Here is a 70,532-nt window from a genome sequence, read left to right on the forward strand (position 1 = left end):
GGATTCGAACCAGCGACCCTCAGATCATGTTTCTTGGCTGCCAATTCTCTCAATATCGACTTGTATCGATTAAGTTATCTTTTAAAATATTTAAAGTACATTCGCAAATACTTATGATAAGACCATTCTTAGCTCCGGCAATTAGTCCTTTAATATGTTTAGTTTTGCTTTAATAAATGTACTGAGCTGATGTTGTTTAACTATGTAAATATCATGATGAATACGTGGATTGATATGGCAGATAGAAACAAATACAAGTCATACAGAAACTGTCTACACTGTCTGCTTCTTTCACACTGGTAATATTCTTTCGTATGATATGGACAGGACTGAGTTGATAAGGGGACATCCACTAAGTTCCAAAGTAGAGCAGAGAATGTTCAGCAGGCCTCTTAAGATGTCGAATTGTTATTTTTTAGCATTCTCGCCATGTTTCCACTTTCCCAGAGTATTTGTTGTAGTTAGCAGGTATGACGGGGTTTCGAACCCAAGACTCTCACATTACGAGTCGAGAGCCTTAACCGCCTGGCCATGAGAGGACGTAAAGAACAGATATATACAGCTTGATGTATTTCAGAACTGCTGGTATCGGTATAAACACATGTATAAATAAAGCAGAGAACGACGTTTGGACCTTCTTAGGTCATCTTCAGGTTAATAAAGAGAGTTTGTAACTGACCGTTGCCGGCCACATGTCTTAAGGACGAGAGTGTAAGTGGGTACGGGATTGTAGGGGACGTTGCAGGTGGATCTCAGGTTATTAATTAGTACAGGTATAAAGATGCTCCCTTATAATGGTTTAATTTCGGTTTTAGTTGCTGTATAATTAGAGCTTCTTTGATTTTGCGTTTGTTTATATTTGTTTCCCTACTTGGTATCTGGGTGTCTACTATGATTGTGTTGTGTTTATTTGATTTGCAGTGTTCAAAACCGTGTGTTATTTTTGTGTTATTTGAATCTAGTTTACATTTTTCTGCTTGTTTCTCCAATATAGAAGTCGTGACAATTGTTGGATTGTATTTTATAAATTATGTTGGTGTTGTGTTTCTCAGTGTAGTTTTACATAGTATGGACTTTAGTTTTATACGTGGGTTTTGAATAAATTTGCTGTTTACTGGAATGTTGTGTTTTGTTATACATTTTTCTTCAAATGTTGGTTATTTTTTCGCTGTTGTTGGAAACATATGGTATACAGCAGTATAAGGTTTTGTTGTATCCTGATATTTATTGTTGTTTGTTTGTTGTTGGTCTAGATGTGTGCGTATAATGTTTTCCACGATTTTTTTAGGAAATTTGTTGATGTTGATGAAATGTTGTTTTATTTTGTTGATTTCATCATTAACTTTATCTGGTGAACACAATTTTGTGTTTATTTGATTTCTTAATATGTTGAGTTTTTGTTTTGTTTCATATGCTAAGTCCCAGAGAATGAATAATCCAATACGAGTGATTTTTCTGTGGATTTCTGTTTTGAATTGTGTATCAGTTCTAGTGATTTTGAGGTTAAGAAATACTATTTGGTTAGTTTTTTCCTGTTCACAGGTGAACTTAATGTTGGGGTGTATCGAGTTAACATGATTGAATAAAGTGTGTGTTCTGTAAATGTGAATCCAGCAACTGTATCCTCAACATACCTGTACCAGTATAGTGGTGGATGTAAGACTCAATTGATTGCTTATGATTTAATTTGTGTCATATAAATGTTGGTTAGAACTGGTGACACAGGATTCCCCGTACTTAGGCCATTTATTTGTGTGTACTTTTGGTAATTGAACGTAAAGTTAGTTTCGGTGGTAGTAAATTCTATAAGGGTTGTTAATTACTTGCCGCGGATGTCTACCAATGGGTTGGGGCCTTGGATATAAAGTTCTAAAGCTATTTTGCAGGCTTCAGTTGTTGGGACTTCTGTGAAGAGGGAAATTACATCAAAACTGACCATTAAGGCTTTATGATTCAGTTGATTAAGAATATATTTAAAGTTGAAAGAGTCTTTGAAAAAGGAACCGGCTGATGTTATATATTCATACTATTAATAAAGTACTTGTCTGAAAACACGATTTCATATCTGTTCATGCCTCAATATCATGTCTTGATGGAATCACTTGGAAGGAAACGTTTTAACAAAAACTCCATGACTAACCATCTGGAAGCGATTTCACATTCTTGTTTCCTTTCTGTTTGAGAGTCTCAACACATTTATTTAACATTTTTCCAAACTCTTGAGCACGGAAACCATCTTTTACAAACATTCTGCCGAGATGACATGAACCATTAGATTTCTTTTTGATTAAAACCGTTGCTACAAATTGTCCATGTATTTTACCCACCGGTATAATATGATCATTCTTTGAGGTCCAGTTATATGGTTCCGTTATTTCTGTAGTAGTAAGGTTGAAAATTTGTCGACAAATACGATGCACTTGAAGCCTTATTGTTCCTGCTCTTAAAACACGACTTAATGCTAGCCCCAACAGTAGAGAAACAAATAAAGTCAAAGGTCGTTCCACAGACAACCCCAACAACAAGCACTGTGATAGTCTCGAGTTTACAATTTTTATTAATTTTGAATTGTGAAAATTCTCTTTTTTATCTGAAAAAATGGCACGAAAAAGTTCTTGAGCAGTTAAATTGTCGAATGAATTCATTTGACGAATCACGATGTCAGATTTTGGGAACATATTGTTACGGATTCGTAACGGTTTGAAATTCTGGTATCTTTAAACCTCAGTTTTATATCATCTGAAAGAATATTTAAATAATCATAATATTGGTTTTAAAGAAGGAGAGTTAATAGGTATAATAATAATATGAAATGTCATCAAAAGTAGGTTGTTTTCGTATATTCAACGTATGGTTTATGTTGTAGGTTAGATGTAATTGTTTTTTTCAAATCCAGAATATATCCTCATGTCTATTATTAAGCTACAGTTAGCTTTAATTAAAGTAAACGCGTTTTTTACATTACTTTTTCCCGAGCACTAATAAGTTTACTATTTAATTATCGTGGGATAGCATACCCCCATTACGTAATTAACTTTAATTGTTCGTTTTGAACGAAGCACAAATAAAGCGAAGATAAAGTACAACAACACCACTTCAAGACGATAGGGTCTTTCAACCTGTTTATAAACGTGTTTAAAACACTTGTTAAATATATAACATAACACTCAAATCAATGTCACACCATCAATACTGATGCTAGATGGTTACATGACCAGTAAATAAAATAAAGGTGCAGAGTGTTACCTTACAAAGAAGATTAAGCGCACATTATCAAAGCAACTTTCACACGCTAAAATTACAGCGCCTCTGAGTTTGTTTCGTTTATGGAATTTCGCGCAAAGGTACACAGGAGCTTTCTGCGCTGGCCTTCCCTAACTTATTAGTATGAGATTAAAGGCAAGGCAGCCAGTCATCACCACTCACCGCCACCTCTTGAGCTACTCTTTTACCAACGAATAGTGGGATTGATCGTGACAAGCATAATGCCCCCACGAGTGAAAGGGCGAGCATGTTAGGTCGAATCCGCGACCGTCAGATTACGAGTCCAGTCCTCTGAGTAACCTGTTTAATATCTGTATTTTCCCGCTCCTTCAACAGTTCAACGTCGAAAACAAGAGATTGATAAATGTCGTAAAATCGAATTAAGGACAGTATTTCGAAGAATCAAACAGAAATGTAGGGTCCACTAAACAAACCATTTACAATCTCTAGTGGAATCACAGAGTCAGTTTCTTATTTATTAACAAAGGAATTACGTTCTATCACATTCATCTTATGCCCTCTGGTGAATACCTTACAAATTTTTGTGTTTCTTTAATAAAATAAAAATAAAATTGCTGCAGGAAACCAATGTCAGGCAAAACAAGATTTAATGAGACACTTCAGCTGAATGGCTGGATCAAATATTTCTAGAGTTCAGATATAGCTGTTTGTGGTTTTAAATTACTGAAAAGAGAGCACGCAGCCACTCAGTTGTATCCACTTCAACTATGACTTTTTACAAATTTTTGAACCAAATAACCTTAGCAAAATTTGCAGAATACGTTTAGAAATATTGCGCCCGAACGGTAATATCCCAGTTCTTTCACTGGGATTGGCAATATACTAAATATGAATAAACCTAAAGCACTAAATTGTTTGTTTGTTTTTTGAATTTCGCAGAAAGCTACTCGAGGGCTGTCTGTGCTAGCCGCCCTAATTTAGCAGTGTAAGACCAGCGGGAAGGCAGCTAGTCGTGACCACCAACCGCTAACTCTTGGGATACTCTTTTACCAACTAATAGTAGAATTGACCATCATGTTATAACGCCCCCACAGCTGAAAGGGCGAGCATGTTTGGTGCGACCTGGATTCGAACCCTCGACCCTCAGATTACGAGTCGAACCTACCTGGCCATGCCGATGCCTCTTAAAGCACTAAAACTATCAGGTTATAAAATATAAAATAAGGTTTAGAATCTTTAGATACAAAAGTAACTTTGGCACAGTTTTCGAAAAACAGTTTTGTATATGTACTGTTTACAATACGATACAATACTTTCAAAATATTTACATAATCGATATTTTTTTATGTAGATACAACAAATATACGCTACCAATATATTACACGAAACATCCAACTTTAATCTCAATAAATTATAATACTGTTCTAAAGTTTTTCACTTACAATAAAGTAGAATACTGCGTTTATAGGGAAAAAGATTGAAGCATTTACTTTGGTACACAATTACATTAAAATAGACAAAATGGAACAAATTACTCGGACTATGAACCTCTCTATCAACTCACTGGCCACATTTCATGGACAGTCCATAATACAAGATCTGTGGAACGTTTGAAGAAAAATGGAAACTAAAACTGACCCTACCACAGCTTGTTACAATGTAAATTGCAGCATAGGATGATATGAATAATAAAAAAACTGAGCTCTCTTGACAATGATGGGTGACGGGGTAGTCGAAGTACTGGATATGGAACACCACTTTTGTGAAGCTTATTGGCTATCGGGGTAACAAATTATTTAAGACATCCAATAAAACATTCAGAGAAAACATAAAACGAGAATATCTAATTTTCATGATACTTTGACCTTTTACGTTACGAATAATAGCTATAAATTTTGTATTAAATAATACTGAAGAATATGTTGAAGCTCTCCTATGCTATGTTTAGGGATATCAGTTGCTGTATCACTGAGTTGTTATCGAAAATCTCAATACAAATTATTTAAAGTTCTTGAGATTTCATATTTTATGGAAATTTAAATAAAGTTAGGTACTCAGTAACATTAACTTGCTAAATTTCAATAAATAAAAACTGCATTAATTGTTGCTGTAAAACGATTTAGATGTACATACCTAATTAACCTCTGTAACTAAAACGATCTGCTCAAAGCCATAGTACCCTGATATTAATAAAAATCGCTATCCTTATACATAAACTTCGTGACATTGGTTTCAGAGAATGCGTATGGTTGCTGAAAGAGACGAAATAACATTCATCTTTTTTGTGGTATGAAAAATAAAATTATCTTTCTACGAACGTGGTATGTAGCAGTTGCTGAGTGTAATACGTTTTAATTTATACAGACTCAGCCAGCTGCTGATATAACACATTTAATTCCCCTGTTTAACTTTTCAAAAACTAAAGAAATACACACTTTTGTCGTTGTTTTTAAGCCTTGCTAACCACTCGGTATTTGTTGTGGAAGAACGAGTTTAATTAGGCTTGTTCTCTGATGTGTAATAATATCAAATTTATGGAGTTTTATGGAATTTCTATGCCTACTTACTTTATATGTCGTTTGAATGTGTTTAAATATATTTTCTTCAATTAATATGAGCTAACTCACCGTAACAGTAATCTTATTTGTATAATCATGCTTGTTTCTACACCGTTAAACCAAGAGTAACATTGTGACTAATCCTTAAATGGATAAATTTACACTTTTCCACAATGACATTCATTTTTAAAGTGTTTGACCACTCACTAAGCCAACTTTTCTAAATCCAGATAATCCTCTTAGTAAAAGCTAAACCGGCTGAAGTCTTTCCGTGACCAAAATAATTGTGATATCAGCTAAGCCTATCGAGGTCTTATTACAGAACGATAAATTGAATATGTTTGAGTCGATAAAATAATATAGTTGGGTGTAAATCGCTTTGTTCAAGGTTTTCATTTTTAGTGTGTTAAGCTCAAATTACGCTGTGAAATGTTTTGCTAAGATTTCTTGTTCATATTTTAACGAAAAGCCTCAGTTTGATTTCCATGATACCAAAGAGAAGGAGTGTTTTAACAATCCGTGATGACGAGAAAACCCACTTGTAGAGAAAATTATATATGTAAAAAACGGCTGGTATGGATAGAGAAAGGACTATGTAGAGAAGAAAACAACGTGTCGACCTTCTTCAGTCATCGTCAGGTTCACAAAGAAAGAAAGGGGCAACTGACCGATAGCTGACCACATGATTGAAGGTGGTTATGTAATTGAGTGTAGGAATAAAGAGGGCGTGATCAGATGTTGGGATACCTTTATTAATATAGGTATAAAGGTGTTGCTTTGTATTGGTTTACTTTGGGCTTGAGTTTTGTATGACTAAGGCTTCTTTAATTTTTCGTTTATTTACGTTTGTTTATTTATTTAGTATTTGGGTGTTTTCTATGGTTATGTTGTGTTTATTTGATTTGCAGAGTTCGAAAACGTGTGAGTTATTTCATTCAGGTTTCAACAACTTGTTTCTTTCAATCTACGAATAGATCATCTCTCCAAAACTAAATCTTTGCCTGTGCCTAAGATTGTGGTTGAATTACCAGTCATTTAGTTCAATAAAAAAAGACAAAAGTTTTTAAATGGTTTCCACGGAACTCTATCACTCACATTTTAATTGTGTTTCGTCAAGTTTTTCATTATCTTTATGCCCCAGTGGCACAATGGAATGTCTGCGGACTCGCACCGCAAGAAAACGGGTTTAGATATCTGTGGTAAACGAAACACAGACCGCCCATTGTACATAATTCCAATCAGACTAAGTAATCAGATTATAGTTGTGAAGTTTTCAAGATTGAGAGTTTAGTCAGTCAGTATGTCTTCATGAAATATTTATATGTGTTTTGCTCCTCAATTTAAACAAGTAATTGAAATATTTTACGTTAGCTTAACGTCATTTTAACGTAGGCCTACAACTATTCACCACAATGGACAAGTGTTTCAGTTTGCAGAATCGTGAAAGGAGGAAATAAAAATAATTCGTTATAGTTTACGTGGATTCGAATGTGAATTATTTTCATTGGATAATTTTTAAAACACCACCAAGAAAAAAACATACAAGATAAACAACGAACAGCATATATTTAAAAAGAAATTAGATTAACAATAGGAATAATTACTTGTAAAGTGTAGGTAAATTTGTTTAAGTTCTAAAACCAATGGTATCCAGTAATTCTCTAAGCTTAACCATGCATATGTAGAGTGTCGTAAATTGTTGTAGACCTACGTTACAAATAACGTTCACATTTCTTCAACGGAATTAAAACTAAAGTAAAACCGACCTACTTGTACAAGGTATCTAAATAAGCGTGATGGCTACACAGATCCAAAATATTTCACACACTAGCTGAAATAACTCTCAATCATCTTGAAATGAGTTTACTCTCTAACTAGCCTCTCTCATAAAATGTGGAAATAAACTAACTTACAATGCTAAAATCCGATGTTCAATCCTCCGCTTTATCAGAGCACAGATAGTCAACTGTAGCTTTGCTGTAAATTTGTTTGTTTGTGCTTGTTTTCTTACAGCAAAGCCACATTGGGCTATCTGCTGGGTCCACCCAAGTGAATCGAACCTTTGAGTTCAGCTGTAAGTCAAACAATTTCATTACCTTATAGTATTTTTTGTCGCTATTATATTGTATTTGAATGCAAATATTAACATTTCCTTGCAAATGAAGTCTCAACACAGAAAAAGTAAATATTTCCAGTACTTGCTGATTTATCGATCTAGGTCAACATTTAATTTTTCTTAGTTGGGTCTCCACCTCAGGAATTTAAAAACATTGAATATGACTACAATAGCATAGCATCACTGATGTAAACATAAATTACCATGAAAATATGCCAGAAAACTAAAAGTATTTCGTGTAAAAATTATGACATGCTAAAACACGTAGGTCCAAGAAGTATTGATAAAACTGAAATAGAAATCGTTATAACCTGAACACTTTCAAGAGGTCCAGGATGATAGGAAGATGGCCATTGTATACTCTAGTCTAATTTCATATCAAGATGAATTCTTGAAAACAATACGTCTTTCATTTCAGTATTAGAACCTTTATGTATTTTTACTGCATTTTTAATGTTTAATATTTTAAGAAAAAAAAATAGAAGTACAATTTTTTTTTGTCACAATTAAAGTTTTTATTTCACTTGTCCAACTCCAGCTACCAGACATATTAAAGATTATAGAGCTACAGAATGAAATAAAACATTGGATACGAAATGAGAGAAACACCATCTAAAACTGTTATCTATGGTTCAGGCGTTTCTGGTGGATAGGAGCAGAAACCAAATGTTAGTAACTGTATGATATCTTCTGATATTTTATATCTGAGTAACTTAAATTCTATTTACATATGTATATCCGACATATTATGCCAAAGAAAATTATCTAGCTGTTAAAAATCTCTACTCTGTCTTACCTCTAAGTTAATTATCTATCAGTTATAAAGTGTACAATTCTTACATCTTGTTACAATCTGTACAATCTCTGTCTAACAGTTCTGTATACAAAAAATGAAAACATTTTTGTGATAATAGGTGACAGTATCTCACATGTCAAGACAGTCTAATGTATTCACTGTGGCAATCTGCACAATCTCCAATATCTTACCTCCTGACATTTGATACAAATTAAGTAATTAAAAGTCACACATGTTTAAAATTCTTTCCAAATATCCCGCCTTTTTGACAGTCTGATTAATCGTAACTTGTTTGTTTCCCCCTCTCTCTCTTTTTTTAACAATGAAGACCTGGTGCTATACATATTATTATGAAACGAAATTCCTTAATATTGTTAAAAAATATTTGGTAACAGTGCTTAATTAGAGATAGTGAAACGTTAATAAATAGAATAATGTTGAAATGCCAGGAAATACAAAATGTTTTATAAAATTAGTCGATTTTAATGTAAAACGAAAAGAAATATATTAGTAATATCCATAAAACTTCAATATGTATTTCTTCACTCAAAGTCAAGCGTTTAAGAGAAAATTAAACTATAAAATTTGGCCCGGCATGGCTACGCGTGTAAAGGCGTGCGACTCGAAATCTAAGGGTTGCGGGTTTGCATGCCCGTCGCACCAAACATGCTCATTCTTTCAACCGTGGGAGCGTTATTATATTACGGTCAATCCCACTATTCGTTGCTAAAAGAGTAGCCCAAGAGTTGGCGGTGGGTGTGCATCATGTATACAATTTTTTATATTGAATCTTCTCTGTATTAAGTCATCCCAGGTGGCTGTTGCAAGTAATATTTGGTAATAATCTTTGAGATTCAGAATTATACTTTACTTCAGGAACAAGATTTCTGAAAATATCATTTGAATTACAAAATAATTTTCTTATTCCACAGTGATTTTGTTGTTTCCTTTATTGCCAAAATTGTTATCATATTTTATCAACTGTGAGAAAAAACAATTCCATTTTGTGGTATGTGAAGATACTAAACACGGAACTCAGCAAACAAGTGTCTTATTTCAAAATATTATTTGTTAATACTTTATATGAAAAAAAATGAATGAATATCTTTTATTTATATTTTGTTGAATTGTAGTTGCCATATCAAAATTTTGTGAAATACAAGTACATGGAATTTGGCCTTAGGTTAAAGTTTTTTGTCAAAAGTAAAAAAAACAAAACAAAACACGTCTATATTCATCACCCAAGTCATCAATATCTGAAGGTTTATATTTATTTTTAAAAACTACAAAATTATATCTATGAATTTTGAACTATTATAATTGAAATTGTTTAGAACACTATTACCAGTTAGTTCATGTCAAATGTTGCTGCTGTGCTTTTATAATATCAAAAGTAAGTACAAGTGTTAAATCTGAAAACATTTGTCAAGTTAAGATTTCATGTTCAGTTAGCTTCTTTATCAAGTAATGAACATGGATAAGTAAATGTCTTCCAAACATTGTTCAATGAATATTCCTTTTGTTATCCATTATGAATCATTATGAAGTGATGCATTTATGGTGTATCTTATAACAAAGGTGATTAAAACTCATTAGGTAGTATATTAAAATTAAATAACTAGCTCACAATCTGATTTTATTGTTTCTAAGTTTGAGAATTAAAAGTACTGGAAACATTGTTTCTTGTGCACTGTTACACACCAGTACCACTGAACTTGTTATGGAACATCACTGTTAACATCACCACTGAACTTGTTATGGAACATCACTGTTACACACCAGTACCACTGAACTTGTTATGGAACATCACTGTTACACACCAGTACCACTGAACTTGTTATGGAACATCACTGTTACACACCAGTACCACTGAACTTGTTATGGAACATCACTGTTACACACCAGTACCACTGAACTTGTTATGGAACATCACTGTTACACACCAGTACCACTGAACTTGTTATGGAACATCACTGTTACACACCAGTACCACTGAACTTGTTATGGAACATCACTGTTACACACCAGTACCACCGAACTTGTTATGGAACATCACTGTTACACACCAGTACCACTGAACTTGTTATGGAACATCACTGTTACACCAGTACTACTGAACTTGTTATGGAACATCACTGTTACACACCAGTACCACTGAACTTGTTATGGAACATCACTGTTACACACCAGTACTACTGAACTTGTTATGGAACATCACTGTTACACACCAGTACCACTGAACTTGTTATGGAACATCACTGTTACACACCAGTACCACTGAACTTGTTATGGAACATCACTGCTACACACCAGTACCACTGAACTTGTTATGGAACATCACTGTTACACACCAGTACCACTGAACTTGTTATGGAACATCACTGTTACACACCAGTACCACTGAACTTGTTATGGAACATCACTGCTACACACCAGTACTACTGAACTTGTTATGGAACATCACTGTTACACACCAGTACCACTGAACTTGTTATGGAACATCACTGTTACACACCAGTACCACTGAACTTGTTATGGAACATCACTGTTACACACCAGTACCACTGAACTTGTTATGGAACATCACTGCTACACACCAGTACTACTGAACTTGTAATGGAACATCACTGTTACACACCAGTACCACTGAACTTGTTATGGAACATCACTGTTACACACCAGTACTACCGAACTTGTTATGGAACATCACTGTTACACACCAGTACCACTGAACTTGTTATGGAACATCACTGCTACACACCAGTACCACTGAACTTGTTATGGAACATCACTGTTACACACCAGTACCACTGAACTTGTTATGGAACATCACTGTTACACACCAGTACCACTGAACTTGTTATGGAACATCACTGCTACACACCAGTACTACTGAACTTGTTATGGAACATCACTGTTACACACCAGTACCACTGAACTTGTTATGGAACATCACTGCTACACACCAGTACCACTGAACTTGTTATGGAACATCACTGCTACACCAGTACCACTGAACTTGTAATGGAACATCACTGCTACACACCAGTACCACTGAACTTGTTATGGAACATCACTGCTACACACCAGTACCACTGAACTTGTTATGGAACATCACTGCTACACCAGTACCACTGAACTTGTTATGGAACATCACTGCTACACACCAGTACCACTGAACTTGTTATGGAACATCACTGCTACACCAGTACCACTGAACTTGTAATGGAACATCACTGCTACACACCAGTACCACTGAACTTGTAATGGAACATCACTGTTACACACCAGTACCACTGAACTTGTTATGGAACATCACTGCTACACACCAGTACCACTGAACTTGTTATGGAACATCACTGCTACACCAGTACCACTGAACTTGTTATGGAACATCACTGCTACACACCAGTACCACTGAACTTGTTATGGAACATCACTGCTACACACCAGTACTACTGAACTTGTTATGGAACATCACTGTTACACACCAGTACCACTGAACTTGTTATGGAACATCACTGCTACACACCAGTACTACTGAACTTGTTATGGAACATCACTGTTACACACCAGTACCACTGAACTTGTTATGGAACATCACTGTTACACACCAGTACCACCGAACTTGTTATGGAACATCACTGCTACACACCAGTACTACTGAACTTGTAATGGAACATCACTGTTACACACCAGTACCACTGAACTTGTTATGGAACATCACTGTTACACACCAGTACCACTGAACTTGTTATGGAACATCACTGCTACACACCAGTACTACTGAACTTGTTATGGAACATCACTGTTACACACCAGTACCACTGAACTTGTTATGGAACATCACTGTTACACACCAGTACCACCGAACTTGTTATGGAACATCACTGCTACACACCAGTACTACTGAACTTGTAATGGAACATCACTGTTACACACCAGTACCACTGAACTTGTTATGGAACATCACTGTTACACACCAGTACCACTGAACTTGTTATGGAACATCACTGCTACACACCAGTACCACTGAACTTGTTATGGAACATCACTGTTACACACCAGTACCACTGAACTTGTTATGGAACATCACTGTTACACACCAGGACAACCAAACTTGTTATGGAACATCACTGTTACACACCAGTACTACTGAACTTGTTATGGAACATCACTGTTACACACCAGTACCACTGAACTTGTTATGGAACATCACTGCTACACACCAGGACAACCGAACTTGTTATGGAACATCACTGTTACACACCAGTACCACTGAACTTGTTATGGAACATCACTGTTACACACCAGTACCACTGAACTTGTTATGGAACATCACTGTTACACACCAGTACCACTGAACTTGTTATGGAACATCACTGTTACACACCAGTACCACTGAACTTGTTATGGAACATCACTGTTACACACCAGTACCACTGAACTTGTTATGGAACATCACTGTTACACACCAGTACCACCGAACTTGTTATGGAACATCACTGCTACACACCAGTACTACTGAACTTGTTATGGAACATCACTGCTACACCAGTACCACTGAACTTGTAATGGAACATCACTGCTACACACCAGTACTACCGAACTTGTTATGGAACATCACTGCTACACACCAGTACCACTGAACTTGTAATGGAACATCACTGCTACACACCAGTACCACTGAACTTGTAATGGAACATCACTGCTACACACCAGTACTACCGAACTTGTTATGGAACATCACTGCTACACACCAGTACTACTGAACTTGTTATGGAACATCACTGTTACACACCAGTACCACTGAACTTGTTATGGAACATCACTGTTACACACCAGTACTACTGAACTTGTTATGGAACATCACTGCTACACACCAGTACCACTGAACTTGTTATGGAACATCACTGCTACACACCAGTACCACTGAACTTGTTATGGAACATCACTGCTACACACCAGCACAACCAATCTTGCTATGGAACATCACTGCTACACACCAGTACCACTGAACTTGTAATGGAACATCACTGCTACACCAGGACAACCAAACTTGCTATGGAACATCACTGCTACACACCAGTACCACTGAACTTGTAATGGAACATCACTGCTACACCAGGACAACCAAACTTGCTATGGAACATCACTGCTATACACCAGCACTACCAAACTTGCTATGGAACATATTAATTCTATGTTCTGATATATACATTTTGTGTTACGTGATGAAAATTCAAATATTGTTAGTGGCTTTCAGAACAGTTGTCACAGAAATAATCAACTTATCACATATAGGGTTTTCATTATTTTCAGTTACTCTAACTATCTTAGGATGGTTTGGTGAAGTTTCATGATATGTCTCTTGGGTCAGATTCTCATTACCATTAAACTTGTTCATTCTATTTTTGTTATGACAGATGCTAAGGCTGTTGGCTACTGTCACTGATTTGAGGAACTTTGTACTTATAGAATGTAACTGATTGATGGGCCCGTTGATAAGCAAATACCACCGATTTCCTATCCCAAGAGGCTTTAGTTTATGCATAACTTGCATATTACCTGTGACAGTTCTAGACTGGTTACCATGACACTTTCATGTGTCTTATATTTCAGGCTTAACTGTAACAATTAATTCAAACTGTTGATTGATTTATGTCTTGAAATTATAGAAATAAACCCTGAAAGTTGACACCAGGCTAGAACAGTTCAGAACCAATGACTGTACCAATAATTGTTTTGCGAATGACAATTTACACATGTAGAACATCAAACTTATGGACATTCATTCACAAAGGGATATTTAATAAAAATTAGTTCTAGGTCACACAGACTATGTTGGATATTACCAAGTGACAAAAACAAGATTCCAGAAATAGAAGTTAAATTTTCAGTATGTACCCCAGTAGGTGAACAACACTTTGACAAAAGTACTTTATGTTGAAAGAGTAATACATTTGTCACAGATATACACAGGTCTCCTGTGAAAGCTTTTATGAAATGCTAGCTGAAGGCTAGTGCTGTCAGCAACTATGCTTGTCCTATGTGGCTGCTGTCTGGGCCAGTCACCTGGGTGTAAGGAATTCTTGGTTTCCAAAACTAGTTGTGATTAAATCTGTCAGAGAAGAACAAGTTGATTGGCCATCTGCTTACCAGAAGCAAGACTAGTTATTCATTTTGGAAAATCTCAACAAAAATGTTTTCATGATTTATACTTTTCAGTTTGTCAATTCTCTTTCAAATATATGATAGGCATCTGTTTGTTGTTTCACATGCCAGACTCCTAAATATTGAAAACAAATTGATTTCCCAAGAAAATGGCCACTAATGTTTCTAAGTTACCTTATTCAAATGTCTTTCTGGCCTTATCAATATTTTACAAATCTTTCCAGTATCAGAAAAAAAGGGTTAATGTGCAAGAATAGAAAAACATTTTTAAGTCTTAAACAATACACAACTTAGTATGTAGAATTATACATAGTTTGTCTCACACAATACACAACTTAGTATGTAGAATTATATGTAGGTAGTTTGTCTCACACAATACACAACTTAGTATGAAGAATTATACGTAGGTAGTTTGTCTCACACAATACACAACTTAGTATGTAGAATTATACATAGGCAGTTTGTCTCACACAATACACAACTTAGTATGTAGAATTATACATAGGCAGTTTGTCTCACACAGTACACAACTTAGTAGGTAGAATTATACATAGGTAGTTTGTCTCACACAATACACAACTTAGTATGTAGAATTATACATAGGTAGTTTGTCTCACACAATACACAACTTAGTATGTAGAATTATACATAGGTAGTTTGTCTCACACAATACACAACTTAGTATGTAGAATTATACATAGGTAGTTTGTCTCACACAATACACAACATAGTATGTAGAATTATATGTAGGTAGTTTGTCTCACACAGTACACAACTTAGTATGTAGAATTATACATAGGCAGTTTGTCTCACACAATACATAACTTAGTGTGTAGAAGTATACATAGGTAGTTTGTCTCACACAATACACAACTTAGTGTGTAGAAGTATACATAGGTAGTTTGTCTCACACAATACACAACTTAGTATGTAGAATTATACATTGGTAGTTTGTCTCACACAATACATAACTTAGTATGTAGAATTATACATAGGTAGTTTGTCTCACACAATACACAACTTAGTATGTAGAATTATACATAGGTAGTTTGTCTCACACAATACACAACTTAGTATGTAGAATTATACATTGGTAGTTTGTCTCACACAATACATAACTTAGTATGTAGAATTATACATAGGTAGTTTGTCTCACACAATACACAACTTAGTATGTAGAATTATACATAGGTAGTTTGTCTCACACAATACACAACTTAGTATGTAGAATTATACATAGGTAGTTTGTCTCACACAATACACAACTTAGTATGTAGAATTATACATAGGTAGTTTGTCTCACACAATACACAACTTAGTATGTAGAATTATACATAGGTAGTTTGTCTCACACAATACACAACTTGGTATGTAGAATTATACATACGTAGTTTGTCTCACACAATACACAACTTAGTATGTAGAATTATACATAGGTAGTTTGTCTCACACAATACACAACTTAGTATGTAGAATTATACATAGGTAGTTTGTCTCACACAATACACAACTTAGTATGTAGAATTATACATAGGTAGTTTGTCTCACACAATACACAACTTAGTATGTAGAATTATATGTAGGTAGTTTGTCTTACACAATGCACAACTTAGTATGTAGAATTATACATAGGTAGTTTGTCTTACACAATACACAACTTAGTATGTAGAATTATACATAGGTAGTTTGTCTCACACAATACACAACTTAGTATGTAGAATTATACATAGGTAGTTTGTCTCACACAATACACAACATAGTATGTAGAATTATACGTAGGTAGTTTGTCTCACACAATACACAACTTAGTATGTAGAATTATACATAGGTAGTTTGTCTCACACAATACACAACTTAGTATGTAGAATTATACATAGGTAGTTTGTCTCACACAATACACAACATAGTATGTAGAATTATATGTAGATAGTTTGTCTCACAGTACACAACTTAGTATGTAGAATTACACATAGGTAGTTTGTCTCACACAATACACAACTTAGTATGTAGAATTATACATAGGTAGTTTGTCTCACACAATACACAACTTAGTATGTAGAATTATACATAGGTAGTTTGTCTCACACAATACACAACTTAGTATGTAGAATTATACATAGGTAGTTTGTCTCACACAATACACAACTTGGTATGTAGAATTATACATAGGTAGTTTGTCTCACACAATACACAACTTAGTATGTAGAATTATACATAGGTAGTTTGTCTCACACAATACACAACTTGGTATGTAGAATTATACATAGGCAGTTTGTCTCACACAATACACAACTTAGTATGTAGAATTATACATAGGTAGTTTGTCTCACACAATACACAACTTAGTATGTAGAATTATACGTAGGTAGTTTGTCTCACACAATACACAACTTAGTATGTAGAATTATACATAGGTAGTTTGTCTCACACAATACACACAACTTAGTATGTAGAATTATACATAGGTAGTTTGTCTCACACAATACACAACTTAGTATGTAGAATTATACGTAGGTAGTTTGTCTCACACAGTACACAACTTAGTATGTAGAATTATACATAGGTAGTTTGTCTCACACAATACACAACTTAGTATGTAGAATTATACATAGGCAGTTTGTCTCACACAATACATAACTTAGTATGTAGAATTATACATAGGTAGTTTGTCTCACACAATACACAACTTAGCATGTAGAATTATACATAGGCAGTTTGTCTCACACAATACACAACTTAGTATGTAGAATTATACATAGGTAGTTTGTCTCACACAATACAACTTAGTATGTAGAATTATACGTAAGTAGTTTGTCTCACACAGTACACAACTTAGTATGTAGAATTATACATAGGTAGTTTGTCTCACACAATACACAACTTAGTATGTAGAATTATACATAGGTAGTTTGTCTCACACAATACACAACTTAGTATGTAGAATTATACATAGGCAGTTTGTCTCACACAATACATAACTTAGTATGTAGAATTATACATAGGTAGTTTGTCTCACACAATACACAACTTAGTATGTAGAATTATACATAGGCAGTTTGTCTCACACAATACATAACTTGGTATGTAGAATTATACATAGGTAGTTTGTCTCACACAATACACAACTTAGTTTGTAGAATTATACATAGGCAGTTTGTTTCACACAATACACAACTTAGTATGTAGAATTATACATAGGTAGTTTGTCCCACACAATACACAACTTAGTATGTAGAATTATACATAGGTAGTTTGTCTCACACAATACACAACTTAGTATGTAGAATTATACATAGGTAGTTTGTCTCACACAATACACAACTTAGTATGTAGAATTATACATAGGTAGTTTGTCTCACACAATACACAACTTAGTATGTAGAATTATACATAGGTAGTTTGTCTCACACAATACACAACTTGGTATGTAGAATTATACATAGGTAGTTTGTCTCACACAATACACAACTTAGTATGTAGAATTATACATAGGTAGTTTGTCTCACACAATACACAACTTAGTATGTAGAATTATACATAGGTAGTTTGTCTCACACAATACACAACATAGTATGTAGAATTATATGTAGATAGTTTGTCTCACACAGTACACAACTTAGTATGTAGAATTATACATAGGTAGTTTGTCTCACACAATACACAACTTAATATGTAGAATTATACATAGGTAGTTTGTCTCACACAATACACAACTTAGTATGTAGAATTATACATAGGTAGTTTGTCTCACACAATACACAACTTAGTATGTAGAATTATACATAGGTAGTTTGTCTCACACAATACACAACTTGGTATGTAGAGATTATACATAGGCAGTTTGTCTCACACAATACACAACTTAGTATGTAGAATTATACATAGGTAGTTTGTCTCACACAATACACAACTTAGTATGTAGAATTATACGTAGGTAGTTTGTCTCACACAATACACAACTTAGTATGTAGAATTATACACAGGTAGTTTGTCTCACACAATACACAACTTAGTATGTAGAATTATACATAGGTAGTTTGTCTCACACAATACACAACTTAGTATGTAGAATTATACATAGGTAGTTTGTCTCACACAATACACAACTTGGTATGTAGAATTATACATAGGCAGTTTGTCTCACACAATACACAACTTAGTATGTAGAATTATACATAGGTAGTTTGTCTCACACAATACACAACTTAGTATGTAGAATTATACATAGGTAGTTTGTCTCACACAATACACAACTTAGTATGTAGAATTATACATAGGTAGTTTGTCTCACACAATACACAACTTAGTATGTAGAATTATACATAGGTAGTTTGTCTCACACAATACACAACTTAGTATGTAGAATTATACATAGGTAGTTTGTCTCACACAGTACACAACTTAGTATGTAGAATTATACATAGGTAGTTTGTCTCACACAATACACAACTTAGTATGTAGAATTATACATAGGCAGTTTGTCTCACACAATACATAACTTAGTATGTAGAATTATACATAGGTAGTTTGTCTCACACAATACACAACTTAGCATGTAGAATTATACATAGGCAGTTTGTCTCACACAATACACAACTTAGTATGTAGAATTATACATAGGTAGTTTGTCTCACACAATACACAACTTAGTATGTAGAATTATACGTTAAGTAGTTTGTCTCACACAGTACACAACTTAGTATGTAGAATTATACATAGGTAGTTTGTCTCACACAATACACAACTTAGTATGTAGAATTATACATAGGTAGTTTGTCTCACACAATACAACAACTTAGTATGTAGAATTATACATAGGCAGTTTGTCTCACACAATACATAACTTAGTATGTAGAATTATACATAGGTAGTTTGTCTCACACAATACACAACTTAGTATGTAGAATTATACATAGGCAGTTTGTCTCACACAATACATAACTTGGTATGTAGAATTATACATAGGTAGTTTGTCTCACACAATACACAACTTAGTTTGTAGAATTATACATAGGCAGTTTGTCTCACACAATACACAACTTAGTATGTAGAATTATACATAGGTAGTTTGTCCCACACAATACACAACTTAGTATGTAGAATTATACATAGGTAGTTTGTCTCACACAATACACAACTTAGTATGTAGAATTATACATAGGTAGTTTGTCTCACACAATACACAACTTAGTATGTAGAATTATACATAGGTAGTTTGTCTCACACAATACACAACTTAGTATGTAGAATTATACGTAGGTAGTTTGTCTCACACAGTACACAACTTAGTATGTAGAATTATACATAGGTAGTTTGTCTCACACAATACACAACTTAGTATGTAGAATTATACGTAGGTAGTTTGTCTCACACAATACACAACTTAGTATGTAGAATTATACACAGGTAGTTTGTCTCACACAATACACAACTTAGTATGTAGAATTATACATAGGTAGTTTGTCTCACACAATACACAACTTAGTATGTAGAATTATACATAGGTAGTTTGTCTCACACAATACACAACTTGGTATGTAGAATTATACATAGGCAGTTTGTCTCACACAATACACAACTTAGTATGTAGAATTATACATAGGTAGTTTGTCTCACACAATACACAACTTAGTATGTAGAATTATACGTAGGTAGTTTGTCTCACACAATACACAACTTAGTATGTAGAATTATACATAGGTAGTTTGTCTCACACAATACACAACTTAGTATGTAGAATTATACATAGGTAGTTTGTCTCACACAATACACAACTTAGTATGTAGAATTATACGTAGGTAGTTTGTCTCACACAGTACACAACTTAGTATGTAGAATTATACATAGGTAGTTTGTCTCACACAATACACAACTTAGTATGTAGAATTATACATAGGCAGTTTGTCTCACACAATACATAACTTAGTATGTAGAATTATACATAGGTAGTTTGTCTCACACAATACACAACTTAGCATGTAGAATTATACATAGGCAGTTTGTCTCACACAATACACAACTTAGTATGTAGAATTATACATAGGTAGTTTGTCTCACACAATACACAACTTAGTATGTAGAATTATACGTAAGTAGTTTGTCTCACACAGTACACAACTTAGTATGTAGAATTATACATAGGTAGTTTGTCTCACACAATACACAACTTAGTATGTAGAATTATACATAGGTAGTTTGTCTCACACAATACACAACTTAGTATGTAGAATTATACATAGGCAGTTTGTCTCACACAATACATAACTTAGTATGTAGAATTATACATAGGTAGTTTGTCTCACACAATACACAACTTAGTATGTAGAATTATACATAGGCAGTTTGTCTCACACAATACATAACTTGGTATGTAGAATTATACATAGGTAGTTTGTCTCACACAATACACAACTTAGTTTGTAGAATTATACATAGGCAGTTTGTCTCACACAATACACAACTTAGTATGTAGAATTATACATAGGTAGTTTGTCCCACACAATACACAACTTAGTATGTAGAATTATACATAGGTAGTTTGTCTCACACAATACACAACTTAGTATGTAGAATTATACATAGGTAGTTTGTCTCACACAATACACAACTTAGTATGTAGAATTATACATAGGTAGTTTGTCTCACACAATACACAACTTAGTATGTAGAATTATACGTAGGTAGTTTGTCTCACACAGTACACAACTTAGTATGTAGAATTATACATAGGTAGTTTGTCTCACACAATACACAACTTAGTATGTAGAATTATACATAGGCAGTTTGTCTCACACAATACATAACTTAGTATGTAGAATTATACATAGGTAGTTTGTCTCACACAATACACAACTTAGCATGTAGAATTATACATAGGCAGTTTGTCTCACACAATACACAACTTAGTATGTAGAATTATACATAGGTAGTTTGTCTCACACAATACACAACTTAGTATGTAGAATTATACATAAGTAGTTTGTCTCACACAGTACACAACTTAGTATGTAGAATTATACATAGGTAGTTTGTCTCACACAATACACAACTTAGTATGTAGAATTATACATAGGTAGTTTGTCTCACACAATACACAACTTAGTATGTAGAATTATACATAGGCAGTTTGTCTCACACAATACATAACTTAGTATGTAGAATTATACATAGGTAGTTTGTCTCACACAATACACAACTTAGTATGTAGAATTATACATAGGCAGTTTGTCTCACACAATACATAACTTGGTATGTAGAATTATACATAGGTAGTTTGTCTCACACAATACACAACTTAGTTTGTAGAATTATACATAGGCAGTTTGTTTCACACAATACACAACTTAGTATGTAGAATTATACATAGGTAGTTTGTCCCACACAATACACAACTTAGTATGTAGAATTATACATAGGTAGTTTGTCTCACACAATACACAACTTAGTATGTAGAATTATACATAGGTAGTTTGTCTCACACAATACACAACTTAGTATGTAGAATTATACATAGGTAGTTTGTCTCACACAATACACAACTTAGTATGTAGAATTATACATAGGTAGTTTGTCTCACACAATACACAACTTGGTATGTAGAATTATACATAGGTAGTTTGTCTCACACAATACACAACTTAGTATGTAGAATTATACATAGGTAGTTTGTCTCACACAATACACAACTTAGTATGTAGAATTATACATAGGCAGTTTGTCTCACACAATACATAACTTAGTATGTAGAATTATACATAGGTAGTTTGTCTCACACAATACACAACTTAGTATGTAGAATTATACATAGGCAGTTTGTCTCACACAATACATAACTTGGTATGTAGAATTATACATAGGTAGTTTGTCTCACACAATACACAACTTAGTTTGTAGAATTATACATAGGCAGTTTGTCTCACACAATACACAACTTAGTATGTAGAATTATACATAGGTAGTTTGTCTCACACAATACACAACTTAGTATGTAGAATTATACATAGGTAGTTTGTCTCACACAATACACAACTTAGTATGTAGAATTATACATAGGTAGTTTGTCTCACACAATACACAACATAGTATGTAGAATTATATGTAGATAGTTTGTCTCACAGTACACAACTTAGTATGTAGAATTACACATAGGTAGTTTGTCTCACACAATACACAACTTAGTATGTAGAATTATACATAGGTAGTTTGTCTCACACAATACACAACTTAGTATGTAGAATTATACATAGGTAGTTTGTCTCACACAATACACAACTTAGTATGTAGAATTATACATAGGTAGTTTGTCTCACACAATACACAACTTGGTATGTAGAATTATACATAGGTAGTTTGTCTCACACAATACACAACTTAGTATGTAGAATTATACATAGGTAGTTTGTCTCACACAATACACAACTTGGTATGTAAAATTATACATAGGCAGTTTGTCTCACACAATACACAACTTAGTATGTAGAATTATACATAGGTAGTTTGTCTCACACAATACACAACTTAGTATGTAGAATTATACGTAGGTAGTTTGTCTCACACAATACACAACTTAGTATGTAGAATTATACATAGGTAGTTTGTCTCACACAATACACAACTTAGTATGTAGAATTATACATAGGTAGTTTGTCTCACACAATACACAACTTAGTATGTAGAATTATACGTAGGTAGTTTGTCTCACACACAATACACAACTTAGTATGTAGAATTATACATAGGTAGTTTGTCTCACACAATACACAACTTAGTATGTAGAATTATACATAGGCAGTTTGTCTCACACAATACATAACTTAGTATGTAGAATTATACATAGGTAGTTTGTCTCACACAATACACAACTTAGTATGTAGAATTATACATAGGCAGTTTGTCTCACACAATACACAACTTAGTATGTAGAATTATACATAGGTAGTTTGTCTCACACAATACACAACTTAGTATGTAGAATTATACGTAAGTAGTTTGTCTCACACAGTACACAACTTAGTATGTAGAATTATACATAGGTAGTTTGTCTCACACAATACACAACTTAGTATGTAGAATTATACATAGGTAGTTTGTCTCACACAATACACAACTTAGTATGTAGAATTATACATAGGCAGTTTGTCTCACACAATACATAACTTAGTATGTAGAATTATACATAGGTAGTTTGTCTCACACAATACACAACTTAGTATGTAGAATTATACATAGGCAGTTTGTCTCACACAATACATAACTTGGTATGTAGAATTATACATAGGTAGTTTGTCTCACACAATACACAACTTAGTTTGTAGAATTATACATAGGCAGTTTGTTTCACACAATACACAACTTAGTATGTAGAATTATACATAGGTAGTTTGTCCCACACAATACACAACTTAGTATGTAGAATTATACATAGGTAGTTTGTCTCACACAATACACAACTTAGTATGTAGAATTATGCATAGGTAGTTTGTCTCACACAATACACAACTTAGTATGTAGAATTATACATAGGTAGTTTGTCTCACACAATACACAACTTAGTATGTAGAATTATACATAGGTAGTTTGTCTCACACAATACACAACTTGGTATGTAGAATTATACATAGGTAGTTTGTCTCACACAATACACAACTTAGTATGTAGAATTATACATAGGTAGTTTGTCTCACACAATACACAACTTAGTATGTAGAATTATACATAGGTAGTTTGTCTCACACAATACACAACATAGTATGTAGAATTATATGTAGATAGTTTGTCTCACACAGTACACAACTTAGTATGTAGAATTATACATAGGTAGTTTGTCTCACACAATACACAACTTAATATGTAGAATTATACATAGGTAGTTTGTCTCACACAATACACAACTTAGTATGTAGAATTATACATAGGTAGTTTGTCTCACACAATACACAACTTAGTATGTAGAATTATACATAGGTAGTTTGTCTCACACAATACACAACTTGGTATGTAGAATTATACATAGGCAGTTTGTCTCACACAATACACAACTTAGTATGTAGAATTATACATAGGTAGTTTGTCTCACACAATACACAACTTAGTATGTAGAATTATACATAGGTAGTTTGTCTCACACAATACACAACTTAGTATGTAGAATTATACATAGGTAGTTTGTCTCACACAATACACAACTTAGTATGTAGAATTATACACAGGTAGTTTGTCTCACACAATACACAACTTAGTATGTAGAATTATACATAGGTAGTTTGTCTCACACAATACACAACTTAGTATGTAGAATTATACATAGGTAGTTTGTCTCACACAATACACAACTTGGTATGTAGAATTATACATAGGCAGTTTGTCTCACACAATACACAACTTAGTATGTAGAATTATACATAGGTAGTTTGTCTCACACAATACACAACTTAGTATGTAGAATTATACATAGGTAGTTTGTCTCACACAATACACAACTTAGTATGTAGAATTATACATAGGTAGTTTGTCTCACACAATACACAACTTAGTATGTAGAATTATACATAGGTAGTTTGTCTCACACAATACACAACTTAGTATGTAGAATTATACATGTAGGTAGTTTGTCTCACACAATACACAACTTAGTATGTAGAATTATACATAGGTAGTTTGTCTCACACAATACACAACTTAGTATGTAGAATTATACATAGGCAGTTTGTCTCACACAATACATAACTTAGTATGTAGAATTATACATAGGTAGTTTGTCTCACACAATACACAACTTAGCATGTAGAATTATACATAGGCAGTTTGTCTCACACAATACACAACTTAGTATGTAGAATTATACATAGGTAGTTTGTCTCACACAATACACAACTTAGTATGTAGAATTATACATAAGTAGTTTGTCTCACACAGTACACAACTTAGTATGTAGAATTATACATAGGTAGTTTGTCTCACACAATACACAACTTAGTATGTAGAATTATACATAGGTAGTTTGTCTCACACAATACACAACTTAGTATGTAGAATTATACATAGGCAGTTTGTCTCACACAATACATAACTTAGTATGTAGAATTATACATAGGTAGTTTGTCTCACACAATACACAACTTAGTATGTAGAATTATACATAGGCAGTTTGTCTCACACAATACATAACTTGGTATGTAGAATTATACATAGGTAGTTTGTCTCACACAATACACAACTTAGTTTGTAGAATTATACATAGGCAGTTTGTCTCACACAATACACAACTTAGTATGTAGAATTATACATAGGTAGTTTGTCCCACACAATACACAACTTAGTATGTAGAATTATACATAGGTAGTTTGTCTCACACAATACACAACTTAGTATGTAGAATTATACATAGGTAGTTTGTCTCACACAATACACAACTTAGTATGTAGAATTATACATAGGTAGTTTGTCTCACACAATACACAACTTAGTATGTAGAATTATACATAGGTAGTTTGTCTCACACAATACACAACTTGGTATGTAGAATTATACATAGGTAGTTTGTCTCACACAATACACAACTTAGTATGTAGAATTATACATAGGTAGTTTGTCTCACACAATACACAACATTAGTATGTAGAATTATATGTAGATAGTTTGTCTCACACAATACACAACTTAGTATGTAGAATTATACATAGGTAGTTTGTCTCACACAATACACAACTTAATATGTAGAATTATACATAGGTAGTTTGTCTCACACAATACACAACTTAGTATGTAGAATTATACATAGGTAGTTTGTCTCACACAATACACAACTTAGTATGTAGAATTATACATAGGTAGTTTGTCTCACACAATACACAACTTGGTATGTAGAATTATACATAGGCAGTTTGTCTCACACAATACACAACTTAGTATGTAGAATTATACATAGGTAGTTTGTCTCACACAATACACAACTTAGTATGTAGAATTATACATAGGTAGTTTGTCTCACACAATACACAACTTAGTATGTAGAATTATACACAGGTAGTTTGTCTCACACAATACACAACTTAGTATGTAGAATTATACATAGGTAGTTTGTCTCACACAATACACAACTTAGTATGTAGAATTATACATAGGTAGTTTGTCTCACACAATACACAACTTAGTATGTAGAATTATACATAGGTAGTTTGTCTCACACAATACACAACTTAGTATGTAGAATTATACATAGGCAGTTTGTCTCACACAATACATAACTTAGTATGTAGAATTATACATAGGTAGTTTGTCTCACACAATACACAACTTAGTATGTAGAATTATACATAGGCAGTTTGTCTCACACAATACACAACTTAGTATGTAGAATTATACATAGGTAGTTTGTCTCACACAATACACAACTTAGTATGTAGAATTATACATAGGTAGTTTGTCTCACACAATACACAACTTAGTATGTAGAATTATACATAGGTAGTTTGTCTCACACAATACACAACTTAGTATGTAGAATTATACATAGGTAGTTTGTCTCACACAATACACAACTTAGTATGTAGAATTATACATAGGCAGTTTGTCTCACACAATACACAACTTAGTATGTAGAATTATACATAGGTAGTTTGTCCCACACAATACACAACTTAGTATGTAGAATTATACATAGGTAGTTTGTCTCACACAATACACAACTTAGTATGTAGAACTATACATAGGTAGTTTGTCTCACACAATACACAACTTAGTATGTAGAATTATACATAGGTAGTTTGTCTCACACAATACACAACTTAGTATGTAGAATTATACATAGGTAGTTTGTCTCACACAATACACAACTTAGTATGTAGAATTATGCATAGGTAGTTTGTCTCACACAATACACAACTTAGTATGTAGAATTATACATAGGTAGTTTGTCTCACACAATACACAACTTGGTATGTAGAATTATAGATAGGTAGTTTGTCTCACACAATACACAACTTAGTATGTAGAATTATACATAGGTAGTTTGTCTCACACAATACACAACTTAGTATGTAGAATTATACATAGGTAGTTTGTCTCACACAATACACAACTTAGTATGTAGAATTATAGAATTATACATAGGCAGGTTCAGCCACCTTACCCAAGTCTTCACCAGGCAGCAATTTACCAAGTGGTACAGATTCATTTTTATGTATTGCTGAATGAAGGCATAGGTTATGGGGTCAAAACCATAGCATAAGAGTATTTTAACATAGAGAACAGTCTGTGTATAATTTTATACAACAAAACTTTATTTCAGTTCACTGTGATTTTATTCTTGTAATTATCTGTAGTAATTTGCAGATGTTTACAAACACAAACCTTGCAGTACAACACAGTTGTGTAGTATATATAATATAGGTGTTAATGTGATGTCTTCTTTACTGTCATGTCTTGTGTGAAGCTGTTTTGACCTGTCTGATAGACATGATTCATTAGACTACATGTCTAAGAGTTCTCTATGTAAACCTGTATGTTTGAGAACATTTTCATCAAAAGGGCACCAAGATTGTAGGATGAAGTTTTATGTTTATCTTTTATGGTTGAAAATTTCATAACAATAATTGTTCACAACTGATGAAACAACACATTCTTATCTTGATAGGTAAAAGCACAAGAAAGGTATTATTGTAAATCATACATTGTCAGCTAAACTTCCAGAGCTAGCTAACTCTTATGAGACGCATGTATTATTGTATTTGAGGCCAGAAATATCTTTAATGATGAATGTAGTCAACTACTGAACAAGTAAATTCTAATCTTTATTAATAGTGTAGTTTGAATGTTGTATCTAATTAACTGTGATCTTTACTGAATTGTATATTTTTTAATTTAATTGTGATCTGGGTTTTTAGCTTTCTTTGATCAGAACTTAAGTGTTCCTCAGGTTTACATGAAACACTTGGACCAAGAACAACTAATTTATATAATTCTAGTCCTAAGGTATTAGGCTTAACAATGTTCACATGTCTAGGATTTTTGTTTATAAATTACTGTTGCAACTTGTTGATAATTAAAAATGACATTAACAATAGTTACTTCTCAAATAATATTAAAAATATAATACATTTTCTTTGACTGGCATAATAGTTTATGAATCATAACATCAGACATTTGTTTCTGACAGTAAGTTGTGATGGACCCTAAATTTATGAGACCGAGCAAATACTTATTTCAAAACACAAACATACAGCAGCATTTAGAGAAAATATTTTATTCCAGAAGAAATACTCTATTTGTCATACAAAAATTCATTTCTCTTGAAGTTTCAAAGAACATGTCGTGGTAAAATATGAAACTTCTAAATGAGATCCAAGTGTAATAAAATCTTATACCATAAAAATCTATATGCTATAATGTTCTAATATGGTAAAAAAAATTAAGCAGATAAATTCGATTTGTTTTCCTTTTATTTACTAAAGCTTTCAACTTGATTATATTTCAAATACTGTTAACCAGAAAACAGCAAAAAAATAAGAATATAATCTTATAATTCAGGAAGTTTTCATCCCACACAAAATACTGATATCAATTTAATGAAAAATAAATTCATTATTGTATTGAAATTTAAAACTACATGAAAAATGTATTAAATCTAGGAAAACTTCAGAAACCTGATAATTATAGTTCAGAATACTTTATATTGTAATACATATGTTGTGACATTATTCAACAATGATTTAAATTTGATATGATCTAACAAAAATTTCTGAATTATAATTCACAATACAAACATTTTGAAAATACTTTTTGTTTAGGAACAATAACCTGAGTGTTATTCAAAATAAGTGTTTCTTCAAACACTTATCTGTAATTTCTCCAACCAGTATGATATTAAAATATCTAAAGGTTTATATTAACTGATCTTAAATTACAGTGAACTGTGTGGTGTACTTTATTATTGTCTCAGAACTTTCTAACTAAACAGTTTACTAGAAAAATAATGTTACCCATTTTGTTTTTTTCCCACATCTTATGACGTTGTAGTAACTTCCTTCAAATTATCAAACTTTGTATTTTTACTTTCAGACAGAAATTAACAAACTGTTTTTGTGTTATGAACTTCTAACTCAGCAAGGTAGAAATTAGAGCACAAATGTTAACACAATAAATCACAAAACAATTTATAATTAAACATAAATTGATTTATTATTTGAGTGAAAGGTCAGCCCCAAATTTTATCTGTACGTTTATCATAACATGTTTTCACTTCAGCTTCTTTTATGACTCATTCACAAAGTTTATGATTTCCTGAAAGAGAAAGAAGAAAGTATCAGTAAAAGTAGATAAACAGTAGTGTTTTATAAAACCAACATTTATAACACAAACATTCATTTAACAGGTTACAACAGCTGGGAACATTCCAGTGCATTATCTATGCCCACCACTGGTATCAGTAAGTGGGTTTTAGCATTATAAGCCTTCAAACTGACCACTGATTCATTAAGAATGAAAAAGAAAATAAATATGATTAATAATAGCAGAATGTAATTCACTTTAAACATTAAACCTTCCTTCTCAGCATCACTTTCTGTAGTTCATGAGGATTCAGTGAGTTACATTCAAAACTTAAACTTCTGTTTTAATGGCATGCTAATAAATATAACAAAAATGTAGCTAATAAATACATATTTTAATAGTATATGAGTGTTAAGTTGTTATTTTTATAAGACAATATTGAAAACAACTTTGATTTCTCCTTGTAAGTGAATTGCGACGTTTACTCTCTAGGCATCTCCTCTTCTCTCATTCCATTTACCATCCCTCAAAGAAGTACAAAATTTAACAAACTACTCATTATGATATCGTTGATATCTCAAAAAGTTGAGAGAAAAGAACAAGCCAGGTAAGACTTTATTGTTCTTCATGTGTATTCCTTCTTTGTTATTATAAAACTAATTAAATGGGAAACTTTTTATGCTCATTAAGGTTAAATCAGATAAAATAAAAAATAATAAAATGTTTTCAAATGGTATATTCCCAAACTGCTTGTGTGTAATGTAACTTAATAGTGTAATGTAAGCTGCACATTTGCCAAGTGAATTAAACCTTACAATGACACGAATAGTAGTAACAGGATTTGAAAGGCAAAAATCAATAAGATGTAAGTGTAATTATACGTATGATTTTAAAGCTATTTATGACAAACAAATACAGGGCCATATTACAATTTGAAGCCACACTATAAACAAAAGGGGTATTTAGATTTCAATTTTTTTACTGGTGGTTAAGAGGTCAGTCAAATTGATCAACCTTGGACAAATTTAAAATAAAGAATATAACAAGTAGGATATAGTTTTACTGAAAAAAAAAGTTTTGAAATTTATTTAGGAGGTTTTAGAGATTATGCGAATAGAATTTTAGATTTTTAAAACAAAGAAATGTACTTTTAATCTTAATGTGAAAATTACTTTGCACATGGGCTAGAATACAGAAATACTACATATATTAAGACAACCTTTAGCAAAAAACTTAATTTAAAAAATCTGATTTGTTGTGTACAAAACAACTATAATGTTTAATAAGTCTGGCAAATTTTGGGATGAGACACTATGTGTGTTAAAACCTATTGTACAGAAACTACACCAAGTAGAAAATGGTTGAGGGGTTGGTTGATTCACCCAACCTTGTAGGGAGAGAGTTAAGATCACATTTAGGAAATTATTTTCATAAAGTTACATAAATCTGTTTATAACTTTCATGATTATATAACATTTACTATGGAAAAACTACTTCTCTATCCCTAATTCTGAACTGCTGGTGGCACCCACTGCTATTTCGTGGCTACATCTTACCAGTAAAAAATGTGACTGGCCATCCATCAAATTATAATACCTTCACAACTGATAGGGTGAGGATGTTTGATGTTGGTTTTCAATCTCAAGACCCATGGGTCACAAGTTGAGTGTCATAGCACTCAGCCAAACCTCATACATGGAAGAAAACTTGAGTATCTCTATTTAAAAAAAAGCTCACCTTGGTCATGGTAAATTCTGGAATGCACAAATCCAACCAGATTGTGAAATGGTCACTATCTAGAATTTCTAGATATTTGGATGATAAATTTACACTCAGGAGTTGCTGTAAAGATGGAAAACAAATCTGTTTGTTAATATCCTTCAGCTGGTAAAAGTACCACAATGTTTTCAGCAATTAGGTAAAGTATTTTCACATGAACGAAGTATCAGTAAACGATTATTAATTTAATTGTTTTTAAACCTCCTCACACTGTTAATCAATCTGATAGTCCTTTTTACTCACTATGTTCCCAACCAATAACTTTTTAAAGATGTTTTACAGGTGGATATCCAACGTAAATATATCATTTTGTGTTTGACATCAAAGCACATAACAAATACTTTCATACATTGTTGTCCAACCTGCAGAACATAGCCAATATTATATGGTTTGCACAGAATAATGGAAAACAGTTTCCTTGAACAAATTATCATTTCAAAAAACCTAATTTATTGTTTTAAATAGAACAGGAACTCCATCAAAGTACCTAATTAATGTTTTATTATATTTTATAAAACAAATGCAGTAGCAATCAGTGATGTCGAGAAAACCCACTTGTAGAGATATATATATGCAAAAACGGCAAAAAAAAAGGGTTTACTTTTGTGAACCTGATGATGACCAAAGAAGGTCGAAATGTTGTTCGCTCTTCTATGTAAAATATGTTCTCAACCCAAACGAGCCGTTTTTGCATATATAAATGTAGTAACACCTGTGCAAAATATTTGTTACTGTTATTGCGAGGAGTTATTAAGAAAAAAATTTATTCAAGTAAAATGGAAAACTGTGAAACAAGCCATTAAAATAATTCCTAATTGACCAAATATTACTGAATAAGTTCTTCAGTTACAGTCTCCCATGAATACTTCAACTTTTCTCAACTTCACATTAGTAAAAAAAGTGATAAAACATTATAAGTTTTTCTCATATATTTTGCTTTATTTCGAGGGATTTTTTCTTCAAAGTGTAGTGAAAACCAAGTAACCTTTATTCGACATATTTTAACTTGTAAATAAGTCAACTTTTATCTGGCTTCTCAATAGACAGTTACAGCTTTACCTCATGATACTCTTCAGACTGCTTGTGAAATTGTGGTGAGTCATACTGTGAGACAGCAACTAGAAATCTACAATGTTGAAGGTGTTTCGAAACTTCTTTTACCAAAAACATTGGACTGTTTCTTTGAATAGCATCTCTGTAAATGTTAACAAATGTATTTTAACAATATTGAAATAACACACATGTACTATGCCACTTCATGATAATACTAATAACAATACCAAAATCGGCACAATATTAAACAAAAATAATGAAACACTGAAAAATAATAGCATAAAAACCAACATTACTACTCAATATAATATTATTCTTACATTTATCCCATTCAACCAATCCACAAGTTAAAATAAGATGTCACATTTTAAATATTACAAATCCTAAAAAATTTGAATATTCTACATTTGTTGCATACCATAAGTTAATATGAGAGATGGATCAAGCATGTACTTTGTTTTTCATTTCCTTATTTACCTTCTTATAATTCCTTTACATGCCACACACTGAGGGCACTAGAGAGCTAAGAAAGTCAGAGTAAATATTACAATGTGTGTACTGCATAACTTCTATGTGATCTGGGGCATGAGAAATGGTAAACAATTCAGCAGTGAACACAGAAACTGTAGAGGGAATCCTGTGGGCAACCACCAACCAAAACAAACCATGGAAGATCCCACAGAGTTGCCTGATTTCAAATCATTTGTATAAACTGAAATGGAAGAATAGTTCAAAAGATGTTTGGCAAAGAGAAGATTGTATTTCCAATCAGGAGTATTTGCCTTCTTCAAATGACTCAAAGAAAGGTCACACTTGAGGATGGTAACAAGCCGTGATGAGATGGGCTGACCTGTGGAGACAGCAACATCATCAAACAATAGACCCAACTCAGCTATCTATGCCTGGATATGAAGGCCAAAAGAAACCATGGAAGATCATCTGTTCTGAAAAAGCATGACTCACTACAGAAGGTAAACACAAACCCAGATGGGATGCTGTGGTAAGGATCAAAGTTTTGAAGCATACAGTAAAGACAGTTGTAAACAGCAGAAGTGTAGAGGAGGTTCATGAGACTCAATGTACAAACTCTAGATTAATAAAGTGTGAATATCCCCCGTGCAGAGCTGAAGCCCCAGATGGTGAACGAGGTCCAACATCTACGGGTCCAAGGTTCTAGCACACCCACAAACCAGAGACCTATAGTTCTGTTTCAATTGAATAAGGACACAACAGATCTTGAGCATAGAACATTGATCTCCTCTCCAAAAGGTGGAAAATAGGGTACAGAGAATGTTCAGTGCACTTGATGCATAGCTGCTTCTTGTGTGGAATTTATGTACAAAGAAAACTGCTAAAAAATGACTGCATCAGCAGGGTTGAGAATCCTTACATTTTCTGTAAGGATAGAGACACAGGATATTAAAAGTCAATCAAATCCTTAATGTCATCCATAGTTTAACGAAAACTCAACAGTTCCACAATATCAAAGTGGCTATTTTTATTTATGTGGAGGAGAATGTAACACGAAGCCCTTCTGTTTTTAACCACAATTTTTTTTCTTACTGGACAGAGGTCTACTGACCTCCAGGGATCATGCCCTGGGAGGGTAAACAGATCTCTGCTTGTGGACGAAGATTCTAGTGACTGAGGGTGTGAATAAATAATCGTTTTGCATCTTATGGCTGGAGAAGATGGAACTGAGGAAATGCCCAAATCTAAAGTCAAAGGAAGTGAACCCAGGCATCTACTGGAAGGAGTGGTGTAGACAGGAATGGGAGTAGACATACACTCATCAACTCTTTCAATCATGGAGGACAAAAGACTCTTCAGATGTTCTGCAAATGGCTCTGCTGGAGGCATGAAGAGTTCTGTCCGAGATGGGTTGGGGGGCAATAACTTCTGGGTGGGACATACTGTTCATAATCTTCCAGCACAGAGTAAGAGGGGTGTGAACCACTACAGTTAACACAGTGTAGTTCTAGTTTTTACTCATAGGCATTGGTGTCTTTACCACCACAATGAGTACACTTTAAAGAACCATGACACGATGTCTTTCAGTGACTGAACTGCTGACACTTAGAAACACCTGAGAAGGTTGAGAATGTATGGCTGTACCTCACAGTTCAGATAACCTGCCTTCACTGTGGCAGGTGGACATGGTGATGTAAACATCAAAATCAGAACATTAATAGGCATCATAATTCCATCTTGGTGAGTGAAGATTTGGCACACCGCAGAAATGCCCTGGCTGGAAAATCCAGCAAGGATCTCCAACTCAGGAATGTTCTTCAAGTCCCTCTCTACAATAACTCCTCTTGAAGAATTCGAGGTAGCACAGGGAGTAATCTCAATGGGAGTATTTCCAATACTTTTTGTATTCAAAGAGTTTGGTGTGTTGTGGAAAAGATGTTTCCACCAAATATCTCCTAGGTGCTGCTTCCTTACTGACTTGAGGGAGCCAGAAAGCCTTTATAATCCTCTTTGAATGAAAAAGAGGGACATCTGACCTGAGGATTTCTCAGATAACGAATGCAGAATGAGAAATCGAGGTGTTGGGTCCAACTTTGACGGTGACTGTATAACAGAATTGTCCATGTGTCGTCATTTTCTGATAATCTATTTTTTTTTGTCATGAATGGGGATATGCATAATAAAATAAATTTCAGTGCCAACTGTCCCCACCCATCATGGAGTGTCAAACAAGAGCACTGCAACAATGCAAGGGTTTTGTCAGCATTATACTCAAACACCAGCATCACACACAATGTTCACAACAACTGTTGAGAATGTCCAACACTGGTGCTTGGTGACCCTAGCCCAACTGGACCAGCTGACTCACCCTGGGGTGCCACCCCAAGACTGCCCATCCAGAAGAATTCAAGGCCACCAGTATCGTCTCCTACCTTACATGAGTTGCCATGCACATCAAACACATGGGTGGATATTCAGATCCTAGATAAGATGAACTGAAATTACAGAATCTTCTATGGGAGGTTCCCCGAACCACGTATAGGAATCCATCTCAAGGGGCACTTTTGTGCACATGGTTCACATTTTTAGAAGGTACTTGTAACAAAGTTGCCAATGAGCAGTTAAGTACATATTGTTTAGAAAAATGTATATTATGGGTTAAATGTTTCTGTCAGAACATCTATGATAATGAGCAAATGTTAAGTTTTATACAGTAGTGGTGTACAGCTAGAAATCAGCAACAACATGCAGTAAAGCAGTCACATTTTGTTTAACAAACATCTAGTATAACAGCTTAAAAATCCTGTCATAAAGAGAAAAGAAAATGCATATTATTTCCATTTTATTTTTAAATTCTTCTGTGAATAACTTGTGAAGATTTCATGAAAAAATAAAACTACTGATAAACAGCTGGAACATTTATTGACACAGACAGCTCATCTTGTCTAATCTGAAATATCAGTTATGATACAAATTAATGTAATAAATTGCTGTAGTAGGTGATCCTTGAGGTAAAGCATCTGATACATTGTATTATCACTTTTATTTTCATCAAGATGTTGGTCAAAATACAAATGTTCTCTAAATAACATGTTGTATCAAACATGTTTTATTAATTCTCTAAGTAACATGTTGTATCTCTAACAATGTTTATCATAGAAAAGCTCTGTAACAAAAGTGCTGAAATAGTACATCACATGCCGAGTTCTAACGGTTGTTTCTTTACTGATAAAGAACTTATTACAAAATACATATGATGTTTATGTTTTTAATTTTCTCTCTCAACCCACTTCAGTTTCAGTTATGATTCTTTGGCCTAATGTTTAACAATATACCACAAATATTATCTTGCTAGGAACAGTTATTTTGTGAAGACTTCAAAAGTTTCACTTTCAGTGAAATTTATCACTTTAAATTTCAAACATACTTTAGATTATTCTTCATATACTGCAAACAGAAAGATAAGATCAGTGTCATGTTATCTGAAGAATAACAATGTTTGAAGACAAACTTACTAGGTGTCTTCTACTGTATTTTGTTAGCATCTAAGAATACAATATTTTCTTGTTCATTGGTGAGGACACTTACCTTGGGATGACATTTCCCACTGTGTTATCTTGACTAATTACAGTGACACTTTTTTCTCAGACTTGATGTCCTAATTTTGAAGACTGTAGCATGTTCAAGACCTTTGAATCTAATTACTTCAAATAAGTACTAAAGTGTTGGTAGAAAACCATTCAAACACATGGAAAGATGGAAAAATGTTTTAGCACAAGTTTTCTTATACTCTTAAAGTTTTTTGTCACTTTTCTTTAAAAACTGTTTTATTTTATTATCTTTGTGGAAGTGTTATAATATTTTGTGTAAATCATATGCACTTCAGAAACAGGTCTAGTCTGTAATATATATAGACCACAACGACACTTACACAAGTGGCTGTAAAACCAAACCATACTTATAGCTTTTCTATTATGTTTTCTTTATTTTTAATTTTTCTTACCATAAGAAACCACTGTGATTTTTATGAATGTTCACTGTTAACAAAGTGGTGTGTTCACAATCTGGAAATGATGGTTCAGTCTTTATGCTAAGTTTGTCAACAGAGTCCACGAAACTAAAGTAGAAGTCCACAAATACAATTCATACAACTATTACAAGACCTGTTTCCACCTTCAAAGAAGGCAAGCAAGTTTCACCTTAACACACCAAGTTTTTAATTACAATAACTAAATACTATACCATAAGAAGTTTCATTTAAAAATAATAGGTAAAAATCCTACTTACTCAGTAAAATTCCCCAGTTCTGCCCAAGATGTCATCATTATGGGACACATATCAAAGATACCCGATAACAATACAAAACCTAGAAAAAAGCAACAAATGACAAAATTATAATTTTCCTCCATTGAAAGTACATTCTTACCTTCTCTCACATAAACAGCTATTCATTCAGTGCTGTCCTCTGTATACAAAAATTTGTTTTTGCACGCTACAAGCCTTGACAAAAACCTCAAAATCAACAGATTCAAATGTGTCTTGCATGTAAATCATAATGCAATAACCCTCCACTAATAAGTGTGCAACACAACCTCTAAATGCATGTGACACCCTCTATACAATTCTACCAATCTATCACTGTATTTTGATAAATACTCACTGAAAATACATTTTCAGTAGAATAAAATTACAACTTCCAATATGATACATTACCTTTTCTCACATAAATAGTTAAAATCCTACACTGGATAAGTGGAGGGACCAGTTTAATGGTAAAACAAGGCAGTCTTACTCTAAAGTATCCAAAAAAACACCCTAAAAGGGGGATCTCATAGTAGAGGATCATTCATGGGAGACAGACTCCACATGGCAAGTCAACTATGTCCAAAATCTGGACTGCTGGGAACTGACATCCACACAAGGGTCGGATGATGAGCATATTGCCAGTAAGTCAACTACAATCTAACATCTAGGCCACCAGGAACAAACATGCACATGGAAGTAGGAAAGAGGATCATACCATCTTCACCTCAAGTTCAGCAGGCCAGAGAGAATCTCCTATCTCCCCACGCTTTGAACACAGACACATTATAGTAAAGTGAGAAACTGACTGACCAATCCAGGAAACTGACACCCAGACATCTGGTATTGTAAAAATGTCACTTTAATGTAAGCTATCTCACTCAAGGCAAACCTGAAAGGAACTACCTCTAGTGCAATGACAACCTTAGTGTAATAAAGTCATCAAGGGATAACATTAGAGGTAGCACCATATTAATATGAAAACCTGCACTCTGACCCTCAACACAGATGGAGGAACAAGAGTATAAATGAGTAAGAAAGAGACACCTGTAATACATGTGAACCTATTAATTGGTCCAGCACAAATTTCAAATCTCAGACACTGAGAACCAACATCAACATACAGAGTAGGATGCAGGATTCCAGGCAAGAAAATGGACTGCAATTTTGACAGCTCACTCCAAAACTATTACATCTTCTCAGGAGCATCAAATTGTAAGGCATCTCTTAATCTACACACCACCTTGCTCTCAACTGAATGATTTTGTCATTATATCCTATTTATCACTGTCATATTCAAGAGGATGCTCCAATGGTCCACTAATAAATGGAACAGGGAGGAGAAAAGTGTTGGAGAGTCTGGAGAAACGATAACACTGGAGACAGTGCAGTGGTTAACTATGAAAACAGTATTTTCAAAAGCATACTGTATTTTATTTATTCAATACAAGACATGGCAGAGATGAGCTGTCCCCCTTCTGCTTTACCAATAAATCGTGGAAGAGCATGGTCCAGAACAGGCATACTAATGAAGCAAATATATCATGAGGACAAACCTATAAGTTATCTTGTAGAACACACTGTCTTTATAATGAGCAACATGTTATAGTGATGTAAATTAGAAATAAGTAGTCAACATGGATTTGCAGTGCAGGTTTGACTGTAAGAAGCGTATCTGGTCAGACACCACTTGAAACAAAGAGGTAAAATAAAAATCCAGACAGCAAAATAAATTAAAAAAAAGAAAGAAAGGAGATATATAGATAATTTCCCCAGTAACAATCACACCAAACTCTTATGAATTACCACAGGAAGAAGAGGAAGATGTAGTGATCCGATGAAGACTGAAGAAGAGGAAGATGTAGTGATCTGATGCAGACTGAAGATGAAGATGTAGTGATCTGATGCAGACTGAAGAAGACGAAGATGTAGTGATCTGATGCAGACTGAAACATGAATGTTGCCAACTGGAGAATTTCATCTGATGGATGAAGGGAGTGAGATAACAGGGAAAAGATAAAGTGCTGATTTGATGAAAAAACATCTGGAACAAATTACAGGAAGATGACAATAAAGAATAAGCCAACTGAATTAAAAGCTGAACCCAACTGGTCAGGATGAAAGAAGAAAAGTCACAAATAGAGGATGACTGCCAGGGAATGAATAGGCAGAAAAGGTCAACAAGGAAGGAAGCCTTGTAGGCAGTATAACAACAAAGAACACAGACAGGACATTGTACTCTATCTGGATCCAACCAGTGATGAAGGTAGAAAACTGAAAGGAGGAAAACTGGTGAGAAGGCAGAATCACCCTCTCATGCTGCTGAAGTTTATGGAAGGAAAGGTTGATCAAAATAATGGAAGATATATGTGGAATGATATAGAGTACATGAAACATCTATAGCAAATAAATCTGACTGATGAACTCCAAAGGCTAAAAGGAGAAGGAAATGAATGTGGTAGAAATGCAATAAAAGAGAAAGGGTAAGAAAGGTAAAACCAAGAAAAACAAAAGGTGTGGGATAACGCAGCCCAATAATACACAATCAAGGAGACAGAAGATCCTGATCAAAAATTCAAGTGACGAAATTCTTAATATTAGAAAGAGTGGATCTAGAATGTGAAAATCCTGACCATCAAAAGAAAATGTTCAACTTATGCTGATAAACTTTCCTTGAGAAAGGGCAAGTGAAACAAGCTAAAATAAAAGAAACAAGGAAACAACCCACCTGGATCTCCTTGCCAAAGAATGGATAAAAAACAGGCATGAATAAATATTGCTGAATGAAATGTCAGTGATCCAGGTTGATTCAGAAAGGATGGAGTAAAAGGAAGAGGTAAGGTAATGGATGGGTGGACTAGCTGGAGCAGCTACAGGAAATGAAGTTGTACTGGCCAGAAAGGAGAAATAAGAGAGACAACATGGAAACAAGACCTGGTGGCATTTTACTAATTGAGATGAGCTGCAACTGTAGAATTCTCAGAATCGATTGTAACAAGATGATTCCTCACAAGATCATGAGGCAATGGAAAGAAAATGGTATCTGACAATAGAAGAGGGGAAAGTGGACAAGTCTTAAAATAATACAAGAATAGTCCTCAAATCTGTGGCAAAAAGTCACCAAAGGGGAACAAAATCAGATATGCAAACCCTCACTGAATAGGAACTCACTAGGTTGGCAACATGTCCATCTGCATCATGTAAATTGAAACGAAAAGTGCATGGAACAGGTAAGGGCTGAGAAAAAGTGGACAAGAAACAGTAATGGTGGTATGTCCAGGCCCAGAATGTGAAATGATCCACAAAGAGAGAAATGGTAATTAGGTATCACACCAACTCCACACAGGATTCCAAAGTCTCATGAATATCACTAAAAACATAATGCTGGATAAAAAAAATGGTTCATGCATAAGTCCTGAGATAAATTGGTGGTAAATGATGTGAGACAAAGCTGCATTCTCCAAAAGGTTTCAACGACAAAGAAACCATGTGAGCAAGACTAGACCCAAAGAAAAAAAATGTCAAAATGGAAGTAACAAGAGAGAGGCATCCCCTCAAAAAACATTCAGTATCTCTGTGGATCACCTCAAAAAGAAGATGGATAATAAACCAGTCACACAGGAGAGTTGATAGAATAAGGCAAAACTGGGAAAACTGGGCATGGGATATATAAAACAGGATAATAGTGTTCCACACAAAAACACAGGCAAAATCATTGATTCTAACTGTTTAGGATCAAGAAATGGACACTTAGTCTGATGACAGACCAAGGCAAACTGGCACCCTAAATCATCTGAGAAATAACATGCTCAGCATGTACCCTAATATTCAGGAAAAAATACTGAAAAGAGGTTATGTAAAAATTAAAAATAGGGATCATATGAAAGTGGCAAAAAGAAAAATATAGAACATATCTGAGAAATCATGTCTAAAAAAGCCATATTAGGCCTAGCTCATTCCACAGTAGGGGCATATGAAGAAATGGCAAAATTAGATGAAGGATATAAGCTGTCAGAATCCTCACTGACCTGAACAAGTTTGGCATGTTCAGGAGAAATAGGTTGGTTCATATAATGATCAATCTTATGGCAGATGATAGCCAATAAATCCAAAGATGTCACTGCCTCCTGTAGCCTGTATGAATGTACTAGTAGAAGGCATGATCTCTGAATTGGTAACTTGAACTTCAAAATTTACTGTGTATAAATGAAAATTAATCACAACTGTTTGATGAAAAAAAATTAAAAGCTAGTAAAATAAATTATCTGAAAAGTCATTATCTGTTCAAAAACAAAATACCCACTTTGGAATAATAATGAAAAGAAAATCAAGAAATGACAGTCATAGTGCTCAGAGTGTATCACTGATTGTAAGGTGCATGGGAGCTCAATGCTTATGACTTGTGAAATTATTTGCACATAGAGAGCGGTACTGAACAACCATAGCTATTAGTATGAGAGGAAATAACACTATATCTGAAGCCACTGTTGTAGTATGAATGCCTTTTATAAGCTGGCAAAGCAAGATTATAGTTAAACATACTTGTCATAAAACATTATATTAGGCATATTATATCGTTCAACACCATATTTATAATTAGCCCTTCAGGAATATGAGATTCAGAAGTATAAATTATTTCAACCATATTATATGCATTGCTTATGATGTGTGTTGTTCAATCCAGAGTCATTCAAACTGGCTGGGATACAGAGAATGTAGTAATGGTTAGAATATTATTTATATTGGCCTTTCATCGCAACAGTTATGGTGTGAATGCCTTTTAGCAGCTGACAAAATATGATTATAACTAATTATACTTCTTACAAGACATACAATATGTTAAACGGCTTAAATCACATAAGCTGAAAATATAAAAATTTTCATAATTCTGCAAAATGACACAATTTCATTAACTTAGATTTCTTTTACTCATCCATTTTATTACACCCTGTTTAAAAACACAAATTATTTATATATTTGAATAATTTTCATAAATCTTTAAGTACCACCTTTCAATAATAATGAGTTAATAATGAACTGCTAACAAAATTTTTAATCTTCCAGATTACCAAAGTGCATTTATAGGGAATTTTGCAATGAGGAATGGGATATGTATTTGCCGACTTTTCAAACAAAAACTGATTTTAGCCATTGTAACTGCAATGCAAACACAATACATTGATCAAAATGTCTTTGTATTTCTATCACTTCTACTTTATAAACATCTAGGGTAGTAAAAGGAAAAAATTTAAACACTAACACCATACATCTGGTTTTCTAATTCTACTGATGAAGGTAATATAAATATGAATGCACAACATAAAAGTGCATAAAACAACTACTGATGTTCAAAACTAGTTTTAATACCCAGGTAGTTACTGTACTTAGTATAACAAAAATAATTTAACAAACTCATTTCTGAACAAAATTCAAATCAGAAAGAAACCATTATTTCATAGCCCTGTTCAAAAACACAGAAATAATAAGATGATTTAAAGGAATTATTCTAGAATGAACTACAACTTCTTTCAGGACTCAAGTGAGGATGCAATTATGATGATAAAAAAATCAAAATACTAGTACCTAAACATTTATTCTACACATTCTGTGTTAATTTTTTGTAAACTGCTTCACAAAGTATCCACCAGGTGTCGTAAGGAAATTGTTTATTTCTTCTTTACCTTTAATCCACAATGCATGGTCAGGATTGGCCATCAGCGGTGAAGATGCAACCATTGCAGCAATGTGGGCTCCAGCTGAGTGTCCCAACACATAGATACCCCTGAAAAGTGCTAAAAGCATTACTAAACTTTACTGGTTTACAAGATTTATTATTAAGGCTGTAAATTTAAATTATGTATTTTCATTTCATAAACTTTTTTATTGAGTTATGCTAGAAATATAACAGCTTTAAATCTTTAAACACACTTAGTAGTGCCAAAACACAAACACTTTACACTATCTCAGGAACCAGTAAACAAATAATCAATTGGTAGAACACTAGATAAAAGAAAGTTAAAGAACAGTTGCCTCGCTTCAGCAACTCTTCTATGAGATAAAGAAGTGCACAAAAAATGCATCTGGGAATATTTAAAAAGTTCCTTACAAATTTAAATTAGCTGTACATAAATTTAAAGAACTGATATCAGTTACATTTATAGTTGCTTTCTGTGACCTAATATATGTACTTTTAAAATTCATGTTTGAAAAATTCTGATCTTGCTAAATGTAACACATTTGTGTTTTGTTCAGTGTTTACAAGTATAAGTTTTACTACTAATTCTTATAAATCATAACATTACCCATGAATTGTCCTAGAGAATCAACATTTCTTCACATTAAGAACTTTCTTGATTATTGTATACCATACTCTAATAGCATAATAATCTTCAATAAAAGAAATACCAATTTGACCTTATTTCTTGATGATGAGAAAGCTACTTGAAATAAAAATGTTTTTCAGAATGGCTGGTATGGGTATTAACATTTTTATTGATAAGGAGAGAACAATGTTTTGACATTCCTTGGTCATCTTCAGGTTAAGAGAAAGAGTTTGCAACTGATCGTTGCTGGACACCCTCGACCATAAGACGTGTTTGGCAAAGGTCACTTGCAAACTCTTTCTTAACCTGAAGATGACCTAGGAAGGTCGAAATATTGACCTCTTTTTGATAAAATATTTTTTTCTAATAATAATGTAAGTAATAGTTTTTGCAACTAAGCAAAACAAGTTTTCTTTAAAATAATTTGCAATGAATAATTCAAAATATCACATGAACCTTATTATCAGTAGTTACACATTTTGTATCAAATTCTGAGACATACATGCTTCATTATCATGCAAGTAACCATTTTATACTGAAATCAAGGTTATGAAATTGTATATTTAAAAAACTAATTTATAATGCATAAAAACAAACAATACAAACATGCTTTGAAAAGCACTGTAGACATAGAACACAGGAAACATTAGAAATACATATCAGTTGTATTGGTGGTATAAATCTGAAACTTTTAGATTCCAACATCGTATGCAAGCAAGATTTTACCACAAAAGACTTTAATATTCCTATTATTGTAAGCTACATTTTGAATTTTATAATTTGAATATTAGCTAGGGAGAGAGCTGTAGGTCTTAACGATAATGATAAAATAGGCCTAGAATAATTAAAAAAAACTTTTAAGGATGTGACAGTGTTCTGGCATATTTAAAGCTAGATCACATACATGAGAGTTGTGAAATGTATATGGTTTTCAAGAAAGAGAGTGAACCACTTCAATGTTACTTATCATGGTTACTTGGTGCAAATAAGGTGATTTCATTTTGCATCAGTCCATGTACTGTTAAGAGTTTTGAATATTATTTGTAATGCAGCCCTATCACAATTTATGACAATGTGCAAGTGGTTCAAGCTTGTAAAAAATCAGAAGGAAATAAAGTAATTTTATTGTGGACTGAACTGAATTACTTCCATCAAATAATTTTAAAAGAACCCATCCATAAAAGAACAATAGAGCAAAACTTACATCAGTTGAAATACTTCAGTATCATATATGCTCCCTTACCTCGAACCTCGAGACTTTGCCATATCAATAACATGTGCTATAGCTCGACACATATCTGCCACAATATCATCAAGGGTTGCTAGTAGTATGGACAGAACATTCAAGTTGTAAACAAACTGAACACAATATGACACCATGTGATACTAAGCACAAAATTCTACTGACATTAGTTTGAAACTCATAAAATTTTTAAAACATTATCAATTTGTTCAAGATCTGACAATACGATGTGCCATAATAAAACGACAAACAACCTATTTTTGCACTATAGCTATATTCTCAATACTAATAAAAGAGCTTTTTTAAAAAATAATAATTTGTCTTAAAATATGTGGTGATAGTCTCATAAAAAATTCCCAATATTAGAGGTTACACATTCCTAACAATATTTTCTTCAACCATTAAAAATTACCAATCTGGTTGGAATGTTGGTTGTAACAGCTTTGTGAGTAATCTTTCTTCTTAGTAAGTTAAACAAGCAATACATCAGACTCATTTTAATAACCTCCATTATTAAACTACTATCTTATTAAAGAGTTTTACTAACTTATTTCCTAAGTTCTGATGAATGCCACTTGCCCACATTTTTTTATAAGTTATCTGAGCACTCCAGTAAATCCATGATTGTAATAACTGTTGAATAGGAGATGCCTACTTTTCAGTGTATTCAAATAAGCCTAACATTCCTCTCTGTTATAATATTTCTGCCTTACCTTTAGGAGCAAGACTGTAGCCTGCAACAACACACAACATTCCTGCATCAATGAAAGGTGAAGCTACAAAACTTGAATCTTCTCGGCTGAAAACACCATTAGAGCACCACAAATGAAACATTTTAAATTTAGGGTTAGATCAGGGTAATCAAGTATTCTTATGCATGAATACCACATTTTAATCCTTACATAAAACCATCATCCAAGACAAGATAGAAAATACCTAATTTTAAGTACTTGATATTTAAATTAGAATTTGTAATGCAAGATAAACAACAGCTTTATATTATGCAATGAAATGTTTAGTAAATGATAAAACCAACTCTGACCACTTGTGAAAGAGGCTATCCACATTATCTAATAAATCATTATTTCTTCCATAACAAAATTAATCTTACCTGAACCTTTGGGTATTCTTTACACATTTAGCTTGTCTTTCCTCAATGAGTGACAATCATGTGTGACAGCAGAAAAGTTTATTTCATATTGTTAAAAAAAATGTAAAGTTATTTTAAGTTCTGTTGTTTATGATATAAGGGATGCATTAATAGAGACATATAATTTATTTAATTAGACATTGGAGAACGAAACTATATTAAAATAGACTTACCGACCCATAATCCATCCACCACCATGGATTATTACTAAAATAGGAGAATCTGTAATTAAGAAAAAGAAAAAAGTATCTAATTTAATCAATTTTAATTTGAAAATATTTCATGTTCAGGGTTTTAAAGTGATCAATGCTACTTCATACAATTTCATAATATTTTATCTCAAATCTCGATGACTCCTTCAAATTAACATCTTTACAAACAAATCACAAGAAGTTTGCAATAAACCTGCTTAGAAAATAGATAACACTTAGCATAAAACAATTCAAACTTCATGATCTATAAAATTAATAATTCACCTATTTTGTTAACCCTCAGATTTTGTGCAAATATTTAACAGTAAACATAACCCTTTCACAACAGGCTTGGTATAGTACAGAAGTATATAAACACATTTGCACATATTAAGTATTTATACTATAACATTTGATACAGTATGTGTACCTTCACAAAATTTGGCAGACTTTTAGTAAAGGTTACAAGTTTTTTGTGCACAAAAAATCAGATTTCTTAATTTAATAGTTTTACTAAAGATTTGTTTGTGAAATTATTGAGACCGTTTGGTTGTTAGTCCAAGTGTGAAGTGATTTCATGTTATAATTAAAAACTATTCTTCATCCCAAAAATCTCAAATATTACTTGTGTAACCTCTAAAACTTCGTCACCACTGATTAAAACCTCATAAATACATTTCAAATGTTTGTTTTCAGTAAGGCTATATATTTTAGTTTCTGTATCATATGAGAGGTCTGTCAATTGACCAACCTTATAACCATCATAAAAATATTAGAAAATAATTTTTTTGAGCTAGAATGACTAAATGTTATAAAATGAAAATACAAATGTTTAGTCCAAACAGCATAAGTCTCATAAAGTTATATATTTATCATTTTTATTACATTGACTTTGCATTGAGACAGTACACATGTACTCATTTTACTGCATCCAATAATTATTAATACAAGACTTACCTGGTCTTAGCTGTGGTTTAGTAGACTAGTGTTAGGAATTATACAGTAACATTTAGATCATTATGTATAATATATTATTACTATTTAGAAATATATTACGAAACATTTTTCTTAACAATTATCTCTTATAGCTATGACCTCTGAACTCTGTTGCTACTGGGCATAAGTTATTGAGCCTTTTAAAATTTCACATGTGGAGAATATCAAATTTCTTTAGGGTTTTTTATATATACAATTGAATAACTTAAAAATCATAAATAACTATACTGACATCACAGAATTCCACTGTAATTTATTAAGCTAAGTAACTAAACTGTATTTAAGTCTTTAAAAAGTATGAAACTTTTTTAACCTACGTCCTTGAAATCTTGCTTTGAAAGAACAAGGAGGACTTCTAACACATTAAAATGACTGAGGAAACCACTACAGGGATATTATAAGCTGTTCATTGGTTATTCATGTCATATATTGTAGTAAGAGTATATAAGAAACCATTTTCATAACTGAAAACGGGTAAAGGGGGCCACTGTATTTGATTCAGTACATAAACCATATCTCACCAAAATAAACAAATATTAGGTTCTTATTTTATATTATAGCTCGATAATATTAGTAATTTGAGTTCCCAATTTATATAAAACTATATATTTAGTATTTTGACATCACAAACATCTAATTTTAAACAGTGTTACAATCAACATACCATGTGACTTACTAAAATCTATATTTAGATGTGTTCTTTTAATATTTACTTTTAAAATAAGAAATTAATTCATATATTATATTAAAGCTTGAATTATAATCTCAAATACTTGTTTAATTTCTGAAATCTCCAACATATATTTCAAAGTTTGTTTTCAGTAGAACTTTATCTTCCATCTGTTATATACTCTAATCTCACTTGATGTGAGATCTGACAATTCAACAGATCTCATAATCACCATAAAAACTTGCAAAATGAACATAAATTATGATTTTTTCATTCCAGAATGACAATGTATTATAACACAAAATATTGAGCCTACATGGCTTAAGTTTCATAACATTATACATTTATATATTACTTTTATTATATTGACCAATCAGCTGTTCATCGCTAATGCAGAAGTTACAAACATGCAAGGCATGTGCATTCATATTATGATGTCCAAAATATAAAACTCACCTTTAGCCTTCACAAAGAGATGTCTTCACCATGTTTCAATGGTCTAGTATTTTGTAAAAATACTAATAAAAATAAAAATAAAATTTTGTCGTTCTTGGTTGTAACGATGGCATGATGATAAAATATGTATGATTGTAACCCGAGTGACACACAAACCACACATTGGTGCATCGGTACCAGATAAAAGGAAGTGGTGAGTTAAAAAACTGTGACCAATACATAGCCAAAACAACTTCCTTCCTTTGATCTTTACAGAAACAAGATGGCCAAAGAACTAAAGAAGACTTCATTTAAAACAGCATATTATCTTGCTGATCACTCCAAGACAATTGCTAACTGGTGTACAGTCAGGTTTTGATAACTGGACCAACATCCATGTATGGAACAGGGATGGTGGTGATAGAGCCAGAGCAGATGGACTTTGTGACTCTGTCAGGTAGCTCATTCCCATGAATACCAACATGACCTGGTATAAAAAAAAAAATGGACAGAGATAAATGATAGAGAGAGAATGAATTCCCTATACAATCTTCAAACCTCAATCAGATTCTCCTTAACTCTTCATTTTTCAAGAGAAAACAGCTTCAGGGATTTCAGCCTATCCTCATATGACAACCACTGCATCCCAGGCACCATTCTCGTAACCCTTCTCTGAAACATTTTCAAAAATTTGATATCGTTCCTAAGGTAGAAAGCCTAAGAGTGAACACAATTCCAAATGCAGCCTAACCAGTGACCTATTCAAACAAATTATAACCTCTTTAATCCTGTAATTCAATAAATCTGTAGATACAACCTAAAATCCCATTTGCCCCACCATTAAAAACAATAAATTGTTTGGATGACTTTAAAAACTGATCAACTACTACACCAAGATTCCTTTCATAATTTTGTTAAATTTATTCCCACAGAAATAATACAATTCAGATTATGATAACCCACATGCATTATTTTGCATTTATTACAATTAAAACTCATCTGCTATTTATTTTTCCAACTCAATAAACGATCTAAATCCCTTTGTAAATCATCAACATCCTCTTCACAGCCAGCAACAACCAAGCCTCTATTATCATCTGCAAATTTAAATAATTTATTGACCATTCCTTCAGAAAATAAGAGAGGAAAGGTCCTAAGACTGAGCCCTGAGGTACACCCAATTGTTATATTAATCCAGTTTGACTAAATTCCATTCATAACAACTTTCTGGTTTCTTCCATCCAGCCACTTTTCTATCCAGTTTCCTAACTTATCCCCCATACCTGCAGAGATAATTTCTTACAAGCCTTTTATGTGATACTTTGTTAAATGCTTTCCAAAATTCCAGATATACCAAACCTACACCCTTACCTTCAGCTACACTGCCAGCCAAAATCTTAAGGCCAATGAACATAACCAAAAATATGCATTTTTGTTAGACTCAACCACTTATTTAATTAGAGCTTCAAAAGATGAAAATAAGAAAAGGAAAAATAAAAAAAAACTTTTTTAGCATTTAATAAGGAAAATGTGAACACTATGAAATTAGTCTAAATACTAGCTGGTCAAAAGTTTAAGACCATACTGAAACGAAGTGTTAATTGGTAAACATGTAACGAAATTTAGTCATTTATGTTCAAGCATTAGCGTTGTCAACATCTCTCACTGACATATCATGTGTTACATTGGGTAAAAACATGGCAAAGGCTAAAAAGTTGACAAAGTTTGAATGTGGCAGAATTGTCGAGCTGCAAAAGCAACTTCTCTCCCAACGTGCCATCGCTAGTAAGATTGGGCGTAGTAAAACTGCTGTTGAAAATTTCTTAAAAGACCCTGAGGAACATGGAAAGAGAATTATGCTGGCGTTGAGCAGGAAAATTCCACAGGTTGTCCGGCAAGACACCAGCCGATTATTGAACCACATTGAGGCCCTTATGGATGCAGAATGCAGCTCAAGAACAATAAGGTGGCATCCATGAGAGAAAGGCTTTAAAAACTGTAAACGTCTTCAAAAGCCACACCTTCTTCCACATCACGAAACAGCTCGGTTAAACTTTGCTGACAAGCACCAAACATGGGACATAGAAAACAGGAAGAATGTTTTGTTCTCTGATGAGAAAAAATTTAATCTGGATGGTCCAGATGGCTTCCAACGTTACTGGCATGATAAGGTTATCCTACTGGGGACATTTTCTGCATGACACAGTGGAGGAGGTTCCATCATGATCTGGGGTGCTTTCTCTTTCCATGGAACAATGGAGCTTCAGGTTATACAGGGGCGTCAAACAGCAGCTGGCAACATTGGCATGTTGGAGAGAGCATCTTTACTGACTGAAGGCCCTCACTTGTGTGGAAATGACTGGATCTTTCAGCAGGACAATGTTGCAATCCACAATGCCTGCAGGACATTTTCATGGCAAATAACATGATTCTTTTGGACCATCCAATGTGTTTGCCCGAACTGAATTCCATTGAAAATGTTGAGGGCAGATAGCAAGAGAAGCTTATAGGAATGGACGTCAATTCCAAACAGTGCATGATCTTCGTGAAGCCATCTTCAGCACTTGCAATAACATTCCAGCCAGCCTTTCTGCAAACACTTATATTGACCATGCCAATGCGAATGTTTGAAGTTACTTGCAATGATGGCCGTGCAACTCACTACTGAGACCTCTTGTTAGGCATTTCCTACCCTGTTTAGGACTTCTTTCTGGTATGGTCTTAAACTTTTGACCAGCTAGTATTTAGACTAATATCATAGTGTTCACATTTTTCCTATTAAACGCAAAAAAAGTTTGTTTTTTTTTCCTTTTCTTATTTTCATCTTTCGAAGCTCTACTCAAATAAGTGGTCGAGTCTAACAATACAAAATGCATATTTTTTCTTCATGTTCACTGGCCTTAAAATTTTGGCCAGCAGTGTATAAAAGCCACTTCTTCTTCCCCTAAATATTCTATCTCTATTAAATAACCTGTAACCCTGTATTTCAAATAAACTCCTGTCATCAAAATCATCCACTTTTAACCATGTTTCAGTTAACCCCATAACATCAAAATCTTTCATTCCAACTGTGCCCTTAAGTCATCTGTTGTATTTCTTAAATTTCTAGTCCTACAATAATAACAATTTAGCTTATCCTCATAATTACTTCTATACTCATTTCCTGTGCTAAACTTTTTTCTGCCTCTTAATCTTTTTTGCATTTAGTTTTACTGGCCCTCATCACTGTCTAGTCCTAGTTTAAAACTTCCCTTACAGCAAACAGACTTAACAAACAAGCCAGCCCTACAATATTTAAATGTAAACAATCCATTCCAAAAATGTTTATTCCACTGAACTGATCCCACAATTCCATCCAGTCTATCCGCTCATCCTCACATAGAAGCCTAAGCCTTGCATTTAGCCCTATTGACTTACTAATAATTTCATACCCAGAATTATAAGCAGTATCCCTCACAAAATTAAGTTGTTGTTTTTTTAGTTAAATACCTATATCTAATAGGTATATATAAAATAACTATATAAAAACAAGTTATTCAATTTCAGTGTTCTTAAAACATAGAACGGTAAATAAAAAATTATAGAGAGAAAGAAATAGAAGGTCCTTAGTTTAGATTCTACCTCGTCAATATTGATAATTGGAGTTCCTAATTCATGAGAAACTACAAAATTTGTATTTCTACATTATAAACATCTCATTTGAATCAATGCCTCATTCAACGTACAAAAAAATTCAATATTTAGGGTTTATTTTCTAATACTTACTTTTAAATTAAGAAATTATCTAATGTGTCATAATACATCTTGAATTATAACCTACAAATTGATACCAAACTTATTGACACGTGTCCATAAATGGTAGTTTAATAATATTTTGAATGAGAGTCAACAAACATGAAGTGACGTGGTTTTTAATCCATGACTCATAATAATAGAGTTAAAGTGTCTCAAACATGAAAGTTTCAGAATTTTCTGATGCTCTACTGTAAACATTATACTTCTGTATCTACAGTAGGTCTGAACCACTTTTATTGTACACAGAAAGTTCTAGTTAATATAATAAATATACAGACTTTAATCGTAGTCTCTAAACTTCACTTAGAATTTGTGAAATTTCTGAAAACTGGTTACATATGAGTTATCAAAGTTTGCCTAAACATTAATATAGATGACTCACCTGCTGGAACTTTATCTGCTCCAAATATATCAAGCTTTTCTCGTTTACCAAATCCATAACTTATCCCTAACTGACAAGGAATCTCTTTCTTCAACCTTTCACTTGCTAGCAAAACAAGAAAATAATATTAGACAATGTACTCTCAGTAACCCCGCTTTTACAACATCTTGTAAATATGAGTTTGCCAACTGTTATGTTATCATTGTGTTTATATACTATACAAAGTTACACATAATTTCCTTGCTACTACTGCTGTTCAGTTTGGTTATACATATTAAACCACTTAAGGTGTTATTTCATGTACAGTTTTAACCTAATTAAATTATAATTAAATAGTTCACCTACACTCTGCCATCAATTGTAATACAGGTTCATGAACTTTTAATGATGGTTATCTGAATCATTTTATTCTTTCAATACTTTTAGAAATATTTTAAAGTTAATTTCACAAAATAAATTTCCATAAAAACTCAATTCTGCTTAAAAGTGCCAGATAAATCACCCACATTCTTTGACTAATTATTCACCTGGCTATTTTAATTTTGTTTGTGCCATTTCTATTAGTTTTAATCCTGGAGGGTCTTAATTAATACAATCACTGTGTTAAGTGTCACTCTTTGCCTTATGACTAAATATTTCTGTCATATGGTAAATGGTGTGTACGTAATATCCATTCTCTACCTGTCCATGTATCTATATAAATATAATAGTACTGTCTGTTGTGTGTCCACTTAACTACTTATCTATATAACAGTACTGTCTTTTGTATGTCCATCTAATTACTTATTTATATAAATAACAGTACTGTCTGTTGTATATCCATGTAACTATTTATCTATATAACAGTACTGCATGTTGTATGTCCACATAACTACTTATCCATATAACAGCACTGTCATTTGTATGTCTATCTCACTACTTATCTGTATACATATAACAGTACTGTCATGTGTATGTCTATCTCACTACTTATCTGTATACATATAGCAGTACTGCCTGTTGTATGTCTATGTAACTACTTCTCAGGCAAGCAAAAGCATGTATATTCACAGTAATTTATGTTAAAACAACAAAATCCACAAACTAACAGATATAATGTTTCTGGTAGTCTTGATTTTTAACATCCTCTGGGGGTATTTCTTGTGATGCTCCACCCGACTCCAACAGGAAGTTCTGCATCCTCTAGTAGCATAACCATTTCACAACAGGCTTGATATAATATACACAAGTTTATATACCTATTGGCACTTTTTAGTAAAGATTACAAGTTTTTTGCATACAAAAAATAATATTTTTCATTGAAATATTTTTACTAAAGATTTGTTTGTGAAAATATTGGTCTGTTTGGTAACAAGTTTGAGTGAAAAGTGATTTCATGTTATGATTTTAAACTATTTTTCATCCCAAAAATCTCAAATATTATTTATGTAATCTCTAAAACCTCGAAAATACATTACAAATGTTTGTTTTCTGAAAGACTTTATATTGTATGTTCTTTTCTATACTCTAACTGTGTGGGGTCTGTCACTTGGCCAAACTTGTAACCATCATAACAGAATAGGTAATAGGTTATGTTTGTTTCATGCTACATGACTACATGTTATAACATGAAAATACAAATGTTCAGACAAACCAGCTTAAGTCTCATAATGCTATACATTATATTGACTCTTTTGTACTGTCTGTTGTTTGTCCATGTAACCACTTATCTATATAAATGTAACAGTACTGTATGTCCAGTGTGACAAGGTGCACATACACTCATGTTACATGTCCAATAATATAAAACTTACCATCAGTCTTCCCTGTCTAGACTGTGTTTTAGTGGACTAGTAGTTTGTAATATACAGTTACATTTCAATTATTGTATATTATATATTACTACTATTTAGAAATAAATTATTAAACTTATATTTTTTAAAATATAGAAAAATAAATAAAAAGTAACAATTATCTATTTTTGCTATGACCTTTGAACTCGAATGTTACTAGACACAGGTTGCCAAGCATTTTAAAATTTTGCATGTGGAAAACACATGTTTGGAATGTATTAAGAATTACACAAATAATACTTGAGATATTTGGGATGAAGAACAGTTTCTTTTTAAATCCCACCATGAAGCCTCTTTGAACTCAGACTAGTAATGAAATACTCTATTTTCACAAACAAATCTTCAGTAAAAATATTTCAGTAAAAATCTGATTTTTGCATACAAAATACTTGTAATCTTTACTAAAAGCCTACCAAATTTTGTGTAGATGCACATGCTCTATCAAAAGTCATAGCACAAATACTTGACATGTGCAACTGTGGATAGACAAAAGCGTTAATCTGTACACAAATGCTTCTGATCAAATGGTTATGCCGACTAAGTTATTTGGTATTTTCCATACATTCCCAATAAATTATAAACCTTTGTTTCATGACAGATAATTCAATATTCAACCAAAATTGTTATACCTTTAGCTCCTTCACTGATATAGGTTTGCATAGCATTTTCTTGAGGAAAGCGATGAGACCACAAGACTACAGAATACTGCTTTTCAATCTCCTGATGTGTGATTAAATACACAATTTGGATAGAAAAGGATAGTCATTAAAAATATAACACTAATGTTAATATATTTATCAACATTGTTTTAATTTTCATAACAATTTTAGACAAATACTTACACAAAGTAATTATTGTAATTATTTTGTACTTCAAAGATTTCTCGACATTCCTTGTGTTTATAAAAATTTGTTTGAAACTTCAATTACACGGAAGTGGATGTTCAGAGTGAAATGGAAAAGGTTACACATAAAATATTTTCAAGGTTTTTTGTTAATCGGATTGGGCAGAACATTTTAGAATGAAAGACGTTTGGTTGAAAATTATTTTGAAGGATATAAACATTTATTTAAGTGTAAAAATTTATAGCCAGCACATGAATCTATTTATTGATCAGTTTCTTGTTCAACATGGAGTTTTCTTAAATTGGTCATTGTATTGAAGAGTCTAAAAAAACTTGAGTGGGGTCTAATATTACTTCAAATTGAAGGAAATTCAACTTTAAACTGACTGTTGAGTATACCTTTACTTATCACATACTATACCTCCACTAGAATGACCGACGAAGACCTTCAAAATGCCAAGATTCTGCCATTGGTTAAGAATGAACTGAGTACTAGTTTAGTTGCAACTAATCTTGCAAGTCATATGGTTTATTTGATGAAGTTCGTATCTTCAAGATGATAAGACAGCAGTCTGAAGGTACCTTGTAGCAATTATTCTTGTCAGCAGTTAAGAACTTGCTTTCAACTGCCTGGATTTTTGCTTTCACTCTATCTATCTAATGACATGATTACATTTGCAAAGGTAGCAGAGCATATCCCTAATGCTAATCCAGAGGTTGTTCTCACAATGTGTCTAAACATTAAAGTGAGAAGTTACATGAAGTCATGAGAGTGTTAAGCTTTCCACTTATTACAAATGCTTGTGAATGCACTTCCAAATAAATTTAGTAATTAGCAACTAAAAGAAGCTGTTCTACTGTGTTATTAATTAAATAATTAAATTTGTTAATGGAAATTGTAATCCAAACCTTTTCTGACATGAAACCCCAAGCAGTAGTGATAAAAAGTAACCATGTGGATTGTGCCAACAGACAAGAGGTAATTGGGTAGACTGCATCCAAAAATAAAATCAGACAGAGGTGACTACCAAAACTAGCAGGACTGGAGACAACAAGAATCACAAAATAAAATTCATGGGAAAGAAAGATAAAGTAACAGTGAGGAAAATGAAACAAATAACTCGGAGTGACACCACTGTGACATAAAAGAAACCACAAGCTCAGAAAAAAAACTACAATTAAACCTATGACTCGTAATTTCACTTAAAGAAAATATCCAAAGTAGAAAAGGGAATTATAGCAGAACATTTTCTAAACAACCAACGTTTTCAGAAACAATGGAATTAAAAAAAGGCACCATAAATGTACTTAACCTCATCCAAAGGCATGGCTGTAACAGTATTTTAATCTTCTTGTTTCTCAGTTTCAGTGACACCTGGAATAAACAGAAAATAACCAATCGTATGAATGTGGTTCCATCTGGCTAACTCCTGAGAAATTTGAAAATCTAGCAAATTATTTTGCTGAACTTATCAAACTACTAATCTATACTTTAGCAGAATGAAAATGAATTGCATCTTTACAAATAATGTATTTTCCTGAAAGAATAATGCCATAAAAACAAGCAATGATTTCAAGTTAACTTTTCTGAAAACAGAACAAGTACAAAAACCTGAAACTTTAACTTTATGTTGTAGCTTACAAGAACATAAATTTGTCTTACATCAGGTATCACATAGATCTTGGTTGCAGTGAAACCCAAAGAAAACAAAATGCTTAATTTTGCTCTCAGGGTTAAAAACATCAAAATATTTAAACAATAATAGTGACTAGTTTTATTTTTGCTAGTTAGAGAAAAGAGTATTCCATAGACTATGTTTAAAGATAAGCTACTTAGTGTAGGACTCTGTTAATCAATATTAATGTATATACAACAGATTAATCCCATATTCAATGTTTACAATATTTTAAGAACAGTTTGAATTATTTTGTGATTTTATTTTCATGGTATTATAAAAATTTTCAATCATTAATTTCATAATATTCAACATTAATTAACGAGCATTCATAAGCAAATTACAATGTTAAACGTAATTTTTATTTCTTGAATGTTATATTTTGTTACACTTACCAAGTGCAGATAGTCCTCATGTAGCTTTGCGCGAAATTGAAAACAACAACAAAAACAAACAAAACACATACTTGTAGTATTCACAAACTAAACATAAAAATGCACAACTTCAGACCCATATGAATGGTGAACTCTTCAGACTGTTAAATTTGCAAAATTTTTAGCGCTTACATTGTGCATGAATATTGATTGCCCTGAAAGGGGCCCCGATAAGTTACTCTGGCCCTTGTGTATCATATACACTTAACAGTTGTTAAACCAAAATTTCAAGGAAGGAGGAAGTGGTTAACGAAACCTGACCCTCCCAGATATATAAACATCTTCCCAACTGTATATACCCATACAGAGAGAGAGAGAGAGCAGACAATACACTTGCAATGTCATTTGAGGCAACTTAACCTAATTAATTTCACAATTTCAGATATCGGCATAAATTAAACTTAGTTTTTAAATCTTCACATTTTCATACACCTAAAATTTTCACACATAAATAACAGGGTGCTTGCAAAGAATTTCTCCAGTAACATATCGGACATTTGAGACGCATCCATTTCTTGTATAGTTGCTAATTCAATATTTTATGTTTTGTTGTTCACTTATTTGATCCATAAACAAGTCTAACCTATAATGATGTTGAAGACATTCTAATTAATATTATGATCAAGAACTGTAACAACTTTGAGTTATTAACTACACTATTACAAATGGATGCGTCTAACACCCGATATGTTACTGCGGAAATTCTGTACAAGTTTCAATAAAGGCAACTAGAGTAAAGTACTTAACAAGTTAAATACAGTATAACTAACATTATTACTAGTTAATACCTTTTAAATATAACAAAAGAACAACAGCGGATTTTTTTTTTTCTGGCCAATAAACGTAACTATTATACTTTACAGACGAGAATGTGAAGTAAAATAAACTGTAGTTCTTCCAGTCTTAGCAACGAGTTCAAATCAGTAGAATTTTAAACAATTACTACACAAGTTGACTATTACTACTAGTATTAAGCAGTCTGCAATTTCAAAGTTCAACGTCGAGTTCAAAAGCTACTTATTTGTAATCTGTTTGCAGATCTGTATCCATACGTTGAAGTATCAGTACACATTTTGCATTATTTTCTTGAGAAACTAAATATCGGCTCATTAAAATTAAATGTTAAACGTTATTTATTTTTAGCAATAACAATTAATATACTTTAAAAATTTTAATTGTGAAAACGTAATATATTTAGCGAAAAAATGGAATACTCAACAGAAGAAAATAAATTCTCGATGACGAGAAACCCAATTTAAATAAAATGAAAAACAGAGAACAACGTCTCCACCTTGGTAGGCCGTCATCAGGTCAAGAAAAACAGAGTTTGTAACTGACCGTTGACGGACACACGTCTCAGGAACGAAAGTATAAACGGGCAACCGATTGCAGGGAGCGTTGCAGGTGGATGTTAGGTTATTAATATTTGTTTAATTTCGGTCTTAGGTGTTGTATAAGTAGGGCTTCTTGCCAATAATTTTATGACACAAGTTGAAGGACAAGCAATCAGCACAGCATTACATCCACCCCTATACTGGCACAGATATGTAGACGACACGATTGCGGGATTCACATCTGCAGAACACACACTTAATTTCTTCAATCACGTTAACTCTATTCACCCCAACATTAACTTCACATGTGAACGGGAAGAAAGCAATCAAATATCATTTCTTAACCTCAAAATTACATGAACCGATACACAATTTAAAACAGAAATCAACTGAAAAATCACCCATACTGGACTATACATTCCTTGGGACTCAGCACATGAAACAAAACAAAAACTCAACCAAATAAAGAGTCATAAAGCTACGCTAACCAGATAAAATTAACAATGAATTAGACAAAATAAAACAATACTTCATCAACATCAATAAGTTTCCTCCACAAACCGTAGAAAACATTATACGCACACACCAAAACAAAAAGCAAAATAAACTCACAAAAGTAAATATATCTCACGAATAAAAAAAATCACAAAACCATATACTGCTACATACCATATATTCCCGACATCAGCATAAAAATAACAAACATTTCGCAAAAACTAGTAACAAAACATGGCATTCCAGTTAATACCCAAATTTATTCAAAATCAAGCACTAAACTGAGGTCTCTACTGTGTAATAACTATACTGACACACACCACACCAACATTATATACAAAATACAATGTGTTAACTCCCACGACTTCTATATTGGAGAAACAAGTAGAAAAATTGAAACCAGATTCAAGGAACACAAAAAGTCACCTTCACACGTTTTCGAACACTCCAAATCAAATAAACTGAACATAACCATAGAAAAAACCCAAATACTAAATAATGAAACAAACATAAACAAACGCAAAATTAAAGAAACCTTACTTATACAACAACTCAATCCCAAAATAAACCAATACAAAGGAACACCTTTATACCTATATTAATGGCCCGGCATGCCCTAGCGCGTAAGGCGTGCGACTCGTAATCCGAGGGTCGCGGGTTCGCGCCCGCGTCGCGCTAAACATGCTCGCCCTCCCAGCCGTGGGGGTGTATAATGTGACGGTCAATCCCACTATTCGTTGGTAAAAGAGTAGCCCAAGAGTTGGCGGTGGGTGGTGATGACTAGCTGCCTTCCCTCTAGTCTTACACTGCTAAATTAGGGACGGCTAGCACAGATAGCCCTCGAGTAGCCTTGTGCGAAATTCCCAAACAAACAAAAAAACCTATATTAATAAATATAATCAAACATCTAAGCACGCCCTCTACATTCCTACTTTCAGTTACACAACCCCGTATTGTTTGTGTCTGACAATATGTTGTTCATTTTTCATTACTCTTATCTGTTTTTTAGAATTTTGATGTTGTTGTCTCGTTTTAAGTTGTTTATAGAATTAATGTCTTTTTGTGTGAGGTTGTTTTTTATAATTCTTTTCTGTGAAATTATTTTGGTAGGTTTGTTTGAAAATTATTTGAAAAAGTTGTTTCAGATACTGTTTTGAGGTGTTTCAGGGAAATAGATGTTTCAGTTCTACTTGGAAAGATAGGTGGAATTGTTGACGAAGTTATCTTCTTTCTGGTGGTTGTTTTTCGTTGTTTAGTTGGTGTTTTCAGTTTGTGTGCAGTAAATCACTTAAATAATATACGTTGAAAAATATTACACATTTATATATTTAATTTTACTTTTAGGAATAAGAATAACGTGATGAGTGAATAAGAAAGATATTGAGCCATGGTTTGGTTTTGAATTTCCCGCAAAACTATACGAGGGCGATATGCACTAGCCGTTCCTAATTCAGCAGTGTAAGACTAGAGGGAAGGCCGCTTGTCATCACCACCTATCACCAACTCTAAGGCTATTCTTTTGCCAACGAATAGTGGGATTGATTGTCACATTATAACGCTACCACGGCTGAAAGGACGTTTAGTGTGATGGGGATTCGAACCCGCGTCCATTGGATAACGAGTCGAGTGCCTTATCAACCTGTCCACCATTCAGTCATGAATAATGTATTTATTTCACTTCAATTCTCTTAAAGATGGACTTTTCAACAATCTACCAAGCCAGACTGAAACAGCCTTCTGAAATGTCATACTTCAGAATCAATAACCAAAAGAAAATATATGACTTTGAAAGTTTTAAAAATAAACAAATAATTATTTCAGAAATGACCTATGGTTCTTGTTTAGCAAATCAAGAATTAAAAATGTCTTAAAGTTTTCAGACGTTTTGTTAAATATTCCAAACTTTTAAACGAAATAGAAACCCTTATAATCTGAACGTTTTCAAAAGGTGGACCTTTCGAAAGCGCTCGGTTTATAAAGATTTCTATTTCAGTTTTATCAATACTTCTTGGACCTATGTGTTTTTAGCATGTCATAATCTTTTACACAAAATACTTTTTTAGTTTTCTGCCATATTTTCATGGTAATTTATGTTTACATCAGTGATGCTATGCTATTGTAGTCATATTCAATGTTTTTTAAATTCCTGAGTTGGAGACCTAACAAAGAAAAATTAAATGTTGACCTAGATCGATAAATCAGCAAGTACTGGAAATATTTACTTTTTCTGTGTTGAGACTTCATTTGCAAGGAAATGTTAATATTTGCATTCAAATACAATATAATAGCGACAAAAATACTATAAGGTAATGAAATTGTTTGACTTACAGCTGAACTTAAAGGTTCGATTCTCTTGGGTGGACCCAGCAGATAGCCCAATGTGGCTTTGCTGTAAGAAAACAAGCACAAACAAACAAATTTATAGCAAAGCTACAGTTGACTATCTGTGCTCTGATAAAGCGGAGGATTGAACATCAGATTTTAGCATTGTAAGTTAGTTTATTTCCACATTTTATGAGAGAGGCTAGTTAGAGAGTAAACTCATTTCAAGATGATTGAGAGTTATTTCAGCCAGTGTGTGAAATATTTTGGATCTGTGTAGCCATCGCGCTTATTTAGATATCTTGTGCAAGTAAGTCGATTTTACTTTAGTTTTAGTTCTGTTGAAGAAATGTGAACGTTATTTGTAACGTAGGCCTACAACAATTTACGACACGACATATGTATGATTAAGTTAAGAGAACTACTGGATACCATTGGTTTTAAAACTTAAATAAATTTACCTACACTTTACAAGTAATTCTTCCTGTTGTTAATCTAATTTTTTTTCAAATATATGCTGTTCGTTGTTTATTTTGTATGTTTTTTTCTTGGTGGTGTTTTAAAAATTATCCAATGAAAATAATTCGCAGTCGAATCCACATAAACTATAACGAATTAGCTTTATTTCCTCCTTTCACGGTTCTACAAACTGAAACACTTGTCCATTGTGGTGAATAGTTGTAAGCCTGCGTTAAAATGACGTTAAGCTAACGTAAAATATTTCAACTACTTGTTTAAATTGCGGAGCAAAACACATATAAATATTTCATGAAGACATACTGACAGACTAAACTCTCAATCTGAAAAACTTTACACGCTTCACAACTATAATCTGATTACTTAGTCTGATTGGAATTAAGTACAATGGGCTGTCTGTGTTTCGTTCACCACAGATATCTAAACCCGTTTTCTCGCGGTGCGAGTCCGCAGACATTCCATTGTGCCACTGGGGGTGGGGTGGGGATTTATAATATAAGTTAGAAGATAATGAAAAACTTGACGAAACACAATTAAAATGTGAGTGATAGAGTTCCGTGGAAATCATTTAAAAACTTTTGTGTTTCTTTATTGAACTAAATGACTGGTAATTCAACCATAATCTTAGGCACAGGCAAAGATTTAGTTTTGGAGAGATGATCTATTCATAGATTGAAAGAAACAAGATGTTGAAATCTGAGTGAAATAATTCACACGTTTTCGAACTCTGCAAATCAAATAAACACAACATAACCATAGAAAACACTCAAATACTAAATAAATAAACAAACGTAAATAAACGAAAAAATAAAGAAGCCTTACTTTTACAAAACTCAAGCCCAAAATAAACCAATACAAAGGAACACCTTTATACCTATATTAATAAAGGTAATCCAACATCTAAGCACGCCCTCTACATTCCTACACTCAATACATAACCACCTTCAATCATGTGGTCAGCTATTGCCCCTTTCTTTCTTTGTGAACCTGACGATGACCGAAGGAGGTCGACACGTTCTTTTCTTCTCTATATAGTCCTTTCTCTATCCATACCAGCCGTTTTTTTACATATATAATTTTCTCTACAAGTGGGTTTTCTCGTCATCACGGATTGTTAAAACACTCCTTCTCTTTGGTATCATGGAAATCAAACTGAGGCTTTTCGTTAAAATATGAACAAGAAATCTTAGCAAAACATTTCACGGCGTAAGTTGAGCTTAACACACTAAAAATGAAAACCTTGAACAAAGCGATTTACACCTAACTATATTAATCAGTGATGTAGAGAAAACCCACTTGTAGAGAAATATATATGCAAAAACGGCAAAAAAAAGGTTTACTTTTGTGAACCTGACGATGACCGAAGAAGGTCGAAACGTTGTTCGCTCCTCTATGTAAAATATTTTCTCAACCCAAACGAGCCGTTTTTTGCATATATATTTCCCAACTATATTATTTTATCGACTCAAACATATTCAGTTTCATCGTTCTGTAATAAGACCTCGATAGGCTTAGCTGATGTCATGATTATTTTGGTCACGGAAAGACTTCAGTCGGTTTAGCTTTTACTAAGAGGATTATCTGGATTCAGAAAAGTTGGCTTAGTGAGTGGTCAAACACTTTAAAATGAATGTCATTGTGGAAAAGTGTAAATTTATCCATTTAAGGATTAGTCACAATGTTACTCTTGGTTTAACGGTGTAGAAACAAGCATGATTATACAAATAAGATTACTGTTACGGTGAGTTAGCTCATAGTAATTGAAGAAAATATATTTAAACACATTCAAACGACATATAAAGTAAGAAGGCATAGAAATTCCATAAAACTCCATAAATTTGATATTATTACACATCAGAGAACAAGCCTAATTAAACTCGTTCTTCCACAACAAATACCGAGTGGTTAACAAGGCTTAAAAACAACGACAAAAGTGTGTATTTCTTTAGAGTTTTTGAAAAGTTAAACAGGGGAATTAAATGTGTGATATCAGCAGCTGGCTGAGTCTGTATAAATTAAAACGTATTACACTCAGCAACTGCTACACACCACGTTCGTAGAAAGATAATTTTATTTTTCATATCACAAAAAAGATGAATGTTATTTCGTCTCTTTCAGCAACCATACGCATTTTCTGAAACCAATGTCACGAAGTTTATGTATAAGGATAGCGATTTTTATTAATATCAGGATACTATGGCTTTGAGCAGATCGTTTTAGTTACAGAGGTTAATTAGGTATGTACATCTAAATCATTTTATAGCAACAATTAATGCACTTTTTATTTATTGAAATTTAGCAAGTTAATGTTACTGAGCACCTAACTTTATTTAAATTTCCATAAAATATGAAATCTCAAGAACTTTAAATAATTTGTATTGAGATTTTCGATAACAATTCAGTGATACAGCAACTGATATCCCAAAACAAAGCATAGGAGAGCTTCAACATATTCTTCAGTGTTGTTTAATACAAAATTTATAGCTATTATTCGTAACGTAAAAGGTCAAAGTATCATGAAAATTAGATATTCTCGTTTTACGTGTTTTCTCTGAATGTTTTATTGGATGTCTTAAATAATTTGTTACCCCGATAGCCAATAAGCTTCACAAAAGTGGTGTTCCATATCCAGTACTTCGACTACCCCGTCACCCATCATTGTCAAGAGAGCTCAGTTTTTTTATTATTCATATCATCCTATGCTGCAATTTACATAGTAACAAGCTGTGGCAGGGTCAGTTTTAGATCCCATTTTTCTTCAAACGTTCCACAGATCTTGTATTATGGACTGTCCATGAACTGTGGCCAGTGAGTTGATAGAGAGGTTCATAGTTCGAGTAATTTGTTCCATTTTGTCTATTTTAATGTAATTGTATACCAAAGTAAATGCTTCAATCTTTTTTCCTATAAACGCAGTATTCAACTTTATTGTAAGTGAAAAAACTTTAGAACAGTATCATAATTTATTGAGATTAAAGTTGGATGTTTCGTGTAATATATTGGTAGCGTATATTTGTTGTATCTACATAAAATAATATCGATATGTAAATGTTTTGAAAGTATTGTATCTTATTGTAAACAGTACATATACGAAACTGTTTTTCGAAAACTGTTCCAAAGTTACTTTTGTACATAAAGATTCTAAACCTTATTTTATATTTTATAACCTGATAGTTTTAGTGCTTTAAGAGGCATCGGCATGGCCAGGTAGGTTCGACTCGTAATCTGAGGGTCGAGGGTTCGAATCCAGGTCGCACCAAACATGCTCGCCCTTTCAGCCGTGGGGGCGTTATAATATGATGGTCAATTCTACTATTAGTTGGTAAAAGAGTATCCCAAGAGTTAGCGGTTGGTGGTCACGACTAGCTGCCTTCCCGCTAATCTTACACTGCTAAATTAGGGCGGCTAGCACAGACAGCCCTCGAGTAGCTTTCTGTGAAATTCAAAAAATAAACAATTTAGTGCTTTAGGTTTATTCATATTTGGTATATTGCCGATCCCAGTAGAAGAACTGGGATATTACCGTTCGGGCGCAATATTTCTAAACGTATTCTGCAAATTTACCTAAGGTTATTTGGTTCAAAAAGTTGTAAAAAGTCATAGTTGAAAAGGATACAACTGAGTGGCTGCGTGCTCTCTTTTCAGTAATTTAAAACCACAAACAGCTATATCTGAACTCTAGAAATATTTGATCCAGCCATTCAGCTGAAGTGTCTCATTAAATCTTGTTTTGCCTGACATTGGTTTCCTGCAGCAATTTTATTTTTATTTTATTAAAGAAACACAAAAATTTGTAAGGTATTCACCAGAGGGCATAAGATGAATGTGATAGAACGTAATTCCTTTGTTAATAAATAAGAAACTGACTCTGTGATTCCACTAGAGATTGTAAATGGTTTGTTTAGTGGACCCTACATTTCTGTTTGATTCTTCGAAATACTGTCCTTAACTCGATTTTACGACATTTATCAATCTCTTGTTTTCGACGTTGAACTGTTGAAGGAGCGGGAAAATACAGATATTAAATACGTTACTCAGAGGACTGGACTCGTAATCTGACAGTCGCGGGTTCGACCTAACATGTTCGCCCTTTCACTCGTGGGGCCATTATACTTGTCACGATCAATCCCACTATTCGTTGGTAAAAGAGTAGCTCAAGAGGTGGCGGTGAGTGGTGATGACTAGCTGCCTTGCCTTTAATCTCATACTAATAAGTTAGGGAAAGCCAGCGCAGAAAGCTCCTGTGTACCTTTGTGCGAAATTCCATAAACGAAACAAACTCAGAGGCGCTGTAATTTTAGCGTGTGAAAGTTGCTTTGATAATGTGTGCTTAATCTTCTTTGTAAGGTAACACTCTGCACCTTTATTTTATTTACTGGTCATGTAACCATCTAACATCAGTATTGATGGTGTGACAATGATTTGAGTGTTATGTTATATATTTAACAAGTGTTTTAAACACGTTTATAAACAGGTTGAAAGACCCTATCGTCTTGAAGTGGTGTTGTTGTACTTTATCTTCGCTTTATTTGTGCTTCGTTCAAAACGAACAATTAAAGTTAATTACGTAATGGGGTTTGCTATCCCACGATAATTAAATAGTAAACTTATTAGTGCTCGGGAAAAAGTAATGTAAAAAACGCGTTTACTTTAATTAAAGCTAACTGTAGCTTAATAATAGACATGATTTGGATTTGAAAAAAACAATTACATCTAACCTACAACATAAACCATACGTTGAATATACGAAAACAACCTACTTTTGATGACATTTCATATTATTATTATACCTATTAACTCTCCTTCTTTAAAACCAATATTATGATTATTTAAATATTCTTTCAGATGATATAAAACTGAGGTTTAAAGATACCAGAATTTCAAACCATTACGAATCCAGAACAATATGTTCTCAAAATCTGACATCGTGATTCGTCAAATGAATTCATTCGACAATTTAACTGCTCGAGAACTTTTCGTGCCATTTTTCAGATAAAAATAGAATTTTCACAATTCAAAATTAATAAAAATTGTAAACTCGAGACTATCACATTGCTTGCTGTTGGGGTTGTCTGTGGAACGACCTTTGACTTTATTTGTTTCTCTACTGTTGGGGCTAGCATTAAGTCGTGCTTTAAGAGCAGGAACAATAAGGCTTCAAGTGCATCGTATTTGTCGACAAATTTTCAACCTTACTACTACAGAAATAACGGAACCATATAACTGGACCTCAAAGAATGATCATATTATACCGGTGGGTAAAATACATGGACAATTTGTAGCAACGGTTTTAATCAAAAAGAAATGTAATGGTTCATGTCATCTCGGCAGAATGTTTGTGAAAGATGGTTTCCGTGCTCAAGGGTTTGGAAAAATGTTAAATAAATGTGTTGAGACTGTCAAACAGAAAGGAAAAAAAGAATGTGAAGTGGCTTCCAGATGGTTAGTCATGGAGTTTTTGTTAAAACGTTTCCTTCCAAGTGATTCCATGAAGACATGATATTGAGGCCTGAACAGATATGAAATCGTGTTTTCAGACAAGTACTTTATTAATAGTATAAATATATAACATCAGCCGGTTCCTTTTTCAAAGACTCTTTCAACTTTAAATATATTCTTAATAAACTAAATCATAAAGCCTTAATGGTCAGTTTATGTAATCTCCCTCTTCACAGAAGTCCCAACAACTGAAGCCTGCAAAATAGCTTTAGAACTTCATATCCAAGGCCCCAACCCATTGGTAGACATCCGCGGCAAGTAATTAACAACCCTTATAGAATTTACTACCACCGAAACTAACTTTACGTTCAATTACCAAAAGTACACACAAATAAATGGCCTAAGTACGGGGAATCCCGTGTCACCAGTTCCAACCAACATTTTTATGACACAGATTAAATCACAAGCGATCAGTTCAGTTTTACACCCACCACTATACTGGTACAGGTATGTTGATGATACAGTTGCTGGATTCACATTTACAGAACACACACTTAGTTTATTCAATCATGTTAACTCTATACGTACCAACATTAAGTTCACCTGTGAAAATTAACCAAATAGCATTTCTTAAACTCAAGATCACTAGAACTGATACACAATTCAAAACAGAAATCCACAGAAAAATCACCCACACTGGATTATTCATTCTCTGGGACTCAGCACGTGAAACAAAACAAAAACTCAATATATTAAGAAATCAAATAAACACAAAATTGTGTTCACCCGATAAAGTTAATGATGAAATCAACAAAATAAAACAACATTTCATCAACATCAACAAATTTCCTAAAAAAATCGTGGAAAAAATTATACGCACACATCTAGACCAACAACAAACAAATAACAATAAATATCAATATGTTCTTTACGTCCTCTCATGGCCAGGCAATTAAGGCGCTCGACTCGTAATGTGAGAGTCTTGGGTTCGAAACCCCGTCATACCAAACATGTTCGCCATTTTAGCCGTGGGAGCGTTATAATTATGCGGTCCCACTGTTTGTTGGTAAAAAGAGTATCCCAAGAGTTGGCGGTGGGTGATGATGACTAGCTGCTTTCTCTCTCGTCTTACACTGCTAAATTAGGGATGGCTAACGCAGATAGCCTCCAGTAGCTTTGCGCGAAATTGAAACAAACAAACATCGAAATTGATTGACAGTCTTCTGCAATGTCTGTTCACATGTTCAGTAAAACATTTCTGTAAAAAGAAAAGTATGATTTTATGGTAAATTCCAGTCCCTGTACACTGAATTAACGAAAACTGTTTCTAATATTCAGTTTGTCGAAAGATTAGTTGGACATTTGTAACGTTACTAACAGTTTGATGAACTAATGTTTTGATTATCTAGAGCAGGGGTCACCAAACTACGGCCCGCGGGCTGGATACGGCCTTTGAGGTCATTTTGTCCGGCCCGCCAGCAGCTATCCGCTTGGAAATCAAAAGTGACATTTCATGAAATGTCCGACTGTTATAACAAAATAAATCACACCGATGGTCGCTTTAAGCTGGCAAACACATGACGTTATGACATCACTGCTACACACCAGCACTACCAAACTTGCTATAGAACATCACTGCTACCCCAGCACAACCAAACTTGCTGTGGAACATCACTGCTACACACCAGCAGTACCAAACTTGCTATGGAACATCACTGCTACACCAGCACTACCAAATTTGCTGTGGAACATCACTGCTACACACCAGCACTACCAAACTTGCTGTGGGACATCACTGCTACACACCAGTACTACCAAACTTGCTATGGAACATCACTGCTACACCAGCACTACCAAACTTGCTGTGGGACATCACTGCTACACACCAGCACTACCAAACTTGCTATAGAACATCACTGCTACACCAGCACACACCAAACTTGCTGTGGACACACTGCTGCACACCAGCACTACCAAACTTGCTATGGGACATCACTGCTGCACACAGCGCTAACCAAACTTGCTGTGGGACATCACTGCTACATCCAGCACTACCAAACTTGCTGCAGGAACATCACTGCTACACACCAGCAGTACCAAACTTGCTACAGACATCACTGCTACACCAGCACAACCAAACTTGCTATGGGACATCACTGCTACACACCAGCTACCAAACTTGCTATGGAACACACTGCTCACACCAGCACTACAAACTTGCTATGGAGCATCACTGCACCAGCACTACCAAACCTGCTATGGAACATCACTGCTACACACCAACACTACCAAACTTGTTATGGAACATCACTACTACACCAGCACTACTTGCCTATATGGACATCACTGCTACACCAGCACTACCAAACTTGTTATGGAACATCACTGCTACACACCAGCTGGGCTTGCTATGGACATCACTGCACCAGCGCTACCAAACTTGCTATGGACACATCACTGCTACACCAGTCACTACGCAACTTGTTATGGAACATCACTGCTACACACCAGCACAACTAAACTTGTTATGGGACATCACTGCTACACACCAGCACTACCAAACTTGCTATGGAACATCACTGCTACACGCCAGCACAACCAAACTTGCTATGGGACATCACTGCTACACCAGCACTATCAAACTTGCTGTGGAACATCACTGCTACACACCAGCTACCAAACTTGCTATGGAACACACCAGCACTACCAAACTTGCTATGGAACATCACTGCTACACCAGCAGTACAAACTAA

The 70,532-nt window shown here is 33.5% G+C and overlaps 1 protein-coding gene across 12 annotated transcripts; it reads right to left on the reverse strand.

Moving 5' to 3' along the window:
• Positions 1 to 29,095: 29,095 nt before the first annotated feature.
• Positions 29,096 to 59,138, reverse strand: LOC143226669 (kynurenine formamidase-like). Of its 12 annotated transcripts, none has more exons than XM_076457928.1 (13): positions 59,004 to 59,083; positions 56,916 to 56,977; positions 55,388 to 55,478; positions 54,015 to 54,108; positions 52,927 to 53,031; positions 46,631 to 46,679; positions 46,021 to 46,106; positions 45,308 to 45,386; positions 43,423 to 43,523; positions 37,727 to 37,805; positions 32,975 to 33,110; positions 31,874 to 31,978; positions 29,096 to 30,148 (listed from the first exon to the last, which is right to left on the reverse strand). In XM_076457928.1, the coding sequence occupies exons 3-13, from the start codon at positions 55,421 to 55,423 to the stop codon at positions 30,119 to 30,121; spliced, it is 900 nt and encodes a 299-aa protein (XP_076314043.1). In that variant the 5' UTR covers positions 55,424 to 55,478; positions 56,916 to 56,977; positions 59,004 to 59,083; the 3' UTR covers positions 29,096 to 30,118. The 12 variants fall into 12 exon arrangements, with proteins under 12 accessions (XP_076314043.1, XP_076314044.1, XP_076314041.1 ...); XM_076457929.1 differs by lacking the exon at positions 59,004 to 59,083 and adding an exon at positions 58,932 to 58,962; XM_076457926.1 differs by lacking the exon at positions 59,004 to 59,083 and adding an exon at positions 58,501 to 58,728.
• Between the last annotated feature and the right edge of the window lie 11,394 nt (positions 59,139 to 70,532).

This window comes from Tachypleus tridentatus, chromosome 9, assembly GCF_004210375.1.
Source record: "Tachypleus tridentatus isolate NWPU-2018 chromosome 9, ASM421037v1, whole genome shotgun sequence".
Classification (NCBI taxonomy): domain Eukaryota; kingdom Metazoa; phylum Arthropoda; class Merostomata; order Xiphosura; family Limulidae; genus Tachypleus; species Tachypleus tridentatus.

Excerpts from the sequence above, each read along its gene's own strand:
- LOC143226669 (XM_076457928.1), bottom strand. The coding sequence starts at position 55,423 with ATGCTATGCAAACCTATATCAGTGAAGGAGCTAAAG. Across the intron at positions 54,109-55,387 it reads TATCAGTGAAGGAGCTAAAG|AGGATGCAGAACTTCCTGTT; the intron begins GTATAACAATTT and ends TTATGCTACTAG. Across the intron at positions 31,979-32,974 it reads AGTCTGAAGAGTATCATGAG|CAACTCCTGAGTGTAAATTT; the intron begins GTAAAGCTGTAA and ends CCATCTTTACAG.